The sequence below is a fragment of the Medicago sativa genome, chromosome 7 (genome assembly GCF_051527215.1).
Source record: "Medicago sativa cultivar Bolivia chromosome 7, Bolivia_mono, whole genome shotgun sequence".
NCBI lineage: Eukaryota > Viridiplantae > Streptophyta > Magnoliopsida > Fabales > Fabaceae > Medicago > Medicago sativa.
This window is the reverse complement of record NC_140755.1, coordinates 89481720-89553808: the sequence shown is the minus strand read 5'-3', so window position 1 is coordinate 89553808 and position 72089 is coordinate 89481720. Positions and strand designations below refer to the sequence as shown.

The window sequence follows — 72089 nt, the reverse complement described above, 5'->3', positions numbered from 1 at the left end:
GATAATCTTGCACAACAAGCCACTAAAATGCCTAAACTAACACATGAAATATATCACTTTTGAACACTTATCAGCCATTCATACTATCCACCAAACGGTTTTGCTCTATTTATTGGGATAATACGACGATAAATAGAGACCTATGTATAAGTAGTTTTGGGGTTAGTACGATTGATCAAAGAAGATTGTCATCTATCATCTTGTATTCTATATCAGTTTGAATATGAAATTGTTCATATCACTTTCCATCTTCTCTTGCTCTATCACCTTGGGTTATCATCTTCTTCAGAGGGTACGCGAGAAGGACAACAAACTTTCTCCCGCGATATGGCGATCATGATGCTTGGAGTCTACTCCATCATATTATATTCTAGAATTCTTGAGCAGTTGGGACATGAGGTTGTTCCCATTCTCGTCCGTTTTTTAGGAATGAAATAAGATTGTATAGTAGTTATCCAAAGCAAAGATATTATAGGATTTATTCGATGTTTGTATGCATATTTATTTGATGATATGATGACGATGATGTTAATGTATTATGAATTTGTGTTCAAATAATAAATTATGCTGAATGAATAAATATTGTTTTTTGTTTTTAATAATGTTGTCATTTTAACAAATTATGTTGAATTAATAATTTGATTCAGATTTGCACAAAAACCAAGTCATATACAGTTCATATTTAATATCAAAAAAACGTCAAACATGATTCGAATTATAAAATTTAAACAGATGTAAAATAGGTGAAATAGATGACGCGCGAAAAAAAATTCTCTATATGTTAAGCCTAAGTCATTCAATAGGAGTCTAGCTACTCTATGTTAAGAAATGGGATGACAAAACTAAAACCCAAGATATATTTGTAAAACATAAGAAATGGACAATGAATTTGACTGACAAAAAAAAACTATAACTTTTCTCACCCTATGACATTCTCACGCGCCCTATTTTTTTTCTAAAAGTACCATTGGTTCATATTATATAATCTGAACACAGTTTGGATGAGTTCGGGTTATATAATCCAAAATATGCTTATATATAAGCAGCAATCAACATCTCTCCTATTGACAACAATTTTGAACTTTGCTTTTAAAAACAACAAATAAAAAAATGATAAAATATGTCAAATAAAATTAAAAAAAATTATAAAAATACCACCAAAAAATTCTAAAAATCAAATAAAATTAATGCAAATTTTTCCGAGAATATGAAAAATTTAAAATGGGTATAAACGATGGAATTTTGGATTTTGAGGGGTGGAGTCCCGTAAGAAGTCCCCTCTAGGGGTGTCTTGATACTTGATTTTTTCCTAATTTAATGACCAAATTTCCGAGCAATCCGATCAAATAGCCCAAATATCATTTTTATGACTGAGTCATATACCGTCCATATTTAATATCAATAAAACGTCAAACATGCTTCAAATTATAAAATTCAATGTGAAATAGGCAAAACATATGACGCGCGAAAAATGAATTCTCTATGTATTAAGCCAAGCCTAAGTCATTTAATAGGAGTCAAACTACTCTATGTTGTGAAATGGGCTAATAAAACTAAAAGCCCAAGAAATATTTGTAAGTTTTTAAAACTTAAGAAATGGGCTATTACTTACTTTTTCCACCCTACCTATTTCTCCTGCGTCCTATATTTTTTACGAAAATGCTCATGTGATTTTCGGATCTTAGAATTCGAATTGGGTGAAAAAATGAGTTTTTCACCAATTCGGATTTCATAATCCAAAAACTTCAAAAAATAGGGTGTGTTCCTTGCTTTTTTTCTTTCTTTTTTTCTTCAGATTATCGAATTCGAACACCCCTTAAACACATTTTTCAGGGAAAAAACTGTTTGGATTATATCATTTGAACTGTATAAGCACAAATTTTGAGTCTTTTTGTAACATGGAGAACGAGTTTAAGAGTCATATTAATCTTCCTGACTCTCATCATTCTGTTATAGGTCATTGTTAGCTGTTTTAGTAAAATATTCAGTTTTTAGGCTACTTGATCAGATTGCTCCGAAACTTTCCTAGAAAATTAGAAGAAGAAAAAATCAAGGATCAAGTCTTCCTTAGAAGGGACTTCTTATGGGATTCCGCCCCTCAAAATCCAAAATTTTATAGTTTAGACCCATTTTTTATTTTTATTTTTATTTTTCATATTCTCAGGAAAAAAAATATGAAAAAATTTACTTAGTTTTATTTGATTTTTAGAATTTTTTGGTGGGATTTTTATGATTTATTTGACAGTCTTTTATCATTTTTTCTTATAATTTTTTAAGATTTCATAATCCAAACAAACTCTCTACACTCTAAATCCAATTTTGACATAAGGGGTGTTAGGATTATCAAATCCAAAATGCTTATTTTTCATCAATTAACAAGAAAACATGAAGCTGCAATTTTTTTCTTCGCTGATATATAAAACCAGGGAAAATATTTTCTGAAAGGACATAACAATTCAGCACATGCAATCACACAATGATATTGCTTGTTATATACTTGTACTCTAATGACATGACTAAATGCATAAAAATAATTTGTTATTTTGGTTTCCACTGTAGTTTAGACGTAGCAAATCTTCATCAAAATCTTATGCAAGAATTTGGGATCAAACCCATGACAATTTTTTCTAAGTGTCCAAATCGCTTACCACTAGCAAATTCATTGTTGGTACCATTATGTAAATATTGTATATATATAACATATGCATGTAAATATTTGGGCATTGTTAGTTTTACATGTATAAACACTCTATTTTTGCTTGTGTGTAAAAATTGATTTTGGTTGTATGATTGATTTTACTTGAGGTTATAATTTTTAGTTTTTGTTTTCTACAGCTGATCTTATCTTTAAAGTTATTGTCAAATCCACTTTTACATAAATACATTTAAACATAAATTGCATTTATATTCAATTAATATCATTAGAGCATCTCCAATGTTGATCTTATTGAGATATAGCTTAAACGGTCCTTTAAAAAATAGATATAGCTTGCACCAAAAAAAAAAATAGATATAGCTTAAGTAGCATGTACGCGTCCACATCACTTATTTATATTTGTAAATGTTAATACTCCATTTGTCCCTATATGTAAACCCTCTTTACCTTTTTCACATTTGTTAATAAAAGTTGTTACTGTAATTAATATATCTATTTTGTGTGTTAATATTACCAAATTATCCTTTGTTTGTATGTGTATTAAATTTGACTTTACATATTTCAAGACAAGTTAGTAGTATTAATTAGGGGCATGTTTCGGAAAAAAATAATAAATGCATCTAGTAATTTGAAAAGGAGTTTACCTTTAGGAACAAATATAAAATCAAATGGGTGGTTACATATAGGGACGGAGGGAGTACATAATAAGCGCTCATTCAATCCAATCCAACAACTCCAAAAAAATTACTGAATGGGTCTCACTTATAAATGTTTTATATTATTACTAGCGTCCAGACGGGCACTCCCGTGCCCGTCTGTCCGCCTTTTCTACTGCGCTAAAGTAGGTAAATACTATTCTCAATTTTTTTTATCCGTGTTGGATTTTGAAAAACAAAAGATGAATCACATAATAACACTCACAAATGTGAAAACAAAATAACCAATCCAATAATCAATTAGAAAAATACAATATGTTTGCCTCGCCAAGTGACACCGGCCATGATTGTGACCAAAAATGTCATTGATTCAACAAAAAGCGAAAAGAAAAGATCATGATTTATTATCATGTGAAAGAATTCTCCAAATTTTTGGCAAAATTGGTCCTAACCAAGTGTTTACCTTTCCAGTCAAGAAAAAAAAATCATAGTAAGAAAATAACACAAAATGAAAGTAAGATAATAAGAATTGAGCAACAAATTGTAAAAAGAATGTAATACCAATAACTTGAAAAAGAAAAGATTGTGTTGAAGTTGAATGAAGAGGACAAAATTGATACATTTCTTTTTGGATACACTCTTTAGCAAATGTGAAGTGAGGAATACTCTCAAACTCATTATTAGTGTCAACCTTAAACCTTCATTTTAATCAACTATAATTCATTATGTGCTTCATCATGTTTTGATACCTATAACAATAAATTACAACTCAACTGCTACACATTTAAAATGGGACCCTATGTGCATTCCTTGCCACATAAACTATTTCATAAAGCATCAATCATCCACGTAAAAAAATGTATTAAAAAAATATAATGAAGCACTACATGCCATGTGCTATGCTTATCTTTCTCTAATGAGATAGATATATTACATTCTTCATTCTATCATTCTTGCAAGTACTAATGTAAAAACATGTACAAAATAGAGAACTTATTCTGATTTCTAGTTTCATCATATTCCATTTTTGTTGTCTTATCTCTGTTTCTGCCACTTGGTTTCCCAAACACATTAGTACATAATATGTGGCTATAGAAGGAAAAAAAGTTCAATTTTTTTCCAATCCCTCTGTGAAGAACATATAACGTAATTCACTTGGTTAACTCACATTTATATGATTGATCGTGTGAGCAGGTTTTCGGATTGTCGCACATACAACTTGATGACTTGTTGTGAATATCATAATGTTGCTCAGAAGTCTTCATACATATATTGAGTCGTCCTTGCTTTGACCCTATGAAGCACGGATACGGACACGGACACCGGATACAACACGGACACCGACACGCCGACACCGCTAATAATTTGAGAAAATCACATAATTCAGCGTAATTATATGTGTCGGTGTCGTGTCGGTGTCGGACACGTGACACATCTAACCGAGGAGTGTCTGTGCTTCATAGCTTTGACCTCTCTCATCTGCCATTTATATTCCTCTCTTCTAGTGCATCTTTTTTATTAATACTACTACTGAAAAAACAATACAATAAGAAAGGCTACAATAATGAAAAATGGAATTCGTCAAATAAGAGAAACCAAAGATTATGTGAGAAAGACAACAAAAGAGAGAGAGAAAACCGAGGGTTAGAAATGTCACCGTCACCATGGTCCATGGGAATGGTTGCCCTCTTGCTTCCACCGCATCGGTTTCCCGATTCATTACATTTTGTGTCCATGTCTATATCTCTCTTCTCTATTCCCTCATATATGTGCTATAATTAGTTTGTAGTTTTGTGAAGAAAAACTTTTTTAATGTGTTCAACAATATACATGACTCCCAAAACATGTTGCCATAATAGAAATGGTACAACAGAAACAATTTATCAAAACTAAAATGGCACTTTGATTAACAAATTAAAGTGTGATGATAAAAGAAAATCATTGTCCAATTATACAAAAATAACACGGACAAATTATAAATGGCACTTTGAACTATAACTTTAACAAATTAAATTGATAGTAACATGCAAATTATCTAAGCATATGTAACAATTCCTAGTAAAATAACAATGTACAAAACAAACAACCAATAAAGAACATATCTTTTGTAGTAAGCAAACAACAACAAAACTGCAAAATCAAAAATAAATTGGTAAAAATTATGAACAAATCAAGAAAAAAAAAACTTGTATTTTAAAGTGCCAAAGTAACCGCATGTCTTTTGATTCATTCTTGGTGTCCTCATCATGCTGAAGAATTTGTTGTTAGGGAATTGAAAAGAGGGGGAAAATAGATTAGAGAGGTAGAGAATGGAGAGCAAGAGATGTGGATAGAGATAGAAGAAAAACCATGTGAACACCTTTCTTATGTCGATCAACACAACGGTTACTGCGGCCAATGCTACGGCATGTTGCGAGTGCAAATTTTGTCAGCCACAAATCACGCAACCCTCTCTTCCATCGCATGCACATACGCTGCCGCCACCAAATTTTATGTGATCAACACGGATCCTACGGTTCTGCTGGGCGATTCTCTACTTCTCCATCTTTGATTTCTCAAATTTTATCACTCAAGTGCACGCTTTGATATTACTCTCAAATTTTATCTATGCATGAGTAGTTACTTTTTTTTTTTTGGGAAATGTTAACTTGTGCCCTTGGGGCATAAGTTAAGGAACCAAATATAGGAATTTTTTCTTAAAAGTTGTGCATTTAATGTTTTGAAAGTTTCAAAAGTTATCATTTAAATATAAAATTTATTTGTTAATTCTATTTTAAGCTCCTTAACTTGTGCCCTAAGGGCACAAGTAGGGCACAAGTTAACATGACCCTTTTTTTTTTAGGGAGCATGAGCAGTTACTTAGTTTTTTGTGTTTGATCAAGTCACAGGTTACCTTTGCCTTATATGTATAAGCGGTTATTAAAGATGGAAATTACTAAATTGTATGCGGTTTAGTTGGTAAGTTTGTGAAACCATTGAAGGGCAATTTTGGAATAAAAAAAGGCTACACCAAAAACAAGTATTGCCTTTATTAATACTAGCGGCCAGACGTGCCCGTCTGTCCGCTTTTTCCAATATTTACTTAAAAAAAATCTAAAGATATGAATATGAATAGTAATCTATACCTATCAAAGGTAACATTGTTTCAGAACACAGAAAATCAATTAGTTGATATTTTTACGAAACCTTTAGTAGAAGACCGTTTTTATTTATTAAAGAAAAATTAAATATAATAAAAGAATCCATGCATAAATTAGTTTTTTTAATAAAAGGCAAAAAAAATTCATGAGTTTTAAATTGCCGTTATTCTCTTTTCTTAAAAAAAAAAAAAAAAAACTGCCCATTATTCTCTTTGATTTTCTCCCTGTTCCATGCTCATCTCCTAAAATAAAGGAACTTAGTTATTTTTCTCTTAATTACTTCCATCCATCGTGTGTGTGTAATTATTAGTGGCTAATGTTTTTTTTTTTTAATAACTACCATCAAGTAAGGGGTATTTTGGGAATTAAGAAAAAGGCTACACCAAAGTAATGTTTTGCCTTATATATATATATATATATATATATATATATATATATATATATATATATATTAATAGGTATAGATTAGATATTTCAATAATAATAAATTGATCGTTTAGTAATAATTTTTTATAGAAGCGTATCATAATTATCTCATATGAAATTATATTATTACAATTATGAATTTTATTTCCACATTTTTTTCAAACTTTTTAACAATTTAAAAAGAAAAAAAATTTCATGAATTGCATTTTAATTTTGAGAGAAAGTGCGAACAAAAATAGAGAAAAAATATACTGGCAATTTTTCATTGGTGTGTTGTAATCCAACGGTGGTAATTTTTAGCTTGGAATTCAAGAATTAAATTTTTAGTATAAAATCTATATCTATATCTATATATCTATATATATCTAATCCTAAAGTACATTGTTAACCTAATTGAAAAACCCTAAACCTAATTCACTTGGAGCCAACTAATCCTTAATTATGGCCTAGAATGCTTAAACCTACCTCACACGGTTTGCCAAGTTCATTAATTGCGGTATTTCAAATTCAAATTTCCCCAAAACTCTTCCACTAACCAAATTCATAACAGCCATTTTATATTCCAACGACATTCAATGAGTGTAAAATTCCAAGGCAGTGTGCCACTACTTACATAGTATGTGTTCTATCCCTCTCAAACTATAACACAAATAGCTCATGTAAATGACATCTTTCCATCTTCCATCAACATTAAAACCACAACTACTACTCATGCATACCTTTCATCAATTATTAATTGATTCCCATACATACCACATTATGCTTCACGCTTCCGTTCTGTGTTCCAACAACTTCTCTTTTCCACAAGGAAAATATCCTTTAATGCCTATGAGTGTTCCTTGAATTGAGAAATTATATTTTAGGTACATCATAAACCTTTCCCAAATGTTGCAGTATTTTCTCAGATAATTGGGTTCCTCTTAATCATGTCCTCTACTTCTTTTGGTTTGGGTGAGTTGTTGTTTTTGTTATGAAATTCAACAAATGGCAAAAAGTTTCATTCTCATTGATTGTGAAAAGAGAATACAAGTAGTATTTATACAAAGTGTGATAAGATCAAAGGCTTATCAGCTAAAACTAACAGCTTATCAAGCCAAGCCAAGGAAGTTACTTGCAGCTCAAGTAACTTACCTCTCAAGTTACTTGCAGCTCAAGTAACTGCACTCTCTTCTTCTTTTTCCTCTAAGATCCCCCCACAAGCTGGAGAATGGTAAATATTGAGCATTCCCAGCTTGGATAAGAGAATGTTGAATGGTTGAGGAAGCAGGGGCTTTGTGAAAAAGTCTGCCAACTGATCTGTGGATGAAACAGGAAGAAGTTTCATGATGTCAGCTTGAACTTTGTCTCTGACCAGATGACAATCAATTTCAAGATGTTTTGTTCTCTCATGGAACACAGGATTGGCAGCTATGTGGAGAGCGCTTTGGTTATCACAATAAAGAACTGGAAGCTTGACTGTTGAAACATGAAGGTCTGCAAGCAAGTAAAGTAACCACTGAAGCTCACAAGTTGCAGCACCAAGTGCTCTATACTCAGCCTCTGAGGAAGATCTTGAAACAGTTGATTGTTTCTTGGTTCTCCAGGAGATGAGAGAGCTTCCAAGAAAGAAACATTGGCCAGAAACTGATCTTCTAGAATCCAAGCATCCAGCCCAATCTGCATCTGAGAAACCAGATAAAAACAAGGAAGATTGTCTGGGAAAGAACAACCCTTGACCAGGACTTTTCTTCAAATACCTCAAGATCCTAGTGGCAGCTAGATAATGTTTCTCAGTAGGAGAAGTAAGAAATTGACTAAGTTGCTGAGTAGCAAAAGTGATATCTGGCCTGGTGTTTGTCAAGTAGAGCAGTCTGCCTATCAATCTCCTATATGAAGGCACATCAGAATATGGTGCACTATTATCTTTGTGAAGCTTGCATGATGGATCAGATGGTGTAGAGACAGGTTTGGATGCAAGAAAGCCTGTGTCAGTGAGAAGGTCAAGACAGTATTTTCTTTGACAAAGAAATATGCCTTGAGAAGAATGGGCAACTTCCAAACCCAGAAAGTATTTAAGCTGACCAAGATCTTTAATTTTGAATGTGGAATTCAAAATATCTTTGATGAATTTGAATTCATCAAGAGAGTCACCAGTTATAATGACATCATCAACATAAACTAGTAAAACTGTGAATGAAGTGGCAGTTTTCTTGATGAATAAAGAGTGATCAGCATTGGATTGAACATATTGATGCTGAACCAGAATGGAAGCGAGTTTTTCATACCACTTTCTACTTGCTTGTTTGAGGCCATAGAGGGATTTGAGGAGTTTACACACCTGATTAGGTTTTCAGGAGTGATACCTTGAGGAACAAGCATGTAAACATCTTCTTGTAGGTCTCCATGTAAAAAAGCATTGTTGACATCTAACTGATGAATGTGCCAACTATTAATGGATGCCAAAGCAAGTACAGTCCTCACAGTAGTGAGCTTAGCAACTGGTGAATATGTGTCAAAATAGTCGAGGCCTTCAACTTGATTGTAACCTTTTGCTACAAGTCTAGCCTTGTATCTCTCAATTGATCCATCAGCATGATGTTTGATTTTATACACCCATTTGCATCCTATTGGCTTCACATTGGGTGGTAAATCAACCAGCTTCCAAGTTCCAGTATTTTCAAGAGCAGTAATTTCAGTTTGCATAGCTTGCTTCCAACAAGTGAATTTACTAGCTTCAGCATATGTGGTTGGCTCAGTGTGAGAGGCAATGGACAAAGCAAAAGCACAATGTGAAGGAGAGAGATTAGTATAAGAAAGATAGTCAGAAATAGGATAAGAAACTGTGGAAGAAACATGAGAATGATTAGAAACATAATCTTGCAAGTGGATAGGCATATTGACAGTTCTGGTTGATTTTCTGAGGACAGGTGGTGGGGAAGGAGAAGAAGGTCGGGTAGGGTCAGGAAATGAAGGCTCAGGATCTATAAAGGGGGGTGGAGAAGGATGGGAGACTGCAGGTGGTGGTTGACTTGTGGGACAAGTAACAGAAGGGAAATAATCCCAGTTTGTGGTAATAGATGCAGTATTGGAGGGATAGGGTAAAATGTGTTCATGAAAGCTGACATTTCTAGATATATGTATGTCTCTGGTGTGAATGTCTAAGAGAGCAAATCCTTTAAAACCAATGGTGTACCCCAAAAAGACAGATTTTCTTGCTCTAGCAGACAATTTGGTTCTGTTTGCCTGAAGAGAAGTGGAGTAACATAGACAACCAAAGACTTTGAAGCTATGAATGTCAGGGACTTTAGTATGAAGCAAGTAATAGGGAGATTTATTATGAAGATGAGGTGAAGTGACTCTATTGATAATGAATGTGGCATGCAAAAGAGCATAAGACCAGTAACATGCAGGCAATTTGGACTGAAACAAAAGGGCTCTGCCTACATTTAAAAGGTGTTGGTGCTTCCTTTCAACTCTCCCATTTTGTTGGGGAGTCTCAACACATGATCTATGATGAATAATGCCCTTAGAAGCATAAAAGGAAGAAAGAAGAAACTCAGGGCCATTATCAGTTCTAATGGTTTTAGGAGTCACATGAAATTGATTCTCAATGAGAGTAATAAAATTTTTGACATGTTGTGATACTTCAGCTTTGGATTTAAGAAGAACAATCCAAACAAATCTACTGTGATCATCAAGTATGGTGAGAAAATATTTATGATTATGAATGGAAGGCACAGCTAGAGGACCCCAAATATCAAAGTGCAACAATTCAAAGTTTTTGGAAGCAACTGAAGAACTAAGAGAAAAAGGAAGCTTCTTTTGTCTAGCAAAATGGCATATATCACAGGTGGATTTTGAATCAAATGTTAAAGAAGGATACAAATGAGACATATGAGCTAATCTTTTATGGGATACATGTCCCAATCTAAAATGCCAAAGGGCAGAAGAAGGAATAGTAAGGAGCTGATTAAGAGAAACATTATTGACAAGCAAAGATTTATTCAAGGAAGAAGCAAAAAAATCTAAGTTCAATCTATAGAGACCTTCAAATGGTTCACCCAAACCAATCATCTTCTGTGATTGAAGATCCTGTAAGAAACATTTATTGTTATGAAATGTGATATAACACTTCAAAGAATCACAAAGCTTGAAGATGGAAATCAAATTGAGAGTAAAAAGAGATGAAAATAAAACATCTTCAAGATAAAATTCAGGAGTAAAATGAATTGTGCCAGCAATATCAACAGTTACTGAGGATCCATTAGGCAAATTAACAAGTTTAGGAGTGATTTTGTGATAGGATGTGAACCAATGAAGGGAACTGACAACATGTTCATTGGCACCAGAATCTAACAACCATAAATCAGATTTAGATTGCAAAGAACATGAGAAAATAGATGATATACCTGAGGGATTGATGGAAGTTGAATTAGAAGGAGCATGAATTTGATTGGCACTAGGAGATGAGGCAGCTGCAGGAAGTAAATTCACTTGTTGTAACAAACTGACAAGCTGATCATACTTCTCTTGAGAAATAGTGGAACCTGAACTTGAAGAAGCTTCATTGCTACTTCCTGGTTGTGCCTCAACTTCTTCAATACTTCTAGAGGCATTTGCAGAAGCACCTTGCTTCTGAAAATTGGGGTGCCCATGCTTTTGGTAGCAAAAATCAACTGTGTGGTTACTTTTCCCACAAAAGCTACAATGTCTGGGTGGCCTAAAATTGTTAGAGTATCCCCTACCTCTGCCTCTACCATAGCCTCTACCTTGTGATTCAGCAGCATTAACAACTGAGAGTTGTTCATCAATGGGAGAAGGAAGAGAATGATTATTACTTTCTTCATGAACAACCAATGAATACACTTTGTTGATAGAAGTAAGGGGATCAAGCATGAGCACTTGAGTTTTCACAACATTGAATTGATCATTTAAACCAGTAAGAAACTGAATAACCTGATCTTCAAGCCTATAGTTTCTAGCTTCTCTCATTGCAGCACAACGACATGGATGTGGACAAGTGCAATGAGGCATAGGCCTGTGTGAATTCAACTCTTCCCATAGAGTTTTCATTTCAGTGAAATACTCCAAAACAGTCTTAGACCCTTGTTTCAAATTGTTAATCTTGGAACGTAAAGAAGCAATTCAAATACGATCAGCTTTAGCAAAGCGTTCTTTGAGCTCAGACCAAGCATCAATGGCGTTTTCATGGAAAACTAGGGTTTGAGCAATCTGTGGTGAAACTGAATTGATGATCCAAGATTGAACGAGATGGTTGCAACGTTCCCACGCACTACGATTCAAGTCATCTTCATCAGGAATCTGCATAGATCCATCAATAAACTTCAACTTGTTTTTCGCGCCAAAAGCTCGAATCATGGAACGACTCCATGCGAGGTAGTTTGAACCATCCAGAGGAGGAGCAATAACAACAGAGTTTGGTCCTTCACTTGGATGAACGTAGAAAACTGATTCAGTATCCGGTTGATTTTGGCGAACCATGGTGAAAACTGAAGAAGATGAAGAAAAAAATTGCAGAGAAAAAAAATGAAGATGAAGATGATTCAACAAGAATCAACAAGAAAATCTGCGAAGAAATTGAAGAACAACGCAGAAATCTTCAACAAAGATCAATGAAAATTGAAGAGAATTGAAACCGTAACAAACTCGTAACTAACTTTCTCCATGGAAATGGGAGAAAAGGCTCTAGATACCATGTTATGAAATTCAACAAATGGCAAAAAGTTTCATTCTCATTGATTGTCAAAAGAGAATACAAGTAGTATTTATACAAAGTGTGATAAGATCAAAGGCTTATCAACTAACAGCTTATCAAGCCAAGCCAAGGAAGTTACTTGCAGCTCAAGTAACTTACCTCTCAAGTTACTTGCAGCTCAAGTAACTGCACTCTCTTCTTCTTTTTCCTCTAAGAGTTTTCCTCCTCCATTTTTCAAATATGATAACAATATTCATCTTGCAGAGTGAATGCTAGAAATGCTAATATATTGTGATTTGATGAATTTTTTTTTATTTTTGATGTTAAGATAGGTTCTTTTTTCTAGCACTTTTGACCAAATAGTCATCATTATTATATTTTTGACAAACTCACATAGTCATTATTGTGATTCAAGAAAGTTTTTCTTATTATATAGATGTGGCTAATAGATTATGATTGATGGTAGGTTACATATTAGATATACAAATTTTGAGTGTAAATGTTGAAGTTTAACATGGAGGACGAAACAAATCTTTGCATGTGATATTGAATTATGTTTTGTATTTTGTGTAATATTTTTCTAAATCTCAAATATGTATACACACAGATATAGATAATATGTTCAGTTTATAGTGCAGTTCAGTTCACATATTTAAGCTTTTCATAACTAACAACTTTGTTTTCATTGTTGTAGATCTTGATGCTGCCAACAAGAATGTTTAATTTGTCTGCCAACTGAAAGCATTACTTTACTTTAACGAGAAACACTTGTGTGGATCAAGACCAAGAATTTTGGTTTGGTCACACACAAAGAGAGAAGAGAGAGGAGAGAGAAGAGAGAAGAGAAAGAAAATGTAGAAGAGATAAGAGAAGAGAGAGAATGAGAAAACTCAATGTCACATTGAGCAATGCTATATTTCTAGAAAAAAAAACATCAAGAATTCTTCAAGAATAAAAAGCAACCAATCACAATGCATTATTTGCCACAATTCAAGGAGGTGTGGCTGAAAAATAGAAAGTGGACAAATAAATCATGCAATTAAAACTTGCCACATGTGTCTTGAAAAAATCTTGATGCTATTTTTCTAGATAAATAGCATTTTCCTTTAATGTATATGTATATATATATTTTCCTAAAATACTTAATAGTTTCTAAAAAAAAATTGATGGTTTTTTTACCAGGCAACTATTATTCCTTATGCGTGTGGATTAAGTACACTTTGGATATCATCAGGTCAGAACGAGAGAAAGAAATTTTGGAAGTTAGTTTGCTAGAAATCAGAAAAACCCAACAAGATAAGTAGGTCCCAACATTTATTTACCCATAGAACTATAGAAGACATTTCCTGCTACTTGATTTTGACCCCCAAATCAGGTAAAAACACAAGCTGTTGTTATAAATTTTGTCTTTTGTGGTAGTTGCTATTTGATTTCCCCTTCTCCTGTTCTTTAAAATATAACATAAAATGTGTCTAATATGGACAATTGGACATTAAAAAATGTTAAAAAGATGGATATTTATAAAAAAATATATTGAAAATGCTAAACTTTGTGTTACCAGAGACACGTGTTAAGGAATTTATTATAAAAATATACGTATAAAAAATTATGCATTCAACTTCTTAAAAATTAAAATATTATGTTTTTAATATAAAATTGTTCTTTTTAGGTTGCTTAATATGTGTCTTTAGGACACAAGTTATTGTCGCATTAAAAAAAATCATTTGAGAGTTATGATGGGTCATGAGGGGAGGTCGGAGGACCGTCCACATCGAGGTTAGAACAACCGCATAAGCAAGAGAGATGTCACACTCTTACTCAAAACCTTGAGACATTGAGTTTATGGGTCCTCTTACTTAGAATGTATTCAACTTTTACTTTTATATCCGATGTGGGACATATAACTCACACTTGGACACGACAAATTCATCTAACTCGTACTTGAAGATATGATGCTTTATATCTATATGTTCATACATAGTTCATAGAACTATAAAAAAGCTGTTAACCAGTTTGTATCTTCCCATGTTTTACACACGACACTCTTTGTAGTATTTTTCCTCGTCTTTGTCATTCTAGTTCTTGTTTTATATTTCAACATCATTTTCTTAATCTGTTTTTTGTATTTTCTCACGTTCCATTTACGTATCTTACAAAACCTTTTGTCACGTTCAGTATGCATGTATTGATTGATGACTCCGCAACTTTACCCGGAATTTTCCTCGTAATTTGGAAGTCATTCAAAAAGTAAGTAAATTTTAGAAAGAAAGAAAAAAAAAAATCAATTGCAACTGAAGTACTTTTAAACGATTTGATTTTAATTCAAATTTAATTATTTACCACTGATTACAAATTTTTATTGTGTTTGATATTCTTGTTAAAAGAAGCATGTATATGATTCAAATTCAGATTTTGAAACTTAGAAAGAAACTTTCTTGTTGCATGTAATAAAAGTTGAGAATAAAACTAACACAGTTTTTATGTAGCAAAGGATAGCCACTAGACTATACATTTCAGTGTGGAATTTGAACCAACTCAACTAAGTCGGGAATGTTTGGTTATGCATCCAAAAAAATTGAATTAATTGATTTTATAAAATTGACTCTAACTAAAAGTGAGTTAAAGATAAGTAATTTTTATTTGGATACATTCATTAAAAGTTTCAATTAAATTCAATCATGGAAGCAAAATCAATTCTACTCAAAAGCAACCAAACACTTTAAAAACTATTTTACACCTTTAACATCAATTTTAACTTGGCAAAAAGTAAAATTAAACATGCATTTAGATTATGATTGTCAAATGATGCAGAGTGAAAAATTACATGCATTGACAAGTTGCAAGTTGCATTCAGTGGTGTATTTATATATCAATGCACGTGCATTCAATAGATAGGGGTGTACATGGGTTGGGTCAATCTGAAAAAACTCACAAACGGGTTGTGTCGTGTGATCGGGTGGATATAGATTAAAAAAATGAAAACCCACTAAACAAAATGTGTTCCTGGTAAAATCGGATCCAGATTGAAGAAAACCACCGACCTAGTAATGCAAACATTATTTATTTACTTTTTTCAAAAGGAAGAACGAGAATGCCAAAGGTTTTGGTCACAATTCTAATTTTATATCATGCAACTTTAGTTTGTTGCAAATATTTTAGTTGTGATGAGTAATTTGATAGTGATTGAAAACCAATCATTCTCCATTTTAATTTAAAAGTATGATACTTTGATCAAAAATTCAATTTTTGGGATAGTTGTATATTTGTATTAGTTGTAAACAAAATGAGTATTCTGAGTTATTTTTGTGACCATGTACAAGAGTGTATGAAAAAATATGAAGATTCGTCATTAAGTGGGTTTATCTACTACCCAACCTAACTTAACCCTGATATTAGTGAGTTTTCCTAAATTGACTCAATGATGTAGCATGTGGTTATATTACTTCGCCAAAATCGAAGTACTCTATATTATTTAGGTTTTGGGTTTCGCAAAAACCAACTCAAACCGTCCATACACACCCTTATAAAGCATCCACAACGGAGACCCTCAATTTTGAGGTCTTAAATAGGTCTCACATGGACACATCACTTTTTAATAATTTTTTAATAATAGTACTTAATAGGTATTCAACCACTCCAATAGAGATCTCTAACAAAGGGTCTAATAGGGTCCCACAAATTATATACTAATAGCCATGAAAATTATTATTTTAATAAAAAGTGATGTGGGCCCATTTAAGAATGGAGGTCTTAAGTTAGACCTTGGATCTTTTAAGACCTCCAATTTTTTTTTCCACAATAGGAGTACCTATTAAGTACCAGGTCTTAAATGGTGAAGACCTCACCATTGTAGATGCTCTAAGTGACCAACAAAGTCATCAAGACATAGTAGTGCACATAACCTCTCAGATTACGTTAAGTGTATCTGATGTTTTGTCCAAAGGTAAACCTTGTTGCTGCCGTAATGGCTCATTACAGGTGATCGTAACAGGTTATAATCTGTGTGGTTAAATCTTTTGTTTTCTCAACTTCTGGCTTAGATATTTTTCTTGACTTTTCAACCCTTTTTGCATTGACTTGTTCTTTAATTACCATCAATTAATTCTTTAACATCAAAACTTGGTCAAATGCTTCTTTTTCTTCATTTTCTTCATAATTTCATGTTCTTGTCTTGTTAGATAAAAAACAAGGCTATAAAAATAGGTATAGTCTAGGTCTATAATTCTCTCCTTGTATTTAGAGGAGGTCTTCTAAATTCTCCCACTTAGTAGTAATTAAAATTCTTCTACTCTCCCCATTCAATTTGTTATAACAAGTATGGATATTTTGCTTCACTGACAAATAGTATAGAGATTTTAAAACAATATTCCTCTTTCCAGACATTTTTTATATTAATGTCTTACAAAATTTTACCAGAGTTGATATTTTGAACCTTTTGTGGAGACCCATATTATAATGACCCAAAATAGTGTGAATACGATCATCATCTTTTGTATTTTTGTTTTCAAAACCATCTTTATGTAGAATATTTGTAGTTGAATAAAGACAAATGCTAACAAAAATGACGTTCTTTGGATATTTAAGAATCTAACAAAATATAGAAAGATTGTATTGAATATGGTATATTCAATTTTTAAAAGTTTTAAGTTTATTCATAGAACATCTTTTTTTTTTATCTCTTAATATATGTTCCAAAGACAACAAAGCTCTCACATCGCTATGAGACCCTTATATTAACATTTTTTTTTATATTATCAAGACCCTTAAATAAATGCATGAAAAACAACAAAGTTCTCACATGGCCCTATTTTTATCTTCATCGAACTCAAACTTTTACTTGAGAAAAATCACACTGTTTGTCACTCGAGCCAACGAAATATCAGTTATCCTTTTTTTATTTAAGTGATTATACTGAATAGATAAGTGCTGGTATTATATGGTAGGGGTGAAGAAAAAAAAAAGAAAATAAATAGGAAGGTGATGAATTTTGTTGGCTTTCTCCTTCAATTTTTGCTTTTTTGGGGGGTGAAAATAGTCATTTTCACATTGAGATGACTTTTCCTTAAGAGAAATGATGTTCTAACAACTATTTTGTGACAACCTATGTGACAACTTTATCTCTCATACTCACATTATCTTTTTACTTTCGCTCTCTATTGTTTTGGTTTCCGTGTCACTATCTACTTTTCCTTTAAAAATTGGTGGTTGTCACAAAAGTTGTTGATTTTTTGTTGTTAAAATATCATTGTTCTTTCCTTAACTAATGATTTTTGCATAGATGCTGAGCTATGACACCCAAATTATGAGATGCCTACCACTTTATAGAACATTAACTTTTGGTGATATTTGTGGCATTGTTCATATTTCTTTTAATCAATCAATCACTCTTATCTAAATACTCCCTCCGTCCCATATTACTTGACCTAGTTGACTCTGTCACGTATACCAATGCACAATTTTAAACTTAAATTTCTTTAATATTCTAGTAGAAAAAATTACGAAAATTTGATATTTTGAAAATATTAATCGAGACGAATCTAACAACATCTTATATGCTATATTTTGTTTTTATATATTAGTAGAAAAATAGAGTCAAAGCATGTTACATGAATAGTGCAAATATTCTAAATAGGTAAAGTAATATGGGACGGAGGGAGTAATTTATTTTAATTATTTATTCATCATTCTCTCTATTTCTTTTAATCAATCAATCACTTTTATCTAAATAATTTATTTTAATTATTTATTCATCATTCTCTCTAGTCTAAAATACACTAATATTACAAATTAATATCACGAAAATTAATATCACCTAAGTGAAATTCTTGACTTTACCATTTAATAACAAAAACAATGTTTATTAGTGAAACCACACTGGGACCTATTGATTAAAATTAGAGTAATGATATTTTGACATCCATTTAATGACAACTTTGTTGACAACCTTGGTTTTCTCACTTCTTATTGGTCAAAAACAATGGAGAGAGAAAAAGGAAGAGAGAGGATAACAACATCATGTGAGTATGAGAGAGAAAGTTGTCCAAAAGTTATCAAAAAGTGGTTGTCAAAATATCATTTCTCTTAAAATTATAGGATTACCACCTGTCAGGGTGTTTGGTGTCGCCGGGTCCAACTGCACCTACAATCATTCAAAGTCTATGAGCAATATCATATTGATAAAACATCCTTGTCCAAAGATCATTAATACTAATATTTAGGAAGTTAGTGTCTCATTTACAATGTCAAACTTTGATAGTATAATTAGTTAATCATGTAGGTTTAAGCTGTTCAAAGGTCACCTTAGATATAACATTTTCTAATAAAATTTGTTGACCATATGCAATATTTTATTGGGAAAATAATTGTTTGTTTACCATATTCTCGTTCAAAGCTCATTAACAATATTTTGGAAGTTCTTGTGACATTTCCAAATTCACACTTTGAAAATATAATAAGGATATAGGTTTGTTCAAAAGATAACCCTAGCTATATCATGACATTAATTTGAATTGTTTATCATTTGCTAAGCACCATATATGTTGAACCAAACTCTTTTCATAAAAAATATTGAACCAAATGATTCCTATGAACCAAACTTCTTACCCTAGCCATCAAAATATCCTTATTTCCCATATTTGGAGGTCCATGTCTAATAGGAAACTAATTGACTTCTGAAAACCAAAAGATCTAGAGACAATTTCCTACTATGATGCTTGTTGTCTGAAAACAGACATATAGCGAGAATTATGTTTCTAGTTTTACTCAAACATCTCTTTTACCGTTAGACGTGTATCAATTCATCTAGTTAGTGTACTAAACTGCATTTAACATGTTGACATTTCATAAAATGTTTTAATTTCAAACCTCTTATAGATCTCATTCATTAGCTAACACGAAAGGCATGCTACAATATGAGTTCATCATAGACTAAATATGTGTTTCAATGCAAGTTTCCGTCTCTCGAGACAATTTATACGTGAGACTACATAAGCTTCAATTTGAAGAGTTGGGCAAACCCACCATTAAACACATACTAATAGATTTCAGGCATTAATAGTATAATAAAATATTCGTTGGTTGATATAGATAAAAGACAAATTGAAGTGTAAACATTTCGCAAAGTTATATTATTGACAAAGTTATACTATTTTTTAATCGGATATAATTTAATCAATTATTAAACTTGACCCTACGTCAAAAAGAAAATGTGAATAAATAACTATTTTATTAGTTTATGGTAGAATTTCCCCCTTCAACTTTGAATTTCCCCCCTACGACAAAGTTATACTATTTTTTATATATTTTATACCATTAGTTTTTTTTTGACATTTTTAACTTCCTCGCGCTAAAAACTGTTGACTTTCTATATAGAGTTCAAAGAATCATGCACAACAATGTCTTTAACGTTAAATAAATTTTTCGTCCCAAAAAATATAACAAATTTTTATATTAGTCTTTAAAAAATAAAATGAGATGCTTTCATCCTCACAAAAATATTTGATTTATATTTACTCTCAAATGACCGATTTATATTCAAGAAGTGAGCATATTATCTTGATTTCTATTAATGTCAAGATTATGAATTTTTTATGTTCAAGAAGCGAGCATATTATCTTGATTTATTATCTTCAATTTTTGTATGTTTAAGAAGAAATGTGTCGAAATCCTATCCATTAGAGATAAAACAAAAACTAAAAAAAAAAAGGTGTGAGGATGTATTTTTTAGAAAACTATAATTAAAATTCGTTATATTCATCAAGAAGAAAAACTTATTTAACCCTAATTTTATCCATATACTTTTAATTATTTTACATTTTTTTGTCATTAACATAAATAGTATGATAAGAAAATTAAAATAAGTATATCGAGCAGAGAGGAAAAAAAACCATATAAACTCTTCTTAAAAAAAACACATGGTAAAAAAAACACATATAAACTATTAATAAATTAAAATATTATTATAAAAATTTAATTTATCCAAAAGTGTTTAGATAAGAAGACTTATATCTTTTTTAACTTGATCAAGATTTTTTATTTGAATATGTGTTTGAACATGCAACAACTTTAAAAATCTTATGAAAATTTTGTCATCTATTTAAATCACATAAGACAGTCAAATAAAATATCTTAATATTGTAATTTAGTTAATAACATCTTATCTTATATTTAGAAGACAGTCGGTAAATCCGATATATTTATAGATTAAAAAGCAAGCTACCGACCAAAAACAAATTCAAGTTGTTTCTTTATGAGAACCCTTTGTTGACAATGACTCCTCTCATTGTCGCATCTGGGAATATTGTCAAGACATAAACAGCTAATTTACTAAGGACAAATCACAATAAGACGTGAAATAAGCAAGAAAATAATATGCAAAAATAAAGCTTAAATCCAAAAATCAATAACCATAAACCTTGTCCTCTATCTATACAAGAAAGTCAATAAAAGACAAGGTTCCATGTCCTTGTCCAAGCTTAGCTGTTCCTACACAATACATAAACACTTTAAAGCAATCCCAACATGTGTTAATATTTTTAATTGGACTTTTTTAGGGCTCCCCTAAAGTGGTCCCTCCCTAAAGAATACGTCCAAAACTCCCAACCACTAGAAAAAATAAAATGGGTTCCTCCTTTTGAAAAGAATGCCAAATTCCCGTTTTTGCTGTTTTCCCAAGCTCCAAACAGAACCTGATTGAATAGGCAATAAAGAGATGACAAGAATTAATCAGATTGATGTTGAAAGATGGCGAAATTTATGATTCAAACTCCTGCCAATCATTCTTGGCGTGAAATCTTTTCATCTTCTTTTTGGTGGATGGGGTTTCTTTAGTTTCATTTCACTCTCTCCAACAAGATTCATTCAATTATATTATTGGTTACAATTGTGTGTTTAATCACGTCTAAATTCGTGATCAATGAATCTTGATATCGTGTATGTTTAAACTGTGTTGTCTACTTAAAAAATTGTCGCGGAAGTTATCTAAATTTAATCGTACATAACTTGTAAAGAAATTTCTTTTTTATTTTCTAATGTAACTTGAATGTAAAATGGGAGGTAAACAAGAGAATATATCAAATGCTTCATCTTTTTTACCACTAGTGCACTAGTACTACCTTTTACTTCTATTCTATTTCTTGTGATTCAGATGCTATAGATGATATTGGCATGCTTTACGCTTTGGAAGGGGTCCTAACGACAAAAAATGAAAAAGAGTGGCACTTTTAGAATAGGGGAAAACGAGTTATACTTTGTTCTACTTTACTAGTCAAATGGACAATTCATCTCAAAATTAACTTATTTCACTTTGCCCTATATCATAGGCCTCTTACCCCTTCCGCATATTCCTTTTATTCTTCATGTTTTGTTGCTTTAGGCCTTTCGCTAAACCTCCATTAGCTTCCTACATTAAGCACTAAGTTCACTTTGCCTAATACTTTTAGACAATATCACATTTATTTAGTGTCAATTCAAACATGCACTTATGATCTTACAATTATTTTGATACTAAGCAAGAAATGCACTTCAACGTTGAAGCTAAGTTTGGTAGCTTATATATTTTTGGGTTAAATATGTTTTTGGTCCCTATAAATATACCAACTTTTGTTTTAGTCCCTCTAAAATTTTCATTCGACTTTTAGTCCCTATAAAATTTTCAATCACTACTTTTGGTCCCTATTTTTAAGTTAATTTTTGTATTTTTTAATGAAATTGTGCAGAAATGTGTAAAATATTGTAAAAAAAATTCCCCCAAAAAATTAGAATTTTTTAACAAAACATAAATTAATTATGAATTTTTAACCGTCAAACATATAAAAATTCATATTAAATTCATGTTTTGTTAAAAAATTCTAATTTTTTTTGGGAGAGATTCTCATAATATTATGAATTTTTCAGCAAAATTTTATTCCAAAATATGTATTCTATATATGAGTTTACTTTAAAAGAGAGACCAAAAGTGAAGATGGAAAATTTTTGAGGGACTAAAAGTTGAAGGAAAATTTTAGAGGGACTAAAACGAAAAGTTGATATATTTATAGGGATCAAAAACATATTTAACCCTATATTTTTCGACAAGACACAAGAAATGGCTTGCAAACGCGGTTCCAAACAAATACTTGGTATATATTTTTGACAAGACTACCTTTCATGATTTGCTACATTTGAAGTCTCATTCTCACCTCACTTGGTCACTTTAGGCATCATCCTCAACTTACCTTAGGCTTTTGTTAGGGTCTTAATATTCCTTCATTAGGAAATGCAAAAAAGTAACCCGCACCCACGCACATGTTTTTCCACAAGCATCATGCGAACATAACAAAATCCAAGCAACAGTGCCACACTATTTGTGACCCAAGAAATTGAACTGTTGAATTGGAACCATAGCAGGATACAACAGATACAATCATAACAATGGCTTCTATCGAAAGAAGAATCCAATTCAACTAAAAAACAAAAGCAAATATCCAAGACAAAACTATATAACTATATATATTTATATATATATATTATACATTCATAAATAACAGGTTGCGATATTCTCCATGTCACATTCAGTAATTAGTACTACAAGAGGATAATACAATCCCCAAATTCCAAACCATCAACCAATACCTAATCTTCAATCTCCTCTCTAAAATTGACCACCATAGATGTTATAATAGTAACTGCTACATAATTCTTTTAAGTACACACCATTACTTGGAGAAGAAAATAAAGATACTAAGACTAAAAACAAAACAAAACAAAAAAAAACCCAAATGAAAAATTCAAGCTTTTGTTAAGTAAGGGTGAAGGTTAAGTAATAGTATTAACAGTTAGGATTAACAAAGTTCTTGATTTCCTCCATAAGGCAATAGAAATGATCATTATTAGGCAAGAAGTAAAAACCAATAGTAGCCTCCTTAAGGTAAAGAAGTTTAACATCTTGACCAAAATTCCTTAAACCATCCACATAAGCCAATTGCCAATCTTGTAAAAGATCCAAACCAGCCACACAAACAAGACTTTTAGGAAATTTATCAAGTCCTTTAAGATTTTTTTCCCCTTTTGGACCAAACGGGTTACAAGCAGGGTGGTCTCTATCTTCACCTTCTGGTAAAAAAGCTCTCCAATACCAATCACGATCTTGTAATCTAACAAAGTACTTTCCATCTAATCTCATTTCAGAATCTGTTCTTTTTTCACCACCAAACAAAGGATGAAGAAGAATGTTCCCTAACACTTCAATTCCTTCTGCTTTTTCCTCACAAGCTTTTACTGCTACATGATGAACAATGTTTCCACCAGAACTATCACCTGCCATGTAAACATAAACTTTCTTTTCTTTCCCACTTTGAAGCCATTTTCTTGACTTCACCCATTTGAGTGCATTCCAACCATCTTCATAAGCACATGGAAATCGATACTCCGGTGATCGTCGGTAATTAACCGATACAACAGCAGCTTTACAAACACTTACTAACCTTCTACAAAATGTATCATAGATAGCACTATTTGCTGAAGAATGAGAGAAGCTTCCACCATGGAAGAATACTATGACAGGAACAATTTCTGTTGTACTTAATGGTTTCTCTAAATCTTTGACACCCCATTGAGATTCATTTTCTGAAGATGATGGTAGATAAACACGATTGAATAGACCGGTGTTTCGTTCGATATGATCGAATGAAAAGACTCCATCGACCGGAATAGCATTTGCCGGGACTTTTCTGTCAAGAAACTCTGCTAAATCTCGGTTGAATGTTCCATCTGCTCTTCTTAGAAGATTGTAAGCAAGCTTGAAATTTGAGATAAGAACATATGTATTCAATGGAACAACACTCTGCAAAACAAAAAACAAAAACTTTAGATTGGTTCTTTTTTGTGTTGAATCATTGCAGAAGAAAGAAAAATGAAACAAATCTTGGGTAAAAGACAAAAATTTCCAATTATTGTGACACATAATGAAAATCAAATCTTTCCAATTTACCATAACAAGAAACCCAACACATAAAAAGAAGAAACTAGAAAGTAGAAAACAAAAACCAAATTAAGCCAACTAACCCACAGAAAAATATTACATGATCTTAACAAAACACCAATCACATATGTTAAAGTTTAGAACTTTTTGAAAACCCAACATCAAAAACAAAGCAAACAACAAAGCTTTAAACAAAAAAAACAAAATTTTCTAAGATGGAAGATGATATATTACCCTGGATTCACTGAGGTTGACTTCATTAGTACCAGTCATGTCTGGTTAGTTGTATTGTATTTGAGAAAGAACAGAATAATAATGGAAGAGAAAGAAAGAAGACACAGAAATAAATAAAAAGAGAAAGGGCTAAGAAGAAAGAGTGATCCTCATGGAGAAGAGAACAAAAGAGGAATAGAAAAAAACGTTGGTGAAAGAGTTGAAGTGATGTGGGTTAGAAAAGGGTATGTAGAGATAACAGTGTACGTAGCGTAGGTGGTTGTGTACGTATAAGTTTAATCTCAAAGGTTGGTGGTGTATTAATTGAAGAGAAGGGATTGAGTAAAGAAGAAGGTATGAAAGAAACAAAAGAGAACAGAGGTAGCTTAGCTTAGAGACAGAGAGGGATCATAGATATCAGAGAGAGAGAGAGAGAGAGAGAGAGAGAGTCAAACGCAAAGGAACGACGAGAATGGACGGAGACGAAGGACACGACAAATCGGGCGGCCGAATTTAACTGTTTATTTGGGTCCCACCATTTTTTTATATTTCATCAAATTACTTCATGCCTTTATAAAATACTTTTCAATAGGTCTTTGTCTATGATATTATAAATATTATACTTTTCAATAGGTCTTTGTCTATGATATTATAAATATTTTAATTTTTTTTTTCTATGATATTATAAATATTTTAATTTTTTTTTAAAGTGTTTTAAGTGTTTGTTTAACATGTCTAATATTATCCTAGTTCTCTATAAACGTTGTTGGGTTCGTTTGATCAACAGTTGTTTTTGTTATTCGGATGCAAGTTCAGTAAGCGTCATCAAAAGTTTTGTTCCTGGTTTTCAAGGATTACGTTGGTTTAAAGGTTCGTTTGAAATGGTGGTGGCTGCAGCCACGCCATCGTCGTCATTTTCATAAAGTGTTGAATCTGTTGATTTGGTTATGGTTTTGAGTTTGATTAGTTCAATGTTGTTGGGCTGAAAATCCCTCAACTTTGGCCTTTGCTTTCGAGCTGTAGTATTCGAAAGGGCGATGGCTTCTCGATCTGCCTTTGATTCGTGTTGATTTTGTGGTCGTTAACCTGCTATGGGTTTTCGTAGTAAGTGGTGGGTAAGTTTTATCTGCCAGTTTTGATACATTCCACCGATACAGAGCAAAACACTCATAATGAGAGTGTGTTCCTTATTTTAGTGTGCATCACCCTATTTATAGACCTACTCACGTATATGTTGACTTCACCTTACAGTTCGATGGTCGGCAACCATTAAATCATGTAAAGGGCATGGATGTGTTTTGAGCGCACCATTCCATGCATATTAGGTACATTATACTTCAATTATGATGGAGATTGTTCATTTATCCTTTCAGTCTTTTATTTTATGTTTAATTGCATTTTTCTTCCGCTAAATATTTGCGATTGAACAACTTTTTCAGCCACTTTTTTTGAGCGATTTTGACATCTTATGTTTTCCCCTTTGCGATTTGATACCCTCTCTCTCTATTTATCTATCTATCTATCTCTATCTCTCTCTCTCTATCTCTCTCTCACATACTGAGGTGACTGTATTTTTGTTGGAATGGCATTTAACTTTCATAGTTAGCATGATTTTTTCTAAAAATTAAAATGTAAAATACCAAAAATCAACTTGTACATTTGAGATCAAAGAAAATATCTCATTAGAGTTTCAAATGATCTTATGAGGTATTGTCTGTTTTGGATGTAAGCCCTACACAGTTTTATGTTGTATAAAAGTAACGCATTGAGTTGAGGAGTAATGTTATGTTACAACCTCAAGAATGCAACAACACCTTTCAGGTTATTGTCCGCTTTTGGTGTAAGTTTTTCACAATTTTGTCCTTTATAAAGACGTATCGTTGGGTTAAGGATTGTGAGATTTGGAAATGAATTATCATGATAGAGAGAATGTTAGCTATAGATAATACTTTTTTTTTTACAAGTAGATAATACATTTCTAGAAATTCCTTCAAAAAAATACATTTCTAGAAACAATGAAAAACAGCTAATTTCATTGTTTTCAAAAAATTCACATAATCATTCACTCCAAACGTCTACTGTTTCATATGCTTCATTTTTTTTGTCTTGATGGTAAAAAAGGCGAATCTCTGAAGCACTGGAGCTGACTACGAGTTTCTAGGCCATTTAATCTCTTGTAATGGGCCGAATTGATATTTCTAAATCCAAACTATTCCAAGCTCGGTTTTATAAATTAGGTTAATGTTTAGACATATAAAGAAGGTTGCAAACAGCCGAAACATCATCTTCTATTAAGCCACTTTTCATATTTTGATTTTGTGCAAAACCAACCCAATTGAAGCTTAATTCTGTTGATCAATTCATTGGTTAAGGTTTCTATTTTAAGTCTCGAGGTTTGATTTTAATGTCAATTTCATGTTCTATGATTTAATGTCTTTTTCTTTTCAACCTTCAATTGTATGTGTAGAATGCTTTATGTATTGAACGCTTGCTTCAGTTCTTATTTGATTTCATCGATTATAATTCATAGTTTCATATGTTTTGAACATTTGTTTCAATCTGATTTTGTTGAATTGTAATCATGTGCTTGATTAGGGTCACTTGAATTAAATTAGACGCTTGTTTAATTTATATTTTAGTGAAGATTGTTAGGTTCTTTAACGCTTCGTTACAGGTATTATAGAATTCGGTTATTAGGTTAATGACCGTTGTTTTGTGACGACGCTTGTTCCCTATTTGTGATTAATCAAACTTTAGGTTATATTGACGCTTGTTCATACAATCAGTAGGAATTCTTACAAATTTAATTGATGTTTGATTAATTGAATTCGTGATCAAACAAGTTATTGAATTGTGGAACCCGATATTTTTAGCATCAATGATAGACCTGAAGAGAATCCGACAAATCAATGGATTGGTTGTTTTGCCAAATCGTTAATTTTGTCAATTTGATCATCCTTTTCTACAAACAAAACTCCCCAATTTACTTTATGTTTCCGTTTGTTGTTCTAATTTAGTACTATTGTTTTATCGTAGGTCCTTCAGAAACGACCAAAGGTTCAACGACCTTGTACTATTTTTTGTACATTATTTTGACCGCGAACGACAACAATCAAATTGAACATCTACTGTTTCATATGCTTCAATTTTTTTTGTTTGTTGAAAGAAATGCCATATCCTTCGTGCTGTAATGCGTTTATCAAGACTACTGGAACAGTGGAGCATATGTGAATTTGAACACACGACTTCTCTTGACTCTCCCTTGTGAATTTGAACACACGACTTCTCTTGACTCTCCCTATTTGTTCATGCATGTGTCAGCCACTAATCTAGTAACAAAAAATTATACTACTAATCTACATTGGTAAGTAAATTAACATATGTGTCAGCCACTAATCTAGTACTCCCTCCGTCCCGGAATATCTGACCCATTTACTAAAAAAAAGTGTCTCAAAATAACTGATTCATTTCAATTTTCAATACAACTTTCATCATTCCCAATACAATATAACTCTAATTAATACTACTTTCATCATTCCCAATTCAATATATTTCACTTTCCCCTTTACAGTATTTATACATTTTTCTTAATCTGTGTGAAAAACCAAACTGGCTCAGATATACCGGGACGGAGTAACAAAAAATTATACCAATCTACATTGGCAAGTAAATTAACATAACTTTTTAAAATTGAAATAGTAAATTTTTCGAAGGAAGAAATCAAATAGTAAATGTGTTCACATATAATAAACGGACCATATATATCCTCTCAAAAACAAAAAGGGACCGTATATACTTTTTTTTTTGTCAATTTTTTTTGTCAAGTAGCCTAGCCTAGTGGCTAGAAAAATTCACCTTAAAGATGAATCTTAAAGATGAATAAGTGGGGTGTCTGGGGTTCGAACCCCAGCCCCTGCATATATTGTGCATTATCCCTTACCAAATGAGCTAAGCTCATGAGGATCGTATATACTTAATTTTTAATTACACATATCTTTTTATTTGATTTCCCAAGGCTTCATTTTTTTTTCCCTTACCAAATGAGCTAAGCTCATGAGGATCATATATACTTAATTTTTAATTACACATATCTTTTTATTTGATTTCCCAAGGCTTCATTTTTTTTTTGGGCAGGTTCTACGTCCCAGGTTTTTGTATCTTTTTCTTTTTATTTAACATATTTTCTTTTTGCTTAAAAAAATTTATATTTTTTCTTGTTGTCTTTTCCCTTTGTGCAGGGTGGTAGTGGTTGACAAATCCTTTTAGCCTCGTTTACAATATGGGCAGATAAATTAACTTCAATCTTCATTTAGTTGTCAGGCGAAAAAGGGATTAAGTTTTTTTTTTTTAGGAAAAAACAGGGATTAAGTTTGTGGGTGGATTCTAGGGTGAGGATTCAGTTAAGTCCCTCACCGGTGGACCACCTTGAATAACAATAATAGCCATTAGACTAATTGAGGTCATATATCTTATTATATACCATACACACCGAATCACACTTATATTTTTCCTCTCTCCCCCTCCTCCTCCCCTTTATCCTATTCCTTCAATCTTTAAATTCGTAATCTCAACAAAAGGGATTTTGTGGAAATTAGGAATATAATAAAAAGAAAGTATAGAGAGAAGAAATTCAATTGTTAAACATATGATTATTTATACAATCATGTGCTTTTGTTGATGGATTTTCATTGAATACACCATTTTTTGTTAGAATTTGCTAGAACATAATTATGGACAAGAACATATACAGCTTTCCACACATAATTATGTCCATGTCTATCTTCTCCAACTTGAGAATATGCATAGTGTGTGGTTTTGTTTTCCAGGTGAGACCAAATAAATATCCATTGATTTTCATCAAATCAATAAATTAACTTGCAATTATCAACCGTCAACAAAGTGGAAAGTCAGGCTGTAATGGTTACTGATCATATGACAAAGGTCTAATGGGAATCAAAATTTAAACCTCTAAACACAATAAAAAAGCAACCATCGTTTTCATTCAATTTCACCATGGTGTGGCCAATGTCTATATTGACCCTAATTATCATCACGGGTTACATTTGATTTTCAACATCTTCTAAATATGTGTGGTGAATTGGAAAGGATGAAAATGGAAAAGATAGAACGGTAGGATTGTGTGTGGGAAGATACAGATATTCTCATTTTTATTTTTAACAAATCTTAACCATTCATTAAATCTAACGGTGTTTTTCTCGTGCTCCACCGGTGAGGGACTTAATTGAAAATTATGGACAAGACACGTAAATCGTAAAATAAACAAACAAAACTTGTGGCACTAATAATAACATGACAGATACTTACTTATTTTTATTAAAGGTTAAATATATTTTTGGTCTCTATAAATATACCAACTTTTCATTTTAATCCTTCTAAAATTTTCCTTCAACTTTTAGTTCTTATAAAATTTTCAATCATAACTTTTGGTCCCTATTTTCAAGTAATTTTTTGTTTTTTTAAATGAAATTGTGCAGAAATATGTAGAATATTGTAAAAATCTATCCCAAAAAAAATAGATTTTTTTAATAAAACATGAATTAAATATAAATTTTAAACCACCAAAAACATAAAAATTCATATTTAATTCATGTTTTGTTAAAAAATTCTAATTCTTTTTTTGGAGAGATCCTTATAATATTATAGCTTTTTCTGCAAAAATTTATTCAAAAATATGAATTCTACACATGAGTTTACTTTAAAGGAGGGACCAAAAGTGAAGATGAACAATTTTTTGGGGACTAAAAGTTGAAGAAATTTTTTATAGGGACTAAAACGAAAAGTTGACATATTTATAGGGACCAAAAACATATTTAACCCTTTTATTAAATAATATTTAGTTTGGTCATCAAAAGAGAAAATATGTTTTTGGTCCCTATAAATATATCAAATTATCATTTTAGTCCCTCTAAAAAATTTGTTCAACTTTTAGTCTCTATGAAATTTTCAATCACCACTTTTGATTCATACTTTTAAGCCAACTCGTGTACTTTTTTAATGAGATTATGCAGAAATATGTAGTATATTGTAACAATCTCTGTCAAAAAAATATTCAAATTTTTTAACAAAACATGGATTAAATATTAATTTTTAACCACAAAAAAATATAAAAATTCATATTTAATTTATGTCTTGTTAAAAAGTTTTGTTAAAAAATTCTATTTTTTTTGTGAGAGGTCCTTATAATATTACAAACCTTTTAAATGAACTCATGAATTCTACACATGAGTTCATTTAAAAGGAGGGACTAAAAGTGAAAATAAAATATTTTTTTTGGAAGACTAAAAGTGGAAGAAATTTTGTAGAAGGACTAAAACGAAAAATTGATATATTTATAGGTACCAAAAACATATTTAACTCTTTAATGAGAGATATCTTACCCCATCTCCATGGATGGTTCTTTAGTGGATTTTGAAAATAGAAGAAACCCCTATTAACAAACTCATATATACATTTACTATTAAACTTATTATTAATTTGAACGAAATCAGATGGGTCTTTAGAACTTTAATATCATAACCTGATAAGAGACCCATATCTACTAACGAGTTTAACATCACATTTTGTTCTTCAGTCACGATAAAGAACAAGAAAGACGAAAAAGGATCATCTTGATGCAGACCTCTCCTCATCTAAAACTTCTTGACAGGGTTTCATTAACTAAAACAATAGTAGTTGTTGTTCTAAGACATTCTACGATCCACCGACACCATTTACAAGGAAAGTCCATCTTCAACATAACCACTTTCTAGTAAGCGAACTCAATAGAATCATAAATTTTTTCAAAATCGACTTTAAACGTGATGAGATCCTTTTATTTTTGCATCATCGACAACCTCTGCAATGACAATACCATAAAAAATACGTCGACCTTTTATAAAAATTGACAGAGATTCATATATCACATTTTAAGTGACTGCTTTTAATATGTTTTTGAATGATACTCATGAATTAACTTAAAATATGTATCAAAAGTGGTTATATAAAACTTTTTGGAGGATCAACAATCGACTTTTTTTTAGAGGGATTTAAACAAAAGATTGCAATATTTATATGGATCAAACACATATTTAACTCTTTATTTAATCTATTCATTTTGCCACCTCTAAATAAAACTGGAAAAGTTTTTTTTTCTGGTTTAATTAAGTAAATGGTCCCCGTAAATATTCAGAATTTTGTTTTTAGTCCCTATAAAATAAAATCACACTTTTTAGTCCCTATAAAATTTTCCATCAGCATTTTTAATCGTTATAAAATTTTTCCATCAGCATTTTTAGTCCCTGTCAAAAATTTCCATCAACATTTTTTAGTCCCTAAAATGCTTAAAGAAAATGTCACATGGACTAAAAAGTGTGATTTTATTTTGCAGGGACTAAAAACAAAACGGTGAATATTTTATAGGGATTAAAAACTTAATTAACCTTTTTTTTTACTAATGCAGCCCTAGTGACCCATTTACAAGTCACAACAATCCTCGATGAATTTAAACATTGTCCCTTGATATTACAAGATTAAGTTTTTACAAACCGAACAAACCCTTCATGATAGGACTTTTGGACTTCGGTAGTCTATATAAGACCAACTTGTCACGAATAAAAAGTAAGTTATTTTCACAACTTTAAACTAAATTAAAGACTTCTCATGAAGTTTAATTTTATTTTACGTTCATTGTCAAAATGAACTTAAAACGATTATGTGATCAAATGGCCGGATCACGATTTCATGCGGTCGCTACATTCGGTACAAATTGACTACAAACAAAATAGACATCGATATACTAGGTGAGGAAAAGATTAAAAACACCCTATATTATACTTCATCCTATTTAATTATAAGTGAAAACTTGTTTTTTAAATTCATTTAATAACTAGGCTTAAATGCACTTTTGGCCCCCTATGTTTCAAATAGTTGCGATTTTGGCCCCCTAAGAAAAAAAATGGATATTTTGACCCCCTAACTTTTGTGCCTCTTTTGAATTGCTGGTTTTTGTGTCTCTTTTGAATTCCCTATGTATTAGGATGAACTCTTAGGCACTGCAGCTGGAAGTGGTGTGCCTCTTCTTGATGTAAATTTCTCCTACTAGAAACATACACCAATGTTGTTGCATTGTATGTATAATTAATTAATACCAATGTTGCGCCTCTTCTTGCATTTGTTCCGAAAGAAGGATTGGAAAGTTTAGACGAAGATTCCTCAAATGAGTGTTCTACAGTTCTTGTTGTTGGTGAATCTATGGCAATTGCGGCACACAATGAGGATGCAAATGTTGTTCTTGTTGGTCACACGTAAGCTTTTGTATTCATTTTTTGTTTCGGAATTTGAATAAAAGGGCTTTATAAGTATTCTTTCCTTTTTTGGTCTTTATGTTTTGCAGCTTCCAAGCTCTGCATTTGCTGGGGAGCTTCCAAGCTCTGCATTTGCATTTAATAGCAATGGATTGGAAAAAATTCCCTATTATTTCAAATGGTCTCTTAATATAAAAAACCATGTAATGTAAGTATTAAGAACAAAATTTGCTAATTCTGGAAAATGAACGCAGCGATTCGAGCAATAAAATGGGTGAAACGGACAGATTCGAGCAATTCAAAAGCGGCACAAAAGTTAGGGGGTCAAAATATCCATTTTTTTTCTTAGGGGGCCAAAATCGCAACTATTTGAAACATACGGGGTCAAAAGTGCATTTAAGCCTAATAACTAATATATTTGACATGTGTTATGGAATACATTAATTATTTAAATTTAAAAACTGAACTTTTGTTTATAATTAAAAACCAGAAGAAATAATGTTAAACAAATGTTTACAACACTCTCTAACAATATCTTTTTTATTGGTTAAGATTAATTTAAACTCTACATTTTAAAAATGGATGGCACTTGAATAAAAATGTGAATGCTATTCCGACTGGCCCTTGCTTCAAATCTAAAAAAAAAAAAAGGTGGTGCTTGCACAGGGTAACACTTTGGTGCCATTAATGATACCGTGCCATTAAATCTGAGTCATTAATGGCACAAAAATAGATGTATTGTGTGACTCAGATGCAATGACAATGTGTTTGTGTGCCCTATATTTAATGGCACGGTGCCATTAATGGCACCAAAGTGCTACCCCTTGCGTTGTGGATTTTTTCTACCAAGAAAATATTGTGGGACAGGGTTGAAGGACGAGGAGGCACTCTCGAGGCATTTTCCATACGACACGAGTTCAATGTGCAGTTCTTTCAATTCATGAGCTATACTGTAGGTGACGATTGCTGCTACGGATCATTGCCATTTGTTACTTCAGGGACTGATGGACGATGGGAGATAGATATGGTGCCAGGTAAGAATAAGAGATACTCCCTCCGTTTCAAAATACATGTCCAATTTTTGCAGTGTGCACTATTCACTTGACTTACTTTGACCATACTTTTTTACTAATGTATAAATACAAATATTAGCATGTAGGATGTTGTTTGATTTGTCTCGACAAATATTTTCAAAATATTAAATTTTTATAATTTTTTACTTTAGATAATTAAAGATATTAACGGTCAAAATTGTGCATTGGCATATGTGAAGTGGTTGACTTGGACATGTATTTTGAAATGGATGGAGTATTAATAAAACTTGACAACTCAATTAAGCCATCCATCATCAATATTCCTTACCTATTTACTCTTGTTTGTTTTTTGTTAAATAAAAAAGATAAATTAATTTTGTTAAAACATATAAAAGATTTACAGTTAAATATATTTTTTGTCTCTATAAAATTTTGAAATTTCAAGTTTTAATCTTTGTAAAAAATTTCATCAAATTTTGATCCCTACAAAATTTTCCGTCGCAACTTTTGGTCCCTACATTTAATTTAAGTAAAATCATGTGTGTGTATTCTTTGAAATTTTGTATTATTTATATGGTCGTGTTTAATACGTTATAGAAATCTCTCTTGTAAAAGTTTATTTTTTTTAACTAGTGATAAATTTTTAAGTTTTTAGCGTTAAAAATTTAAATTTAATTCAAATCATGTTAAAAAAATCAAATTTTTTGTAGAAAGAATTGTTATAATATTATAAACATTTCTATAAAAATTCATTAAATGATTTGATTTAAACCACAGATCATAAGTGGCGGTAGAACATTTTTAAGGAACCAAAAATTGTTAATTTTTTTATAAGAACTAAAACTTAAAATTTGAAAATTTTATAAGAAAAAAAAAATTTTAACCGAAAGGTTTAATATACTTCTTGTCTCTGAAAATATATAAGGACCTGGAGTATTAGTGGAGCTTTGCCCCTTAGCGTTCAAGTTTTAACAAGTAATTAGTATTTAGATGCAGTTGTTTCAAGGCAATTTTGTAAACTTTTTAGAATAAAATGATAGCAAATATACATTTAACTATTGTTTTTTTTTTGGTCTAGTAGCCTAGTGGCTAGAACTCACACAAATAATTGTGGAGAAGTGGGGTGTCTGGGGTTCGAACCCCAGCCCCTGCATAAATTATGCAATGTCCCTGCCAATTGAGCTAAGCTCACGGGGACTAACTATTGTTATATTTAGTCTTTTTAATGCAAAAATCTTCGCTTTCTCTCCAACCTCTATTCTTTATCGATTAGAGATGGACGGTTTTGGGTCATTTGTTCTAATATGGTATCACATATCTACAATATTTTTCTCTCATTCTATCTAAAGAAGTTTTTATTTTTTTAAAATAATCTAAAGAAGTGCTGTACAGACAGTCAAGTCCCCCGTATGTATTCTAGATAGCTAGATATATAAAATTCGAACCTATTTATTCGATGCCTAGGACATTTCATAAACTTTATTAAGGCGCTTTATCACTTACCTTCTCCAAATTAATGAAAATCAAGTGCAAGCTTTGTTATCCATATGACGTCAATTCATCACATGTTATAGCAAGTAGATCATTTCCACGATATACCTCTTAGCCTTAAAACCAAATTGATTTTCAACAATTAAGTCTTGTTTATTAGTCTCTATTTAATCACTCTTCCTCATAACTTCATGGTATTCTCTAGGCAAAATACCATTTTTGGTCCTTTTAGTATTACCGAATTCTCAAGTTAGTCATTTAAGTTTAAAAAATTTCAAATATGTCTTTTTAGTTTATAAATCATTTCACTGTTACTCCTGCTGTCAGTCTCCGTTTAACTTATGTTGATGTGGCTGTTAGGTTGTTGATCTGGATCAAAATGATGCATTTTAAAGGCTCGAAGGTGTTAAAATGGTGCGTTTAATGGTCATAAATGATCTTTTTAGGGCTAAAAAGGTGGTTCTTGTTGTCAATAACCGCCTTTTAAACCCTATAAATGATTATTTGTGGCCATTAAACACAACATTTTGACTACCTGGAGCCTTTGAAACACATCATTTTGATCCAAGTCAGCAACTTAACGGCCACATCAGCATCAGTTAAACGGAGACTGACAACAAGGGTAACGATGAAATAGTTTATAAACTAAAATGACCTATTTGAAACTTTTGAAACTTAAAGGACTGACTTGATAATTCTGTCAAACTAAAAGGATCAAAAGTGGTACTTGGCCTATTCTCTATAATCAGCGCAATTTTGTTTGTCTTCCTTCCTATTATATATTGAAACTAAATTTATTCTTCCGCACACATCCAACATTTTCTTTGACCTCATAATCTCGTTAAAAATCTTTTTGAGCCACCAAATGCCGCTATCTTTGAGACTTCTTTATATCTCATTAGGTATCTTGTCTAGCTCTACCACCTTTCCATTATCCATCCTTTTAAGCGATGTGGAATGATAAAGTATTCAAAGGTAAAAGTGAGTGTACATGATCCAATGCCCCTGTGTTAAAATTTATTGTGTATGTTTAGGGTTTGGTCTTTGAACCTCCACCTTGATAGTTGTCCTCGATGGACAACTCTAGTCCTTGAAGGATAGTTGTATTGGATCCAGAATGATGGGTCTAGATTGCCTCCATGAGTCATTATCTTGTTGCAGTCTTCAGCGAGATCTATGTATGGTGTTAGCCTGTAAATTTTAAAGGCTATCATTAAATGCAATCAAAGAGAGTTGACCTTATCATCGAAGAAATAGAAAGTTAACTCAAAGGTTTTTCATCGAAGTTGGGCTTGCTGAGAGCACGTGTTCCGGTTCAACGGACAAAACCTATCGAGAAAACAGTTTTTGGATAAAGATATCTCTAAGGTGCGTTCGAAATTCAAACTTAATGGATAAGACTTGTTAGTTTTCTATAGTTATAAGTTTGAATTCGAATTTAGGTAGTTATTTCTATTTGTATAAATAGTAGTTTTTCTGACGAAAAAGAGGTCGCAATTCAATCATACAAAACTTACACTCAAATTATCCGTATGGAAGCGAGAAACGAGTTACAAGTTGCAATGTATGAATCTGTGTACCAATTTACATTCAATCAATGCAATTTAAGTTCTTTGTCTTAAATGTTTTCGCATTTTACTTGTTCATGCTGAACAATTTCTTTGTTTTTACTTAACAAACTTTCGATTGAATTCAACTTGGTTGAGTTCGATTGCTTTTATTTTCTTTGTTTTATTTAACTCTTTATGCACATTACATTTCTTGAAATTACACAAAAAGCACAAATATGCTCCTAAGATTTACTGGTTGATCTTGCAAGTAACAACGTTTAAACCAGCGGTTGTTTACGAAAAATCAGCGTAAACAAATTGGCATGCCCAGTGGGACCTTTTTGTGCCTTTGTCAATAATTTCGTAGTGAAATTTGTTTTGAATTATATTGTTGGTTTGTGTTGTGCATGCTCTTAAGGAGTAGAAAACAACTTCCTGAAATGATACGTCCTCCTTCTAGTCCAAACGCGGCGGCATCGAATGCTGCACCAGGAACAACAACCAACCCTCCCTCATCATCTGGTGGTACACAAGCAATTCCAAGTAGTACCATGGCGACAACATTAGGGACTGTCGAATCGACGATGGCCATGTCGACATCTCAGGCCATTCCTGCGGTCACATCGTCCGCTCCAATCACTCAGGCCATTCCGACGGGACCAACTGTCCCTGGCCAAACTACACAGGCCGTTCCAGCATTTTTTAATCTTGGTACAAGCCGTCGAAATATGCCATACGACATGCCAACGTCTTTAATGCAAGGCCTACACACGAACCCGTCTTAGTTCTCAAAAAGTCTAAATGTGTCAATGCCCCAATTGTTCACTCCTGGGGTGAGCATCCTGATTGCAACACCCCAACAAACTTTAACCAATGCATCTATGATGGCATTAAGGCAACAAATGGATGAGGCCAACCATGATATGGCCAATTTGGTAACACAACAGATGGGTGCAGTGATTAATCCTTTAATTCGAGACACTAACAATAGTTATCAAGCGTTGTCTGCTCAAATGGAGCGAATTGCTGATTTTTTCGGTGCCCCTGGTGCACGAAGCACACCGTTAAATCGAAATTTAAATGGTGGGTCAATAGAACCCCCAGCAGTTAGTCAAAATGCCCAAGTGCCTGAAAATCAATTTCAACCGCCAGAGGCGCAGGCACAAATTCTGGAAGAGCCTGAAAGGGCACCAATATTGGTGAACAGGCATCAAGATGCAGACCAAGTGGTAATGCAAGCCCATCGAAATAATTATGAGGGCCATAATAACATAGCGAATGTTGTCGAGGCTTTGTTAGCCCAAAATGGTTTTAATATGGGTTTACATAGGCCAAATTTTGTGCCGGCTTTATCGAAGTATGTTTTAGAGACTGATTTACCAAGAAACTGGAAAGTCCCCAAATTCACTAAGTTTGCGGGGGAAACTAATGAGTCAACAGTCGAACATATTGCTCGATATCTTATAGAGGCTGGCGAAATGGCAAACAATGAAAACTTGAAATTAAAATATTTTCCAAGTTCTTTGACGAAAAATGTGTTCACTTGGTTCACCACATTGCCTCCTCATTCCATTTTCAGTTGGAATCAGTTAGAAAAGGCCTTCCATGAACAATTTTATATGGGCCAATCTAAAATCAGTTTGAAAGAATTGGCCAGCGTTCGTCGAAGGACGCATGAATCAATTGATGATTACTTAAATCGATTCCGCCTTCTCAATGCAAGATGTTTTACTTCAGTGCCAGAACATGAATTGGTCGAAATGGTCGTCGGTGGCCTCGATTATTTAGTTCGAAAGAAATTGGACACTCAATATCTTAGAGATATGGCACAATTAGCAGACCGAGTTCGACAAGTCGAAAGGCTTAAGGCTGAAAAAGCCCGGACGAACAAGTCTCCTAAAAAGGAAAAAATTGCCTATGTAAACGCAGGTGACATTGACCCTGAATTCGATTGGGTATCCGATACTGTCGAAGAAAATGAGATTAACCTGGCAGAACTAAAAGATGGGCCGCCTTATACATGCAAATTGTTAAGGCCATCGAATGGAAAAAATCCTGAAGAACCTAAAAACAATAAATACCCGTCTAAAATATATACTTTTGATGTTTCTAAATGTGATGAGATTTTTGATCTCTTAGTCGCAGATGGCATAATTTTGGTGCCAAAAAATATGAAACTTCCTCCTTTAGAACAAAGAAATAAGCGGGGATTTTGTAAATTTCATGGGTTCTTAGGCCATAACTTATCTCGTTGTACTCGTTTCAGGGACTCTGTGCAAAAAGCTCTCGATGAAGGAAGGCTGAAATTTGGAGATAAGTGATAGAGCCAAACCACAAGTGCACGGTCTATCGAATTAATAGTAGTAAAAGAGTATCGTTCCGCTAGGGAGTTATGAATTCGATTAACTTTTAGAGAATGATTAGAAAAGAAGAAAGATTATAAAATAGGGGTTTTTAAATAAGAGAAAATAACAATAATAAGATAAAAGGAGCCTTGGGATTATTGGTTCATCCTAATGACAAATCCTTCGCAAGCAAACCCTTAAACTTATAATCTTACATTAGTCCCAATTTCTAAAGACAAGTTTCTCTTAAGCGTATCAAAGCTTCTCTCAAAGTCAGTGAGTGTATCCCTCCAACAACCACACCTATTCTCATGGGTGATTGCCTTTGGGACCCTTGAAGATCGAAACTTTATATGTCTCAAGGTTTGCTAGACTATTCTCATGTTTCGCAAACCTTGTCTAAATTCACTTGTTCGAATATCAAAGCTCCGCGTTCGCTTTATGAATTGATATTTAAGATAATGAATTAACAATTATCAAACCCTCCGTGTTCGCTTCCACAGTTTGATAATGGTTAATTCATGTTAAAGCGGTGAATTTAGATTAGAAATTAGGGTTACATAAAATTATGGTTTAAGGCTTGGCTTGATCCGGATTACGTCATTAGACTTATCCAACAATCCCAAGACAAAGAAATCTACTCACTAACGTTCATTGTAGATATGGAGAAGAAGAGGAAGAAGAACATAAAACAAAAGAACAATAAAATAAAAGTGAACTTTTATTCAAAGAAACAATTGTCACATATTATTTCCAAGAACAAAAGATGAATATTTGTGATGGAGAGCTACTCTATTTATAACTTTACAATTGACTTAAAATCTAAGCAACTATAAGGGCATTCCGGTAAAACTAAAACAGAGTAACTTGGGCTTGAAGAAAAGCAGCAAAAGGCCTTCTGTGAGGTGGCACGGCCGTGCCACATATTGGCACGGGCCGTGCCAAGCTTCTGACTTGGGGGCTTTATATTTTTGTTCCGAATCTTTCGTATTTTCGCTCCAAATCAGCTCCAGACTCCTTTCTTTTGCTCCATGTTTTATCTTGGTTTTTTGGGTGTCAAACATTGATTACGTTTGAACCTTTTTAACCGGTGATATCTTATTTTTTCTTGGGAAGGGAAAAAGTAAGCAAAACCCTTGAGAATCGAGGTCCGGGAGTTGTTTTCGCTACGGGAAGGTGTTAGGCACCCATAACGACTATAGTATCCTATAGGAACCGTCTTTAATTTCTACGCGTGCGCTTTATTTTTAAATGCTATTTTGAAAATGATATTTACACCTAAGGTTTACTAAGTGAAGAATTGGAGGGAGAAGAATGTGTTTGAATTTTTATTTTATTTGAATTGAAGGAATTTTGTTCCTTGCCTACGTACCCGTTTAAGGGATCAAATCCACCGTAGTTCTCTTCCAAAAATGTTTTTGTTTTCGTTGGTTGATTTTAAGTTTGAAAATGGGATTTTGAAGAATAGAAAGAGGCCTCAAAGGCATGAGATTGTAAGAATGTGAGGTTGAATTAGTCATTTTGCAAAATATGGTCTAAGTAATATTAAGATTCGTTAAGATTTTGATTAAGAAAAAGAAAAGGAAAATTCAATGGGATTTTGATCCCAAGGTTTATTTAAAAAATGGTTTGAGTGATATTGTTCATATTTTTTTTTGGAAAATTGATTTTTCTAAGTATAAAGCCTAAACATTCATCTAAACATACAATGCTAAACATACATCTAAACATGCATATATCTAGCTATATACCTAAAGTGAGGTGTGTGCATGTGTCGGTGCTTGTGTCGGTGTACATTATTAAAGTCCATTGTCCTTTACATCATTGGCCTAGATACATTCTATGGTCTTGCAAGAATTTAAAAATGCATAAGAAAAATATTACAAAAGCTCCTAAGTTTTTACATTCTAAGCCTTGGTACAAATTAAATCGCAAGAGAAATGGAGATGAATATGGGATGGAATGTGGATGCTTATGAAATATATGAGACATGAAATGAAATGGTTAGTAACACATGGTATTATTAAAAGAAATAAAGCAAGAGAAACACTATAACATAAAGCATAGAAAACAACCCAAAACAAGGGCAAAATGAGTGCTAAAACATGACTAAAATTTGCCCATAAAATGCAAGAGCCATATGACCTATAATTCTCACATTCCAACACACTTTTAAAGGTTTAGAATCAGATTTTAGAATGGGAATTAAGGCAACATGGTGAACTTGTCATTTTGGAAGCAAACTTAGGCATATTTGCATTATTTATTTACACAAGTAACTTGTAAACTAAGTAACTAATCAAGGTTCACACTCATGCAGCAATATCAAACACAAACAGTGGCTAAAACTCCATAAAATCAAGCGGTATAGGTCACAAGTATTCATCAAGAAATTGGAATTGGGATCAAGCAAATTTTCATCAATTTTTTACACAAAAGCACCACAAAATAGCAAGAGAATTAACACATTACCCTTTACTATTTTAATATGCAAGAGTCATCACAAAAACACTACAAAGTTATCAAGAAATGTATATGAAAATTTGTAGAATTTTTAAAAGATTTTTAGACTCAAAAACATATAAACTTCACAATTTTTAACAAAAAATGGTAAACATTTTACAAGAAAGTACCACATATTTTTAAACCAAAATTTAGCACATAACAACACCACAAAAATATCAAGAAACGATCAAGAACACATGGAAAATTTTTAGGATTTTTTATGAACAATTTTGGACAGGCAGGGGTGTAAAAACAAGATCCAGTGGTGCACATAGCAGGAAATAAGCAAAAACAAAGAATCTGTGAAGGAAAGATGCCCAGGCCCAAACAGAGATGGGTCCTGGATCATCCAAACGCAACAGGGGCGTTGGATTGATCCAGTCCCCCTTAACCCTAGATCTAATGGCTAATAACGCAGGACACATGATAAACTCAAACAGACACATCAGAAGATTGGATCAGAACCACACACGTAATCCAGCAGCAAGATCAACGGTTATAAAGGCGAGGGAATAGGGGACTATAGCACACGCGCGCGCGTAGGAACAAGCAGGGGGTATATAAGCGGATTCTCTTCCCAAACCCTCATTTGAGAGTTTCTTTTCTCTCTCTAAACAACTTGACTCTCCCTTCTCTCTAAAATTGCTTGGACGGAGAAGAAGAAGACAGAAGTTCCGACGCGGCGGCCGGCCGGTTTCCGGCGGCGGAGCCACCGCGTCGGAAAGTTTAAACTTCCTCTTTTCTTAAAATTTTTAGCAGAATCTGCTTCTCTTCTCCTCCTCTCTTCAATTCTGCACTCGGATTCTTGAAAGCAACTATGTATTCGTCTAGATCTAAACAAACATGTACGAAAATAAAATGAATAATTACCTCTGGATTTGTTTGGATCTTTGAACTTCTGAGCTTTTCTGATGCATGTTGTTCCTGTTAGGTTGCGAGTTCGTTGAGCTTGCAATCCTTTGTGTTGATTCTGCGACTCTGAGTTTTTGCTGGATTCGGTGTTGCAACTGGATTCGAATTCGATCTTTCCTCTTCTCTTCTCTCTCGAATTTTCTTTTCTGGTGATCACCTTTGTGGTTTGAATTGCAGGAAAGAGACGAAGGTTCGATGATGATGATTTGTACGAATATCTGAGAATCTTCTTCTTGCCAATTCGCGCTGATTCTTGTTGCTTTTCGTGAAATTGAAACGAAATTCAATGTGGTAATGATCCTGTGATGTTGAGTCTTGTGTGAATTGGACGAATTTGAGCAATTTTGTGATAGATTGTGTGGCTGGAAAAGTGGTTAGGGTTCTTGGATGATGAAGTTCTTGATGAACTTCAACGTGTTCATCAATTTTTCTGTGTTTGATCCGTTTTTGGAGAGAGAGAAAACGAAAGTTTTGTTTCTGATTTCTCTGTGATGTGGCAATGAATCAGTGGATCTGTGATGATTAGGCCCCTTTTATAGACTGACACTTGGACAGGCTGGGCCAATAGAATGGTGACACATGGACATGGACTGTAACTAACTGGACCAATGAAAATTTGACACGTGGCACTGGACTTAACAAACTTTGGACTGAATTGCAAATGGCTAAAAAATAAAGGACTGAAATGCAAAAATGACAAAAAAGGACTTAAAAGTAATTAATAATAAAATTGGTTAAAAAACGTAATTTGGAAATAACGTAAAGTGAAACGATTAAAATTTGACAAAACGGACTAAAACGAACCAATGGCTTAAATGAGGTACTTTAACCTCTCTCTGCCGAAATTTCGTGTGAAATGACCAAAATGCCCCTGGGACTAAAACGACTAAAAATGACTCAGATGCAAATTTTAAAATGGATTTTTATCAAGAACTTAAAGCAACAATCTTATACAAACAAAATTAAAAAGACTCAGAGACAATTTTAAGAGTTTGAACAGGGTTTTGACATATGAAAAGACTAAAATGCCCCTAGGGGCAAAACTGACTCAAAATGACTTCAAATGCAATTTTTGAACTGGATTTTGACATAGAATTGAAATAAAGACTTATTCTAACCAATTGAAAGGACTCAAACAAATTTTTAAAAGACTGAAAAAAATTTTGACATAGGAAATGACTAAAATACCCTTACATGTGAATTTTGCAAGTAATATTGAAATAAAATGCAGAGGAAGATGTAATTGATCAGAGACAGTTCAAATGGCTTGAAATGCAAGATAAGAGGAATTGAACAAGTATTTTTAGGTCCAAAATCAGGGTATAACACTCCAAGACACCTTCCATCCAATATTTGTTCCTGAAATATAAAATATGCAATTGAAGTAAAATAGTTCAAAAAGGAAATAATATTTAAATAAAATAAAACTAAATCTAATTAAAACGAAACTAAATAACGCATAAAAATACACTAAATATAGACTCATCAATAAGACCAAACAACCAATGCAGATAGATGCAAATCCTCTGAAGAAGGCTGATTCAATGTATGCTGATGTGATTGCCATAAACATGGTAGATATATCAGAGGAATTTTATACTGAATCTCCCTCCTTGGCCCCAGTTTTGAATGAAAATTTAAAAACTGGCGAAGAGATGGTTGCTGAAGACCATCAATCAGAGAATGCAATGGTCACTGAAGACCAACTTACTGAAAAAATGAAAGTGGCATACCCTAAAGCTGAGGAAGATCTGATAGATTTTCTCAACAGATGCAAGATCTCCAATGCACATGTCATGCTTTGCCCAAGAAGTAGCACAGTTTTCGATAAAGAGGCCGCAAAATCCGTTGAGGGATTTCAACCTCAAGTCAAGCATAAAGACAGATGGGTTGATAACAGTCCAAAGTTTGGTTTCAACAAGCAAGATGTCTCTTATAAGATGAAACCTTCAGAGAAAAATCCAGGCCAAAGTCACATGAGGACTTTCAATCCTTCTTCGAAGGCTCCTACAGATACTTGGGTCTTCTTTGGGGGCAAAAAATCTGGTTACTCTTCCCCACCAACAAAATGGGTGAAAAGAGTGGCTACAACATCTCATCAACAGGAGTTTTCGAATTCCAGTAAATATGCTTACCACAACAATTATAAAGGTAAGAATCCTATGACAAAAACACAATGACGGAGGTATCAACGCCATAAGAAGGCAAACGTGTTGAAAGACATCACCAATGTTGAGAAAAAGGGAGAAAAATAGGAGACTGTTTTTGAAATGGTCAAAAGACCAGCCACTGAAAGAATATTTCCCCCTTTATCAACTTTGAAGAAAGACCTTCCAAAGGAGGATGAGGAAATGACTTCGAATTTCTCTGAATCTGACCCAAGTCTTGACATAATATGCAATGTTGTGTCAATGCTGCCAGTTGAGTACGATGTACCTTCTGAAGTAAACGAAGTGGAAAGGGATTTCACTGAAGAAATGGCTATGCATAAGCCATTATGTTATTATGTGATGAACAATGGCTGTGTCGAAGATCAACATGCAGTATTCGAGAGGCCTGGTATTTCGATGATGCATCACCTTAAACCTTTATTTATCCAAGCCAAGATAAACGGCGTGGACGTGAATAAAGTGTTGGTGGATGGAGGTGCCACGGTCAATCTGATACCCCAATCTTTCTTAGGAAAAATTGGACTTGCTGATTCTGATTTGAAACCACATAACACAGTTCTCACCAATTATGAAGGAACAACTGGCAACTCCCTTGGGGCTGTCGAAGTAGATTTGATAGTTGGAAGTGTGAAAAGAACAACAACATTCATGATAGTTCCCTCTAAGGCTAACTTTAATGTGTTGTTAGGAAGGGAATGGAACCATGGTGTGGTGGCAGTACCTTCTACTGTACATCAAAGGATTGCTATCTGGAGAGAAGATGGTCTGGTGGAAAATGTCGAAGTCGATCAAAGTTATTTTTTGGCTGAGGTTAATACCATCACCAAGAAGAACTTCGATAAACAACTTGCAAACATTTCTCCAGTCCTTTCTTTGGGTCCTAAATATATAGTTTCTGAAGATGAAGTGTGTACTATGAAACTACATCCAGATGGTCTTGTATGGGAAAGAGAACTTGTTGATCATGATTACGTAATGGTGAATCGTGAAGAAGTTCCCATAGAAGAAGAAAATGTACTTAGAACAAGAAATTCAGCATACAAGAAGGTTATTAATGACCTCAGTCCAGGATCGACAGAGTATGCAATCTCACCAACTGGGTGGGACGTCGAAAAGTGATCTATGTTTGAGCCCAATTTTTGGGATAAAATTACGGCCTATGTGGCCAAAACTCGATACAAAACGGCTAAAGAGGCCGAGATTTCACAAAAAGAGGTGGTCGAAACTCCGTTTGAAGATGTTACTGATGACCTCCTCAAGGATCAAAAACTGGATTGTATATATGATGATGAACCTCTGGGTTTCGAAGAAGATCCTATGGGTTCTACTATTAAGATGAAGGCGCAAGATCCTCTCGAAGAAGTAGATTTGGGAGATGGTTCAGTCAAAAGACCAACTTATGTGAGCGCCAAGATTCCCAAAGAGTTCAAAGATCGAATTGTAGAGCTTCTGAGAGAATACAAAGATTGTTTTACTTGGGATTACAACGAGATGCCTGGTTTAGATCGAAAAGTGGTGGAATTAAAATTGCCAATTCGACTAGATAAGAAACCAGTGAAGCAGATTCCCAGAAGATTTGCACCACAGATTTTGCCAAAGATTAAAGAAGAGATCGAAAGACTCTTGAAATGCGGTTTCATCAGACCGGCCAGGTATGTAGATTGGCTAGCAAATGTAGTGCCTGTCAAAAAGAAAAATGGGACAATAAGAGTTTGCATTGACTTTAGAGATTTAAATCTCGCCACTCCCAAAGATGAATATCCCATGCCTGTAGCAGAAATGCTAGTAGATTCAGCAGCATGTTTCGAATATCTAAGTATGCTTGATGGTTATTCAGGCTACAATCAAATTTTTATTGCTGAAGAAGATATTTCTAAAACAGCGTTTCGATGCCCGGGGGCATTAGGCTGTTATGAGTGGCTAGTAATGCCATTTGGCCTAAAAAATGTTGGTGCTACATACCAAAGAGCAATGAATTCGATGTTTCATGATTTCATCGAGGATTTCATGCAAGTTTACATTGATGACATTGTGGTTAAATCTTCATCAGAAGACAAGCACTTAGATCACTTACGCCGTTCATTCGTAAGAATGAGGCAATATGGATTAAAAATGAATCCATTAAAATGTGCATTTGGTGTGTGTGCAGGTGATTTTTTAGGTTTTGTTGTCCACAAGAAAGGAATCGAAATAAATCAAAACAAAACCAAAGCAATAATGGAGACTAAAGCCCCTTCAACCAAGAAAGAGTTACAATCCTTATTGGGAAAAATCAACTTTCTTAGAAGGTTCATATCGAACCTTAGTGGTAGAACGCAAGCATTTACATCACTACTTCGGTTGAAGAAAGAAGATGCGTTCAAATGGGAACCGGAGCACCAGAAGGCTTTCGATGAGATCAAATCTTATTTGATGAACCCTTCTATTTTGTCACCTCTCTTAAAAGATAGAAAGATGAAATTGTATATAACAACATCTGAAAATACTATGGGAAGTATGCTATCACAAGAGGATGAAAATGGTGTAGAAAGGGCCATTTATTATCTTAGTAGGGTATTGAATGATGCTGAAACAAGATACCATCCCAGTGAAAAATTGTGTCTTTGTTTGTATTTTTCATGTACAAAACTTAAGCATTATATAAAGCCTTTTGATGTTTGTGTTTATTCGCATTTCGATATAATTAAACATATGTTGTCAAAACCTATTTTCCACAACAGAGTGGGAAAATGGGCTTTAGCGCTTACAGAATATTCATTGACTTATCAATCTTTGAAGTCCGTTAAAGGCCAAATTGTGGCTGATTTTATTGCTGATCATTCGATGGAAGAACCATTGCCTGGGGGTATCGAAAATCAGTGTTGGAATTTATATTTTGACGGGTCAAGTCGTAAAAATGGCGTTGGAATTGGAATTGTGATTGTTTCGGCAGATAACACTAAAACTAAGCATAAGTTTCGAATTAACCAATTTTGTTCAAACAACGAGGCTGAGTATGAGGCTTTAATTACCGGTTTAGAGATATTACTCGAACTGGGGGCAAAAAACATAGAAATCAAAGGAGATTCGGAATTAGTGTTGAAACAATTGACCAAGAAATACAAATGTATCAAGGAAGGTTTAATTCTATACCTCATTATGGCAAATACGTTACTCAAACGTTTTGTTCATGTCGAAATAAAACATATTCCTCGAATGGATAATCAAGAAGCAAATGACCTTGCTCAGCTTCAGGATATAAGGTTTCGAAAGATCAAGAGCAAGAGCCAATCGAGATCAGGAATAAGCGTAGTTCGAAAGGATCTCTTCCCAGAAAATTGTCAACACCAAAACTTGGGGGCATGGAGTCATCTCATAGACAAGTACAAGGTATGAACTTAGTCGAAATTTTGGTTGTTAACAATTTATCTGATGATGATTGGCGAAAACCTATTGTTAATTATCTGGAAAATCCTGATGGAACAACTTGTCAAAAAATAAAATATAAAGCCCTGAGCTACGTGATTGTGGGGAACAATTTGTTCAAAAAGAATCCAGAAGGAGTTTTACTTAAATGTCTTGGAGCAACTGAGGCATATTTGGCTGTTTCCAACACTCACAGTGGAGCATGTGGTGCGCATCAAGCAGGCCATAAGATGAAATGGCTTTTATTTCGACAAGGAGTGTATTGGCCAACAATGCTAAAAGATTGTATAGAGTTTGCCAAAGGGTACCAAGGATTCCAAGAACATGCTGGAATCCAACGTGTACCAGCGAGTGAACTACATTCGATAGTCAAGCCTTGGCCATTCAGAGGTTGGGCTTTAGATGTAATTGGGGAAGTAAAACCTAAGTCATCGAAAGGCCATATGTACATCTTAGTGGGGATAGACTACTTCACCAAGTGGATAGAAGCGATCCCACTAAAGGAAGTTACACAGGATGAAGTGATAAGTTTCATCCAAAAACATTTTATATACAGATTTGGCATTCCTGAAACTATCACCACAGACCAAGGATCTGTGTTTACTGGTTGAAAAATGGTGAAACTTGCTGAAAAAATGGGTTTCAAACTCTTAACTTCAACACCATATTATGCCCAGGCAAATGGTCAAGTTGAGGCAGCAAATAAAAATATTATTTCTATAGTTAAAAGGAAAGCCAAAGGCAAACCCCAAAATTGGCATGAATTTCTTGGTGAAGCTTTGTGGGCATGTCGAACTTCTCCCAAAGAATCGACAAATACTACACCTTACAGGCTTACATTTGGCAATGATGTTGTCTTGTCAGTCAAAATATTGCTTCAATCGACTAGAGTCCAAAGACAATTCGAGATACCGACAAATCATTACTGGGATATGATTCTAGATGAGTTGGTAGATTTAGATGAAGAAAGATTAATGGCACTAGAAGTTCTCACAAAACAGAAAGAAAAAATAGCTAAGGCTTATAATAAAAGAGTTAAGTCGAAACTCTTTGCACAAGGAGACTTGGTATGGAAAGTTATTCTACCAATGGACAAGAAAAGTCGAGTGTTGGGGAAATGGTCTCCAAGTTGGGAAGGACCATGGGAAATTCGAAAAGTTTTTTCAAATAATGCGTATGAAATTAAAGAATTAAGTGATGACCAAAGAGTTATGCGCATAAACGGTAAGTATTTGAAAAAATATAAACCGATGTTGCAAGAAATTAAAATTGCACAAGAGTAATTCGAAATAAAAAGCGAAACATGGCATTAAAGATAGTGCCAACTAATGGGCAATTTACATCATAAGTCCCAAAATGGATAGATTAACCATTACAAAAAGTGCAAACAAAACAACCTAGATAGACTAAAACTTAAACAACGATAGACTATTGAATCTACCACTGGTGATTCATGCCGAAAACTTCGATGAACCATCGAACTTCGCTGTCCAGATGACAATCGATGCAGAAGTTATGAAAGTTGTAGTCTTCATCAGCAGCAGGGAGAAAGCCGCGATAATGCCCCGCCCTTCCATCGCTTGGGCAGTTAAGCCAGTTGTTGCAGAATTGTCGACGGATCAGACATGCAGGCATGGGTCTCCTATACCAAGTGCAGCGAAACCTGAAAGGAGTAGTACCTCCCAAGATATCCAGCCGGAATTGTTCCATTCTCCTAGTCATTAGTAGCTCCCTGAAATCTTCAAGAAGCTTCTCATAGTTTAGACGAGGAGGACCAAGAGCCCTCAAGAGAAGTTGAAAGTATTTAGCACTTTCAAAGGGAGCAGCATTCTTCAACAGACGGTTTATGGTATCAAGATTTGGAGTTTCATGCAATATTTGTTGAGAACATCGAAGGAGGCAGAACATAGGATTGCCATGGTTCCATAAACGCAACATGAAATCAAGTTTCTCATGAGTTGGTTCCAAGTCATTAAGCAAACGGATGCAGTCATTACCAAAAGATTTGGTGACAATGGGATCCCTACAAATCACTGCATGCCTTTTGTTGGTTCTTTGAAAATAAAAGAGGTCGTACATGCTGTGCTTAACAACCCTCTTAGCTATGTTGATGAGAAGATCATCACTTAGAAAATCCATTTTTGAAAGAAAGAAAACTTAGAAGAAAGTTGGAAAAGCTTTTAAGGAAATGGAAATGGAAGAAGATGATGGAACTTTCAAGAGAAGTTTTGATATTTATAATAAAGGTAGAAGTTAAAAGGAGTTACTTTTTTACGGTTTCTAAACCGGTTCAGATGCATACACGTGGCGCTAGTAACTGCAGATTGCCTTGGAGAAAGAGGGAAGTTGAAAAGTTTACTTATTTACTCTTTATTTTATTTTTCTCTAAATGTCATTATTGACAAGAAGTTTTACGTTTTCCTAGGCTAGTTTAACTTGTTTGGTTAAACAAAAGAAACTTTTTAGTTTCTCATCATTATTTTCCTTGAAACTTGTTCCTAAATAGTATTCTTGGAATATTTTAAAGAAAATAATTTTGGCAAGTAAAATTTCTAAAAGAGAAAAATGCTAATGCCATTTAAATGGTAGGAATACCATCATAAAATATGAAACAAGGATAAAAGGGAACAAATTGTTTCAAAAAAGAAAATTATTACAAAGATGTTTGTACTAAATGACAAATTCGGACAACAGTTTGTCGATTTGGCTATTGAATTCTGAAAGCTTTCCATCGAGAGCATTGCAATTTTCAGTAAGAGTTTGAATTTGTTTTCGAGAGCGTTGTGATTCCTTAGCCTTTTGAAAGACAACATGAGCCTCTTGCTTCATAAGTTTTTCTTTGTCTAAGAGGTTTGTCTTATGGGTTTCCAATGCTTGGATTTCTGCTTTGTGCTTTGCAATAGCAGTATCAATATCTTCCACCTTCTGTCGAATGACTGGAGTTTCTTGTTGGAAGGCTTCAAATTTAACATTGAAGGCGAAAACATCTGCTAGAAGCTGGTCACAGCGTTGTGTTTGCTCCTCGAGTTGGGCCTGATCAGTCTTCTTCTCTTGAAAGCTTTGATTGATGCTATCGAGAAGGGGCCCTAACATTTGAGAGAGGTTTTGGAATTTAGAACCAGAAGGAAGTTCACATAATTTGTGAAGTAAATCTTTCACTTCATCAACAACACTCTCATCTTGCTCGATGGCTTCCAGTAGATTGACTTTCAAGACTTTGTCTCGAAATTCCGCTAAGAGATTTTCTTTAGATGTCTCTGACGGAGCATCAGTGGAAACATTCGATGATTTGCCACTACTCTTCGAGAAAAGTACGTCATTTTTCTTTAAGAAAGCAAAGGCATCTAGAGGATTTTCTTGTTCAAGACGATCGAGTTCTTCCTGGCTTATAGTGGCATCCACCAAGTCCAGATTGGCCATTGACGTAACTTTCTTCGATGAAGGATCATTTTGATCTGAGGCGTCCTTCTCCAGATTGTTTCAAAAAAGAAAATTATTACAAAGATGTTTGTACTAAATGACAAATTCGGACAACAGTTTGTCAATTTGGCTATTGAATTCTGAAAGCTTTCCATCGAGAGCATTGCAATTTTCAGTAAGAGTTTGAATTTGTTTTCGAGAGCGTTGTGATTCCTTAGCCTTTTGAAGGACAACATGAGCCTCTTGCTTCATAAGTTTTTCTTTGTCTAAGAGGTTTGTCTTATGGGTTTCCAATGCTTGGATTTCTGCTTTGTGCTTTGCAATAGCAGTATCAATATCTTCCACCTTCTGTCGAATGACTGGAGTTTCTTGTTGGAAGGCTTCAAATTTAACATTGAAGGCAGAAACATCTGCTAGAAGCTGGTCACAGCGTTGTGTTTGCTCCTCGAGTTGGGCCTGATCAGTCTTCTTCTCTTGAAAGCTTTGATTGATGCTATCGAGAAGAGGCCCTAACATTTGAGAGAGGTTTTGGAATTTAGAACCAGAAGGAAGTTCACATAATTTGTGAAGTAAATCTTTCACTTCATCAACAACACTCTCATCTTGCTCGATGGCTTCCAGTAGATTGACTTTCAAGACTTTGTCTCGAAATTCCGCTAAGAGATTTTCTTTAGATGTCTCTGACGGAGCATCAGTGGAAACATTCGATGATTTGCCACTACTCTTCGAGAAAAGTACGTCATTTTTCTTTAAGAAAGCAAAGGCATCTAGAGGATTTTCTTGTTCAAGACGATCGAGTTCTTCCTGGCTTATAGTGGCATCCACCAAGTCCAGATTGGCCATTGACGTAACTTTCTTCGATGAAGGATCATTTTGATCTGAGGCGTCCTTCTCCAGATTGGGTTCTCCAGATTGTTTCAAAAAAGAAAATTATTACAAAGATGTTTGTACTAAATGACAAATTCGGACAACAGTTTGTCGATTTGGCTATTGAATTCTGAAAGCTTTCCATCGAGAGCATTGCAATTTTCAGTAAGAGTTTGAATTTGTTTTCGAGAGCATTGTGATTCCTTAGCCTTTTGAAGGACAACATGTTGAGGATTAGACCTTCATCATGTGCTTTTGATTGCTGGTTGGGAGAAGTGACAATATCCTCAGGAGAACTAATCTCGACGTCTTCCTCTTCCTCAACAATAAGAGTTGGAGTTCCTTTGTCAGCTGAGAGAATCTGACCTTGTCGGGATGTATCAGCAATGCCATGTTCGATACCCTAAAAACAAAAATAAATATTGTAAGGGTTTGTCAAAACAACATGAAATAGGATATGTTAAATATGGCATTAGATCGATAAATTACCTTCGAAACATTGTCACCTACACAGGATTGAGCGCTGTTAGGATTGGAGTTCTTGTGACCTTGTTTCCTCCTTTTTGGGCTCGATTTGACTGGAGATCCCTCAGTGTGTGTAGTCTCGACAGTGATCTCTTGGACTTTATGTTTCCTTTTCTTTCCGCCTTCTTCTTTGTTTTTTGGCATTTCTGAAGTTGTAGTAACTTTGATGGTCCCAGAAGTGGAATCAGGCTGAAAAAACATTGACCATGAGATTCTCACATAAAGAAATATTTGAAGATAGATCAATAAGACTTACGTGATCTTCAGGAACAGGGTCCTCAATCTCCATGGGAGATGGTTCAGGAGGCGGTGTAATCCGTTTCTTCTCTGATTTCGATGATTTTTCCTCGATGGCTTTGGGACATCGTCATCATCACTCCCATCTTTACAAGGCAGGATACAAGATATGTGACAATAGTTTTCATTTATAAAATTGTTTGTTGTTTCCTAAAAGTTGATTGGTAGTTTCGTACCTATTCCTATTGGAGAAGTGATTCGAATATGAGCAAGGTCTAAGCCAATATGACCTCTAAAAGTGTATAGGTTCAATTTCGATGCAGTCACTTTATCCTCATCTTTCCTTATTAATTGTTGTTTCATTCTTAGTGAAGAAATGCAAGGTAACCATTTTGGATATGGTGGCCTAAAAGCTAATGCCAATTTACTAGTGGGCAATGGCGGAAATTTTGTTTTAAAATGCAAAGCAAAAAGATATTTACTGGGAGTGAAAGGTGGGAACTTCATCGAAGGGAGTTTATCGTAAATTTTATCCCTTAAAGTTTGGGCAGCATAATTAACTGTCCGTTTCAGATGTAAAGGGTCATATGTAGTTTGAAAATATTTCTGAAAAGCTTGAATTTCTCGAATATGCGTACCTTTGTTCTTCTTTGTCTTGTTCTGCACAGTAGTAAAAGCAAGAATTAGTTGAGGAAGCAATTGATCGGGATTCACTCGATTGTTCTGGCGCTTGTAATACTCACGCCACCATCAAAAGAATGCTTCAGTGCATGAAGTAGACAAAGTAAATGGAATAGGCTTGAAAACGAGTGTTTGTTTTTCAGCTTTACGTAAATTTGACCTCCAAAGGTGTTCGATCATTGGCTGCCTTAGGTCATTTATGCTTTGGTACAAAGAAGAGGGCTTAGGTTGAACTAACCCAAACTGCCTAGCAACATGATTTGGTTGATAACCATATAACCCATATGGACTACCAGCAGTGAGTCTGCTAGACAAAAGTGTGGGAGTTAAGTATGCTTCCCAAATGGCATTGACTTCCGCCTCATCTTCGACAGAAGTTGCTGGAAATTCCTTTCTAAACCAAGTTGGTCCTTGGAGTCTGACTGTGAATGGAGTCATGGCAGGAGTAAAGGTATCACACTCTAGGAGGGTATTAAAAGCAATAGAAAATAAATCTTGAGAGGTCCTATTGCCATATTGGAGCATGGCCAAACCTATACCTTCGATGGAGCTATCTTCATATGCTTTCTTAAGGTGAATAGGAAGTGTGATGGCCAGTTTTGTCCTAAAAGTGGCCAAGAGCCACAATTGAAATAGCCAAATAGGACCAGGAATAATCAAACTTCTTCCAGTTGAGTACCCTTTAACATTAATTACTGCTTGGTTCATGTTTTCATATAGAGATCCTAAGATAAGCTTGCCTAAGCAAATATCTTTGCCTTCATGTAATTGAATGGCTAAAGTTGTTAATTTTTTGGGAATCTGGATAGACCTCGAGCAAAAAATGAATTTGGATAACCAACAGGTTAAAAAGGCTATGTGTTCTGAATCAGAAACTTCAGCAGTTGAAGTATCATAATGGTCTATAATGAAAAGACCATAAGCAGGCCTAGTAAAGTCGAATGAGATTTCTGATTGGTGCTTTTCTGGATCGAAAGTTTGGCCAGTGGGTTTGAGGCCAGTAATGCCTGCGACATCTAACAAAGTAGGTGTAAGCATACCATATTTTAAGTGCAGGCTATTCGTCGAAGGATTCCAAAAGTGTAAGGCAGCAATTATAAGTTCATTATGATACTTGGGTCCTTGCCTAGAAAGCTGGATAAGGTCAAAGATTCCTATGTCTTTCCAGAATTGCCCTTTTTTCTTTTCTAACTTATCCAACCAGCCAATATAGGGTTCACTTTCACTAATCTTCGGTTCCGTTCTGAATTTAGACTTCAAAAAACTTAGGTCGTATGGACCTTTAGTAAAGATTAAAGGGAGTTGCTCTTCAGAACATGGAAAAACGGCACTAAGACCTTTTGGGGTTTCTTTGTTTAAAGGGAGTGGCCCTAACAATGCATGTGTTGATTTAGGGCAAGAGATAATTACCTGGGATTTCCAGATTTTCTCTTCTGCTTCTTTTATGTCTGGTTCTTCGGTAAGTACAGGAGCACCAACAGAAAATTCCTTGGAAAAATTGATAGGTTCATCGCGTTTTGTAGTTCCAGAGGAAGAACCTTCTGCATTCGTCATGGTTTGATTGTTTGATGATTGGAAACGACGAATGGAATGGTGCAAATTTTTCTGGAAAAAGATGAAGTTTTTGAAAAGGGTTTTTCTCGGTCTCTAGTTGAAGAAGAAGAATAAACAGTAAAAAGGGAAAGCTTGGAAAGGGAAAAGGTAAAGGTAAAACCTTTGTGTTTTATAGCCTCTTGATCTAGACATGTGTCGACATCTTGTGTTGACAGTTTTTTACAAAGTGATAGTTCCCAATGGAACGTGGCCCACTAGCTATAGTGGGGACACTAAAATCTTCTTTTTTGAATTGTTTCTCCAGATGGATGACGTCATTTGAGTTCAAACATCGATCAAGCTGAAGTATAAGCATCGGGTTCAGAAACATCTTTCTCTCCCTATCAATGAGATGAGTCGACAATGACGTTTCTGGGGGCAATTTGTTAGCCTGTAAATTTTAAAGGCTATCATTAAATGCAGTCAAAGAGAGTTGACCTTATCATCAAAGAAATAGAAAGTTAACTCAAAGGTTTTTCATCGAAGTTGGGCTTGCTGGGAGCACGTGTTCCGGTTCAACGGACAAAACCTATCGAGAAAATAGTTTTTGGATAAGGATATCTCTAAGGCGCGTTCGAAATTCAAACTTAATGGATAAGACTTGTTAGTTTTCTATAGTTATAAGTTTGAATTCGAATTTAGGTAGTTATTTCTATTTGTATAAATAGTAGTTTTTATGATGAAAAAGATGTCGCAATTCAATCATACAAAACTTACACTCAAATTATCTGTATGGAAGCGAGAAACGAGTTACAAGTTGCAATGTATGAATCTGTGTACCAATTTACATTCAATCAATGCAATTTAAGTTCTTTGTCTTAAATGTTTTCGCATTTTACTAATTCATGCTGAACAATTTCTTTGTTTTTACTTAACAAACTTTCGATTGAATTCAACTGGGTTGAGTTCGATTGCTTTTATTTTCTTTGTTTTATTTAACTCTTTATGCACATTACATTTCTTGAAATTACACAAAAAACACAAATATGCTCCTAAGATTTACTGGTTGATCTTGCAAGTAACAACGTTTAAACCAGCGGTTGTTTACCAAAAATCAGCGTAAACACATGGTTATACGTTTTCGTCTTGTAATACTTTTAACTATTTATTATTTAATTTTATATATTTATCTCTTTGTGATAAATACTTAAGGATATTATTGACAAAATAATAATTAATGTTATATTAAACTTAAAAACAGAGTTAAACTATAAATAATTTTAGAAAAAGCGACAAGTAAATATGACCGTAAGTATTGGAATCCCTTAAAAAAAGTAATAATATTGGAAGGAAGCATGTGGTATCCATTTGTGCATGCATCATGGTTGCCACTAACTATAGTTATGGATCACTACCACAACGGATTATTCAAATAATATACTCCAATGCTTAATTTAAGTGCAAAAACAAATAACATCATCCATCGTCAATGTTTTTGTACTATATAGTATATGAATATATTATAGTCAGTGGCAATTTAATAATCTCATAATATAATTGTACAAACTACAAAGTGTCGCCTTTAGTTAGGGATTAAGTCTACAGGGGTTACCATTTCGTCTGGAATATAAAGACAAAAAATGTTGTTACAGTGATACATGCAATGAATGCACGATTTTAGACTATTTTCCTTCTGTGATCTTTGAATTGTTGTATAAAGCAAAGATCCACCGAACTTAGGGTGCAATGCATTTGTGTCATTGTATGAGTGTGACCGTTGGCTGATCAATTTCAAAGATTCTTCCTTGACCAAAAGTAAAATCATTTTAGAAAATTTAGGGGGGGTGAATGAATTTGTTTCATTTTTAAGTTATATACTACGTCATAGGCCTCAAGTGGGGAGCATGAATGAATTCAACATCTTTAAAGTTTTGAACCAAGGATTTGTTAATATGAATTCAACATTATCGAATGAATGTATAGCATTGCTCTTTGAAATAAAGGCTGCGTTAGTTTTTTATTTGCAATCGGAAAACACGGTGGGGGAGTATGTTTTCTTTGAAGGCACATCAGTTGTTTTATTTTCTAAAGAGGAAGCATCAAAGGTTGCAGAAAATTAACCTTATCAAATGCATACTTTAGGTGTCTGTACTATTATGGGGACAGGAAAATATCTTGGCCTCCCTTAATGGTGGGGCGAAGGAAAGAAGCAACTTTCGATTTTATAAAGGATCAAATATGACATAAGACAAATAGTTGGAGTAGCAAATGTTTGTCTAAAGCAAGAAGAGAGGTAATGATAAAATCAGTATATCAATCTATCCCATCTTATATTAAGAGTGTATATCTCCTCCCTAACAAATTGATAGACGACATATAAAAAATGATAAATGTTTTTTGTGGAGACATGATGGTTCTATGAGAAAGGGTATGCATTGGTTGTCTTGGAAAAGTTTGATTGTTTTAAGGATCTTGCTTCTTTTATTATGACGATGCCCGGTAAACAAGGGTGAAAATGTCAAACGGATCCCACTAGCCTTGTTACTAGATTGTTTAAAGCTTGTTATATTTCCTAATAGTGATTTTATAGGTTCAAGGTTGGGAAGTAATAGTATGAGTTATGTGTGGAAAAGCATTTTCACCGTAAAAATGATTGTGAAAAAGGTGCAAGATGGCGTATAGGCACATGTACCAATATTCCTTTGTTTGGTGCATCGTGGCTTAGAAACATAATGGCTATTGCATATGATAGCCCCATATTTGCGCCTGTATCTCATATTAAGGTGAAGGATATCATCGATCAATCCCACAAGGTATGAATACTCCCTTAAAAAAAATTGTCTTTTTAGCATGTGTGTTCAATCATTGTTAAAAGATTTTTTTTTAGGTGGGTTAGTTCAACATATTCAGTTGGTCATATTGTCCAAACAACATCAAATTCAATGGGTGCGGTGAATCTCTCCAGATGGATCTAAAGGTATCTCATATCGCTAGAACCATCAAAATATAAAGCCCATAAGAAAGACAAAACAAGTGTAACTGTAAACTAACAACCACAAGGACACAGTCGTAGACTTCCACCTTCAATATTGATAATCTATCGCTTGAGCCGACACCAACCTTTGTTAATATTTAACCAACAAGAGCCTATGAACCCAACATCACACGAGAGCCTGATCGTGAATCTTAGAAGGGATCAAAGTGGTTTGTACAGACAAAGCGAAATGTCGATTGACGATCACTTAAAATGACCGCAAAATGACTTAAAGATGGTGACACAGAGAGGAGACCATCTTAAAACGTGTTAGGTGTTGAAGTAATATGAGAAACACATCTGTCTGGTTATAAACCTAGATAAATTAACGTTAAATTAATTATTATTTTTTGAATTGACTATGAATAATGATGAGTTGAATGAGATTCTTTATTTATTTATTTATGTTTAGATGTATTCATGTAAAAATAAATTTTACAATAAATTTAAGGCTAATTAAAGGATACAAACTCTAGTGTCACTCATATTCAATTTTTCTTTAAATCATCCCAAATTAAACGAAATTATAACATAAATATAACAAGGGAAATGTTAACTTGTGCCCTTGGGGCACAAGTTTAAAAACTAAACATATACACTTTTTATTGAAAATTGTACATTCATTGTATTAAAAGTTTAAAATTTTATATTTTCAATGCAAAAATTATCTTTTAATTCTATTTTTAGTTTCTTAACTTGTGTCCTAAGGGCACAAGTTAACATGACCCATGTAACAATTAGTCTTGCACGAAGTGTCAGACAATGTCCACACCCTTAATGACAACAACGCCAACGTTATGTGCTCGACAATGTCTTGAACAATTTATTTATTTTTCCTTTGACAAAATATAGTACCCTTTTAAAAAAAAAAAAAAAATATAGTACCCTTTCTGTTTTATTTATAATAAAACAATTTAATTATTTTTCCTTCGAACAATATAATAAAATCATGAATTGTTACTTATAACCTAATGCAGAATAATATCTATCCATTTTATGAGATTGAGTAACCCATTGCCTTGTTTTGAAAAAACAAGAGATACTATGACATCAAATAACGAAACATGGAGGGGGTGTGGGTCTTAAATGGATGGATGAGCATGGAGATATTTTTGTGTCATTTTATATCTTTTTACACCGTTTATCTATCTTATCAATCATTCGTTATTTTTTTTGTCAAAAAAAAATCATCCGTTAATTTTATAAACATAGTCATAAACTAATATTTTAGCTATGAACTATTTATTCATTCACTTTGTCGCCAAATGAGTGACATAGTTTAATTATGTGTAATATTCACATAATATACTTTGACTATATTTTTTTTTTTTATAAATATACAATATATAAAGTTAAACGATAAAATTTAAGATGTTGAATTTGACTTGACGAAAATTTTAGTAATATATCACATTATTATAATTTTTATTAACAAATAATTAACAGTATTAAAAATTATTCTGAGACGAAAAGAATATAACTCAATTTTACCAAAGAGAGTGTACTTTGATGTTTATACTAGCAATAGAGAGGCATGAATTATTTTTTGATTGCCGCTCAAAAGCGGATTCACGAAACTCAAATTCAAAATTTCAATTTGCCACGCCAGCGAAACTTGAAAAGGCGTGAATATCTCTTTTTGATTCCCGCTCAAAACTCAAACTTGTTTTGCGGTGCCACGTTGGCGATCCGCGTGAAACCTCTCTAAGCCAATCAGAATCAAGAACGAAACCTCTATATAAACCAAAGCCAACTCAATTAAACTTCACAACTCAAACTCTTTCATCTTCTCTGCAAATTCAATTTCAACCAAGAAAGGTTCAATGGCTTCAGATGCAACTGCAACAACCAAGAAAGGTGGAAGGGGCAAACCCAAAACCACCAAGTCCGTTTCCAGATCAAGCAAAGCCGGTCTCCAGTTCCCTGTTGGCCGCATCGCTCGCTTCCTCAAAGCAGGTCGTTATTCTCAACGTGTTGGATCTGGTTCCCCTGTTTACCTCTCCGCCGTTCTTGAATACCTCTGTGCCGAGGTAATTTTTCTTTGCTTTAATCCTCGAGTGTTATTTTGAGTTTGAAAATATGTTTATTAACCGTTTATATTAATTTTTGGGTGGTTAGGTTTTGGAATTGGCTGGTAATGCTGCAAGGGATAACAAGAAGACAAGGATTGTACCAAGGCACCTGCAACTAGCTGTGAGGAACGATGAAGAATTGAGCAAATTGTTGGGACATGTGACTATTGCTAATGGTGGTGTTTTGCCTAACATTCACCAGACTTTGTTGCCAAAGAAGGTGGCTGGAAAGAAGGGAGAAATTGGATCTGTTAGTCAGGAGTTTTAGGGGTTTAAGGTAGCATTTGGTGTTGGATCGTTAAAATGTTAGGTTTAGTAGATTCAATTTCTTGTTATTTTATTATGTTATCGTGTTCTTATTTTGAGATTAGGTTAGGATTAATGTTGGATGATGTATAGATCTTCATTCTAATTAATATAATATTAGATTTTGCCAGAGTTTTTCTCCTACTTATGCATATGTCTATTGTTTGGAATTGTTGATATTTTCCACTTGCTTTGTTTTCTTTTCATATTCATTTTCTGGTTTTATGTAACATCAAGAATCCGTAACTTGTAAAATTGTCTGTTATCACTCTAAAAATGTATATTTAAATGGTTACTTAAATTTGTATTTCACGACCTTGAACTTGGCTGATAAAAAGTTAATGAAAAAAATGATATTGCTGTTGCAAAATAGAATAGCTGTGATAACTTAATTCTACTTAGTTCTTAATGATCATGTGGAGTCATTTGTCATCTGAGATTGTGGAGTTAACAAACTCTCCTTGAAACAGCACAATATAAATAAAAATAGGAGCAATGGACGGAATCGTTTAAATTGATTTTATAAGATTGGATGAAAGCATAATGATTAACGAATTGCATACCAAGACCCAAGTTAATCCTCGACAGTGGTTGCACAAAACAGCTTGTTGCAGTGCCATTTTGGAGGACTCTATTAGATCAATAGACTAGTGTGTGGATCACTTGTGTTTGGACTCTAGTTGAAATTAAGGAATCAAAGATTTTTAAATGAGAAGGGGTGTTAGTGGATACAGTAGCCGCAAAATCAGAAATTCTTGTATGGAGATTGAAATAGAGCATATCTAAGAGGTTCAAGACTTCAAGTATTCATTGGTGCAATGGTTGAAAAATCATTGACCTTGTTTAGAGTCTACAACATTGGTGTTGATGCGTGCAGACAAAACTCATAACATAATCTATATTGTGCAACTTCTATAAATCCATTTACAATATGGCTGAAGTTGTGATACATTGGCTCTGACTTGGTTGCATTATGTGTGTAGGGATGTCAATGGATACCCATGGGTACGGATAATATGATACTCGTCCCCGCCCCGTTGGATAAATATGATACCCGTGCCCACCCCGTATCCTCGTGGGTACCCACTATACGGGCACCCGTGGGTATTGAGGTATCCATGGGTACCCATGGAGTTTTGAATTTATTTATTTTTTTGTACAAATAATAACTTTTTTTAATTACCAAAAAACTTCAACTTTTAAACATCTATATATAATCCACTCAAAATTTCATAAATCATACATAATTCATAGAAAATTCATGATTCTTATATAATCTATATGTTTTATGATGTGAATGAAGTGAAAACGGTGAACTTAATAAGATGAATTAAAAAAATTTAAAATAAAAATAGGTTATTATTGACGATTTTTAGGTGGGCGGTAAATTTTTTTTCAATAAGGTACCGACTTTAAGTAATAAGATATGATATATAAAGATATATTAGTAATTTACTTAATTTATTATCGGGTATGGGTACCCGTGGGTATGGATACAATCCAATCCGTGTCTGTGTCCATATAATAATGGGTAGTCAAATACCCGTTTATTATACCCGTGGATACCCGTTTAGCTACCCTCTCCGTGCCCGTGACGGATTTTACCCACGGGTACCTGTGGGCATGGGTATTTTTGCCACCCCTATATGTGTGTTAGGTTTTGAAGAAGCTATTCAAAATTGGTTTTGATGTGTATATCATTTATGCCTATTTTGGATATGCTCATCAAGTTTGATTTTGCGCAGGTAAAATGGTACTTTGCATTTTTGTAGGGTGCAGTAACTGGAGTTACTGTGTTTGGGTGGCTTGATTCATATTTGTCCAAGGGCTGCATCACTTTGCAGTCACATTTTAGTTATGAATATCTAGTGTATAAAATATGGGGCAAGGAATAAAGTTGTATAAGCAAGCTTCTTGTTTGGTGTAGTATATATGTTGGCCAATTTGGGTAGGTTTGTTTGGGCTGCATAACTTATGGTGTAAGTAAAAGAGAGGGATTGAAGATCAATTATTGGGGGATTATGCAGCAAGCATTAGGACTGTTGTTGTTTTTTCAAAAAATAAATAAATCATTTACTCTAACCAAAATTTTGTATCTCACTATAACATGACTGTTTAGGGAAATTGAGTATACTTACTTTCGTTAGAAACCCAAAAGGATCGATCAATCTAAGCTGTCTCTCTTCATTTCTCACTCGTCGTGTTGTCGTATGAAAAAGTTGCTTTCTCTTGTTCACCGCTCTCTACAACACAAATCACCCTACCATCTCCAACACATTAAACCATTCTCATTTACAACCAACAAACCAAAATGGAACTCACCAACAAACGTAATTATCACAAACCCAACACTCTTGATAATGGAATCATGTTCCACAATGCATCAACTCAAACAAATTCAAGCACGCATGACTCTCACCGGCATCATCACCCACGCGTTTCCTGTCAGCAGAGTAATCGCGTTCTGTGCACTCGCCGATTCCGGTGACATTCACTACGCACACAGAATTTTCAATCAAATTAATGAACCCAACACGTTCATGTGGAACACTATGATTCGAGGATATCAAAATGCTCGAAAACCCATTGTTGCATTCTCTTTCTTTGTTTATATGATTCAAAGACAAGTTGAAATGGATTCTAGAAGCTTTGTTTTCACGCTGAAGGCTTGTGAGCAGTTTGAGAGGGTTTTTGAGGGAGAATCCGTGTATTGTGTTGTTTGGAAAATGGGATTTGATTGTGAGTTGCTAGTGAGAAATGGGTTGATTCATTTTTATGCTGAACGTGGGTTGATGAAAAATGCGCGTCATGTGTTTGATGAAAGTTCTGAGAAGGATGTTGTTACTTGGACTACTATGATTGATGGGTATGCGGCACATGAATGTTCAGAGGAGGCTATGGAGGTTTTTAAATTGATGTTGTTAAGTGATGTTGAGCCGAATGAGGTGACTTTGATTGCGGTGGTTTCGGCTTGTTCTGTGATGGGTGACCTTGAAATGGGGAAGAGAATTCATGAAAAGGTGGAGGAGAAGAATATGAGGTGTAGTTTAAGTTTGCATAACGCGTTGTTGGATATGTATGTGAAATGTGATTGTTTGGTTGATGCTAGAAAGCTTTTTGATAGAATGGTAATTAAGGATGTTTATTCATGGACTTGTATGGTTAATGGGTATGCTAAATGTGGTGACTTGGAATCTGCTAGGATGTTTTTTGATCAAACTCCTCGGAAAAATGTGGTCTGTTGGAGTGCAATGATTGCAGGATATTCTCAGAATAATAAACCTAAGGAATCATTGAAATTGTTTCATGAAATGATGGAGGAAGGCGTGGTTCCGATTGAGCATACCTTAGTGAGTGTACTCTCTGCTTGTGGCCAGCTAACTTGCTTGAACTTGGGTCATTGGATTCACCAATATTTCGTTGTTGGGAAAAGAATTCCCCTTAGTGTTACTCTTGCAAATGCGATTGTAGATATGTATGCCAAATGTGGAAGCATAGATGCAGCAGCAGAAGTTTTCAGTACAATGCAAGAGAGAAATCTAATTTCTTGGAATTCTATGATTGCAGGGTATGCGGCTAATGGTAGAGCAAAGCAAGCCATCAATGTATTTGATCAGATGAGAAATATGGGATTTGAGCCAAACAATATCACATTTGTGAGTTTGTTGACAGCTTGCAGCCACGGTGGTTTAATTTCCGAAGGTCGAGAATATTTTAACAACATGGAGAGAAAGTATGGGATAAAACCCGAAAGGGAACATTATGCATGCATGGTTGATCTATTAGGTCGAACTGGACTCCTCGAAGAAGCTTACAAGTTAATAGCAAACATGCCAATGGAACCTTGTGAGGCTGCTTGGGGTGCCCTGCTAAATGCTTGTAGAATGCACGGCAATGTTGAGCTTGCCAGATTGTCGGCACGTAATCTTCTAAGATTGGATCCAGAAGACAGTGGAATATATGTGCTGCTGGCAAATACTTGTGCTAATGACAGAAAATGGAGTGATGTAAGGAGGGTGAGAAGTTTGATGAAAGACAAGGGTGTGAAGAAGATTCCTGGTCATAGCTTAATAGAGATAGATGGTGGGTTTGTAGAATTTTTGGTGGCCGATGAATCACACCCTCAATCCGAGGAGATCTATAAAGTGCTAGAGGAAATACTTCTGTTGTCAAAATTGGAAGACTATAGTTATGACTTGTAAACTTTATCTTGCTAGAACCCGAGGCTATTATTAATTGGTGACTTTTCTAGTTGGAATGCAATAATCTTTCTTCGAAGAAGCTTACTTGGGTTTCTGGTGGTTGTAAATTAATCATCTTTGTCCGGAGCAAGAGGTTACTTGGGTTTATTTGCGGGGTGCAAGGTCTATTTACTTCGAGTGTTAACAGTTAGATGGTAATTTTTTAAATCTTATCTCAAGAGATATTTCTGTATGCTTTAGGTGAGTGACTAAATCCGACTTTTTGTCCTGATAATTGTTCCATTTATTATACTTCTATAGGGTTTCAACGCTTGGCGCTTGACATGTTAAAGATTTGTCAATCCTTGAGTTCAAAGTTGCTACATAAGCTACTGTTTATAAATATCCTAATCTGTGAGAGGACCAATCATGTTCAGTGAGTCTGACCATTCATGGAGGAGCCACGTACATTTATACTAACTCTGCTCAGCCATTTTTGGACAAAATGGCAACAACAAAATTTGGGGAATATAGGTTGCAAGTTGCAACAGTAAGTGGCAACACAATTAGGGGTGCTCATTTTAACCGGTTAAGTTGTTTATCTGTACCCATATCCAAAAAACCTGACAAACTTATGTAATTAAGCGGCCTTATAACTTGGACTTCGTTGATGACTGTATCCAATATGTTGGCTGCCCATATCCAAGACATAAACCAGATTTCTTCTGTCCAACAATATATGTTTTGGTGAATTTCCTTATTGACACATTACCAACAGTTCCTGAATGAAGCATAGTTCTGATTTTACTTTTTTGTCCACTTGCACATGTCACAACTCACAAGGTTTAGCTCTGATGTCCTATATGCCTAGTTTTTGGGTGAGTTTAGCTGATGTAATGGAAGCTTATGGTGAATTGAAAGCAATGTGCATTTTAATTTGCTTGCGTTGCATATGTTTAGACCTTGTAGATTGTTTTGAATTGCTTGTGAATTAAAAGCCAACAGTTTGGTGTTTTAGAAGAATAGATATTTGTATTAGCTATACTCTGGAAGTTTAATTTTTAAGCAATAAAAGATAGCTTTGAGGAGGATAGATTTTAGATCATGGAACCAAATACTTTTTTAGTTCATTAGTTTCCTCCTTGTACTTATAAAATAAACCACGGTTTATAGAGGTATTCCCTTGTAAAGATAAATGAGGGAATTTTCTAATTGTTTTTGTGCTCTTGGTTTGGAGTACGTGATGTTTTTATTGAAGTTTTTGAAAGGTTTGCATAGGCATCTAGTAGACGAGGTTGTCTCCTCTTTATGTTGGATGGTTAACTTCCTTTTGTATTATTATTGGAGATTGATATACCGTTTAAGATTGAATTTGTGTGTTTATTATAGAATTTGTGTGTCGAAGATTTGTTATATTGTTGTTGATTTAAATCTTGCATATGTTGGTTAACTTGAACTTGTTTCGTATCATGCTGGTTTTTGCTAATTAACCTTCTAGTTATGCATCAAAGAGTTTTCAACCTTTGCTCTTTACATATTTTTCAAAATCTAGACCGACTCTAACAAGCCTATGTGCGATTCCGCATCTTACATAATTTCTTCATGGTCTTGGTGTATGTTTGGTTTCAATTTTGGATGGGTTAAAATTGATAGGAATATTATCCACTGTACACCTCAAGAATAAGGAGGCACACAACAATCTTTATTATATATATTTGCCTTAATTTTTTTTGAAGAGTACATGTGGCATCTACACATTCTTCATCTCATTTAATGCTTTCTTATCATCCAATCAAATTGAATTATGACTCATTCATCTTTTTATTTGCCAATCAAGATGAACCATGACTAATTTAGTTTTCATCAACCAATCAAAATTGATCATGCCTTGATTTTTTCCCCTATATATAGACAATTTGTTTTTCATTATTTTCATGTGTCTCTTCCCCCATAATTTTTATTTTGTAATAACAAGTATTTTATGTGTTTTAAAAGATAGAAGTTTAACCATTTGTTTGTAGATTATAGGGTTGATTTTCTTTTTTATTTGTATCTAATTGTTAATTGTTGATGCTACTTTCTCAGGGTCCCATTGGAGAGCATGTGTCTACATTCTACGACTTCAAGACGTTCAACATCAATAATATAATTTTTAGTCAAGACAATGTTTTGTATTTGATATAGAATCAAGATGTTAGAGTTTAGATACCTTAGGGTGATTGAATATTTTTAATGAATTGATATGTCGAAAAACTAATCTCAATAAATTGATTTAGTCTTTATCTATATTTATTTTATGAACTTTTGTCTTACACAAATGATATATTACACATGAACTCTTATTTGATGAATCATAATTGATGCTTTTAAACACATCTCCAGACATGTCCAGATATGTTAAACATCATCCTAAAGGTTGCATACAATTGGTTCACATCATCTAATTTGGACAAACCTTTTCTTTTAAGAAGACATCTATAAACTTCATCATGTTTTACTATGACAGATTTTCACTTAACATAGTTTCTTCAATAGAATGTATCAAAAGCTTCAATCAACCATTGATCAATAATCATCGTTTATTTTTTATTTTTTTTGACAAAGTCTCATTTCATCTCATTTATTTGACAATCAATATATGACTTTTTTTCTCCTTTGATTTGTCAATTAGATAGTTATTATTAAATAATTTTTTTCAGGGACTATTAAAAATATTGTTAATTTTGCTATCTACATTGTATTATAAATAACCTCCATTTGCAAGCAATTCCATGCACAATTTTAATAAAAAAAATGTATTCTTTTCAATCTTTTGTCTCAATGTCGTGTCTTTTTTCTTTTTGTTTTCTTTTTTTCTTTCTAAGTTTCACGTATTTGGTATTATTAACAAGCCAAAATGAATTATATTAACACGAAAGTTTCATATATTTGTATACTTAATAATTTTATATAGTTCACAAATATTCTTTTTTTTTCCTTTTATTAAGGATAATAATGATAAAACAATTTAAGAGTAATTAATATGTCATTTAATTTAAATTAGAATGATTTCATAAAGGTTAACATGTCTCATTTAATTATTAAGAATGAAAATACCTCATTTGGTGGATGAGAAGGAAAAAGAAAACAAATTAAATAACAGCGTTAATTATAACCCTTAATTAAAGGAAACAAATAAACCAAAAAAAGATGGAAACAAACAAATATTGAAGTATTTTATATCAAATAAATGAAAGATATTTAAAATTCAAAAAGTTCAATTTTTCTATTCGTATAAAAAAATCTGAATTATTTGAATTTTTTACCTTTTTTTATTAATGTTTTACCTTCATTTCTTTTGTGGTACTATTTAATTTACAAACAAAAAAATTTGTAATTAATTTTGAAATGTTATATTTTTATAATTTATAATAATTATATTTTATGCGTCATTTTAATTGGGTTGATCCTATAAATATTAAATTGTATCGTTTAATAGGACAGACATTTTTTTTAAAGAGGTCAACCAAAAAATTAAAATGTTCTTTAAATAATATCCTTAATTGTAGCCATTAATTAAACAAAATAAAAAATTTAAATTACATTGCAAAGAAAGAGTGATGTGCTATCGAAATTCAAATAATTGAGATTACGTGGAAAAAAACTATTGAATATTTTAAGTTTTTTTAAATAAACAAAAAACAAAAATATTTTTTGTCTTTTGGGAATATTTCATGTATTTGGAAAAATTATCGTTAAATTTTCAAAAAAAACAAATCTCTAAATTTCAAATACTATAATTTGAATAATTTGACATATTTAATATTTTCTTTTTGTGATTTTTTTCATTTTATTAAATATAATCATGATAAAATAAATTAAGAGTCATTAATGTGGTCATTTAAATTAAAATGATTCTATTAAATGTCTCATTTATTGGATCAGATTAAAAAAAATGTTATTTAAATGATATCATTATATGGTAACATCTTTTGATTCACTATTTTTGCTATTAGTACTAATAATAGTATTCATAATCAAGGTTGACTCAACTAATAATGAGTTGACTCATTCTTATGGGCGTGCATTCAATCCCCGCTACTAGCGTAATAATCTCTTTGACAGGAGATCTCTAGGTAATTTTGTAAGTGTTCATTGAGTCATGAGACATGTCCTGACCTTGATGTGTTCTCCAGAGTCTAACTCACCTAAATATTTTATAATAAAAAAAACACAATTTTGTTTAAATTGTAAATTGTAGATTCCGATAGTAGTCGTTGAAAAGCCTCAATCTTTTTATGAAAAATTAAAGTCTGATAAATGAAATTTTTTTAAAGAAATAACAATAACAAACACAATATAAAAGGAGAATTGAATGATATCCAAAATTAAATTTTAGCTATAATTCAGTGATTTTTCAAATTCAATTTTACGAATTTTCGACAATGTTTATCTTGATTTTTTTTTTTAAATTATGTCATGTCTTTTAATAACAAATGCACGTAAATGTGTTTTAATACAAAGAAAAACTATTTAATACATTTACGGCTAATTTTAAAAAAGAAAAATGTACACGAGATATCACTAATGATTATTGCACCATGATGATTCTTGGGGTATAACATTTATGGTGCGAGAGTGTTCATTATGTCCAATGTAGGAAAGACCTTAGACCATCCACATGGAGCACCTATTTTAGGTGCTTAAGTGGGTCATATATATATACACATCATCAATTTTACAATTTTTAAATATTAAAACTGAATAAGCACTCAATCTCGCCAACCGAGCACCCCACAAAAAAATGACCAAATTAATCCCACCAATAACTCTAAATCGTTAAATTTCAACAATTTTTTTATACAATTTATTTAGGTAGGGCCTCAAAAAAGTGAAGAGAGAGAGAGAGAGGGTGCTTCCATAGCCACCCTTCTCTACAAGCATCATATTTATTTGCTCCATAATTTGGTGCTTATTTAGTATGGTGCTAAATAGATTAAGTATCCACCATTTTGGATAGTCTTAGAGATAAAAGAGCGCTCAAAAATATATTTACCTATCTCCAAGGATACTAACAGAGTTCGAAACTCTGAATCTCGAAATTCAAAGTTTGTCCTTCTACTGCTAGGTTAAACCCTTAAGTTGGAAAATTGCCGTGAACTTGAAAATGAATTTTTATTTCAAATTAATCATGAAAAATGAAATATCCCTTATACTTAAACCATCTCTAATCATAATTTTTTTTTACTGAAAGAATGTGTTGGTTTAATCATTCGTGCTAATTGGGATTGGTCGGTCAAACATATTGTCCGAAAGTTGTTGGTAATTTTATGGTTTTTTTAAGGAGTTAAAAAAATGACACCACATAATGAACCAAAATCTAAGCGTGTTTGTTTCAAAGTAAGAAATTACATTCCTTGAAATGATATTCCTAGGAATGATATTTCTAGGAATAGCATTCCAACTCATGTGTTTGTTAAAAATTTAGATTTCATGGAAATGTTTTAGAAATTATTTAGTTAAAAAGATAAAAATGAAAATAAACGTGAGTGGTAGTGGGAAGTTATGGCAAGCTGAGTTCTATTCTCATGAGAATGTTAGATTCTCATCCTTTAAGCATGGGAATAACAATAGAAGAAATTATGTGCAAATAACATTTCTGGGAACAAATTTTCAAAACTTGAAACAAACATGGGAATGTTGCATTTCCAATGTCACATTCCCGGGAATCATATTACAAACCTTGAAACAAACACACCCTAAGTCATCAGGTATATTGGTCATCTCACTTATATGTTGTTTAACATCTACTTTTGCATCCAATGTGGAACTTTAACTCACATTTGATATATTAACATCTCTCCCTTAACTATGAGACTCTTTGCGACCCTGATATAGAGACATAACAATATAATGTTAGACGGATGCACGACATGCTAAAAAAGGTAGGTTGATGTCGGTTTCATGCAAATGGTTTTTTTCCCTTTCTTTCATGAGAAACAATGGATTAAGCAAATGAAATCCAAAAAGGAAGAAAACAGTTCATCATAATGTAACGAATTTCGCGGGAGCGTAAACTGAGTTTTATAATCACATTAGACTAAGAGAAACTACTCAAGCGAGATTAACATCACATCTTCATTCAAATCCTAAAGGAATTGGATTTATGGATCATCTCACTTATATGTTTGTCACTATATTCTCTTGCATCCAATCTGAAAGTTTAACTCATATAAGACATATTAACATCTTTCCCTTTAAGTGTGAGACTCTTCCCTTCTATGATTTGGTAACAAAGCGAAATAAAATTAGATGAAGACATATCATGGTAAAGAAGGTGGGTTGGTGGTGATTTGATGGAGGTAGGTTTATGTTCCTTTCTTTCATGAGAAGTTATGAAATAAATTAGAAAAGGAGTGAAGATAAAAAAAAAATTGAACATGAGAGAAACGATAAGGAAAATAAGGAGTGTGTGCTTTTCTATGAGCGTGTAAGGAATAGAGTGAATTGCCTATAATTTTACTGGTTTGATTAAGGAGTTGGAGATTTTTTAGTAAATATTTAACCAAAAAATTAGACTAACTAAAAAAACGCAACATTATTTTAAAATTTCTAATAAGCATTTATTTTGTCAATTCAACAACACACATATGCTTATTTCCTTTGTCAAATTTCACCAAAGAATAAAAGTGAAGGAATTTGAAGTAGTTGAGGTTGAATAAAAAATATAGCATGAAAGAGAATAACATCCAATAACTAAATTTTAAGATAATAAAAAATAAGCAATTGACAA

General features: G+C 33.4%; 4 protein-coding genes and 1 pseudogene across 5 annotated transcripts; 4 read left to right on the top strand and 1 right to left on the bottom strand.

The window, feature by feature from the left end:
* Positions 1-23100: 23100 nt before the first annotated feature.
* LOC146909989 (gibberellin receptor GID1B-like) lies at positions 23101-25229 on the bottom strand. The gene is made up of 2 exons (XM_085724452.1): positions 24767-25229; positions 23101-24394 (listed from the first exon to the last, which is right to left on the bottom strand). The coding sequence occupies exons 1-2, from the start codon at positions 24803-24805 to the stop codon at positions 23381-23383; spliced, it is 1053 nt and encodes a 350-aa protein (XP_085580578.1). The 5' UTR covers positions 24806-25229; the 3' UTR covers positions 23101-23380.
* A 12778-nt stretch (positions 25230-38007) lies between these two features.
* LOC146909988 (uncharacterized) lies at positions 38008-39444 on the top strand. The gene has a single exon (XM_085729397.1). It carries the CDS (start codon positions 38008-38010, stop codon positions 39442-39444), a length of 1437 nt encoding a protein of 478 aa, XP_085585523.1.
* Positions 39445-49075: 9631 nt separating this feature from the next.
* Positions 49076-49830, top strand: LOC146909987 (uncharacterized). Its single transcript, XM_085729396.1, has 2 exons — positions 49076-49685; positions 49826-49830. Exons 1-2 carry the CDS (start codon positions 49076-49078, stop codon positions 49828-49830), a joined length of 615 nt encoding a protein of 204 aa, XP_085585522.1.
* Positions 49831-60525: 10695 nt separating this feature from the next.
* On the top strand, positions 60526-61268 carry LOC146909986 (putative histone H2AXb). The gene is made up of 2 exons (XM_085729962.1): positions 60526-60788; positions 60877-61268. The coding sequence occupies exons 1-2, from the start codon at positions 60582-60584 to the stop codon at positions 61096-61098; spliced, it is 429 nt and encodes a 142-aa protein (XP_085586088.1). The 5' UTR covers positions 60526-60581; the 3' UTR covers positions 61099-61268.
* A 1828-nt stretch (positions 61269-63096) lies between these two features.
* LOC146909985 (pentatricopeptide repeat-containing protein At2g22410, mitochondrial pseudogene) lies at positions 63097-66403 on the top strand (annotated as a pseudogene). Its single transcript, XR_015019269.1, has 2 exons — positions 63097-65532; positions 65639-66403. The product of XR_015019269.1 is annotated as a pentatricopeptide repeat-containing protein At2g22410, mitochondrial pseudogene (transcript).
* The last annotated feature ends 5686 nt before the right edge of the window (positions 66404-72089 follow it).

What these genes read in the sequence shown, in the direction of transcription:
- LOC146909989 (XM_085724452.1), bottom strand. Translation starts at nt 24,805, where the DNA reads ATGACTGGTACTAATGAAGTCAACCTCAGTGAATCCAGG. An exon ending in TCAACCTCAGTGAATCCAGG is followed by an intron (nt 24,395 to 24,766) that starts GTAATATATCAT and finishes TTTGTTTTGCAG; the next exon opens with AGTGTTGTTCCATTGAATAC.
- LOC146909988 (XM_085729397.1), top strand. Translation starts at nt 38,008, where the DNA reads ATGGCATTAAGGCAACAAATGGATGAGGCCAACCATGATATGGCCAAT.
- LOC146909986 (XM_085729962.1), top strand. Translation starts at nt 60,582, where the DNA reads ATGGCTTCAGATGCAACTGCAACAACCAAGAAAGGTGGAAGGGGCAAA. An exon ending in TTGAATACCTCTGTGCCGAG is followed by an intron (nt 60,789 to 60,876) that starts GTAATTTTTCTT and finishes TTGGGTGGTTAG; the next exon opens with GTTTTGGAATTGGCTGGTAA.
- LOC146909987 (XM_085729396.1), top strand. Translation starts at nt 49,076, where the DNA reads ATGGTGAAACTTGCTGAAAAAATGGGTTTCAAACTCTTAACTTCAACA.